General features: G+C 40.7%; 3 protein-coding genes across 4 annotated transcripts; all 3 read left to right on the top strand.

Annotated features, from left to right (window-relative positions):
• Positions 1-10,397: 10,397 nt before the first annotated feature.
• kcna3a (potassium voltage-gated channel, shaker-related subfamily, member 3a) lies at positions 10,398-15,762 on the top strand. Its single transcript, XM_085274998.1, has 2 exons — positions 10,398-13,709; positions 13,810-15,762. The coding sequence occupies exon 1, from the start codon at positions 11,043-11,045 to the stop codon at positions 12,591-12,593; it is 1,551 nt and encodes a 516-aa protein (XP_085131124.1). The 5' UTR covers positions 10,398-11,042; the 3' UTR covers positions 12,594-13,709; positions 13,810-15,762.
• An 8,757-nt stretch (positions 15,763-24,519) lies between these two features.
• LOC146574920 (potassium voltage-gated channel subfamily A member 2) lies at positions 24,520-43,166 on the top strand. 2 transcript variants are annotated; one of them, XM_085274999.1, is made up of 3 exons: positions 24,520-25,054; positions 26,018-27,618; positions 42,346-43,166. In XM_085274999.1, the coding sequence occupies exons 2-3, from the start codon at positions 26,155-26,157 to the stop codon at positions 42,412-42,414; spliced, it is 1,533 nt and encodes a 510-aa protein (XP_085131125.1). In that variant the 5' UTR covers positions 24,520-25,054; positions 26,018-26,154; the 3' UTR covers positions 42,415-43,166. The 2 variants fall into 2 exon arrangements, with proteins under 2 accessions (XP_085131125.1, XP_085131126.1); XM_085275000.1 differs by lacking the exon at positions 42,346-43,166 and having other exon boundaries at positions 26,018-32,120.
• LOC146574919 (potassium voltage-gated channel subfamily A member 10) lies at positions 32,869-55,904 on the top strand. Its single transcript, XM_085274997.1, has 2 exons — positions 32,869-36,194; positions 52,228-55,904. The coding sequence occupies exon 2, from the start codon at positions 52,392-52,394 to the stop codon at positions 54,081-54,083; it is 1,692 nt and encodes a 563-aa protein (XP_085131123.1). The 5' UTR covers positions 32,869-36,194; positions 52,228-52,391; the 3' UTR covers positions 54,084-55,904.
• The last annotated feature ends 3,269 nt before the right edge of the window (positions 55,905-59,173 follow it).

Genomic DNA, 59,173 nt, shown 5'->3' with positions numbered 1-59,173 from the left:
TCTTTCAGGGAGATGCAAGCTTGATAATGTGCAGTAATCGCACAGCCTAATATTAAGAAATTATCAAATACAAATAAAAAAGAATTACAAGTATGTCGGCATGATAGTGATGACTTGTTGATCAAATCCTGAATCGTACCTGTTGGAATTGTAGGTACAGAATTTTTGTGCTCCTGTATTGCTCCATTTAATGCAGCAATAATCAGTAATTTCATCTTCTCAAATATTAGAATTGCCTGCTTTGCATTATAGTGGATTGAATCTTTAAAGTCAGACATAATCATAGTCTTAAGCCAAACAAAGCATACATAGAAAGTAACAATAGTTATGATGATGTTTCATGTATAAAACAGCTATTAAACACAACACATGTGTATGGCAGTCAATCCGAGACCCATCACTGTTAATTCTGTTAGTCATAGCTCCACCTTAAACAACCTGTTCGCAAAATATACGACCAAACTCAGTCAACAATCAATCAAAGTGACTTTATTAGCATTCAAGCCATGCCTGTGGTCTCTTTGTTATTGAGAACTAACTTGTGTGAGGTAGGCATAAAGCAATAGGCCAGTGCTCAGGGGGGTCATTCTCTGTAGCCCTATCAATCCATTATGGTGGAGGGTGTCATAGACGGGCAGAGTTTCTCAACAGGGACCTCTAATCAAGCGGGCTGGATATTTTTCTCCAGAATGTGACTTCTTTCTTACCCAAGACGTTCACACGTCACTGCAGGGATGAAGTTTGGAATAGCAACAGAACATGGATTGTTTCACATCCATGACTACCGCTGTAATCTTTTATATTTGGATGACATTAAGTCATATCCCTGTGGACAGCATGGCTGCTGCTTGCAACTGTGCCTTGGAGCCTGATAGAAATTCATATTTGGTGCTGTCTGTGTTAAAGGTCAGATGATGCTAATCACAAGTATTTGTCATTCATCAGTTGAGTTATGGGATTTGCGTTTCTGTACAAACCTTTAATTTTATTTGGGAAAGGCTGAGTTTACTGGTCTCTGTCTGCTTTTGTTTGCATGCATGTGTGTAATCCACATCAAAGCAAAATTAAGTCCTATATATGTATGCACTGGTAATGTTTATGCGTTCAGTGTTTGTTTTCAAAGTGCAACACCATGACATTAAGGCACATGAATTAATGTGAAGCCGAGTTCACTTGTTGTCCTCCGTATGTGTCACACTTGTTTTATGCATTGCTGAAATGGTAGCTGCTCGCAATTCCTTGCCAGTGAGGCAGACTTACAGAAGCATACAGCATGTATAATGTAAAATTCTTAGCATCAAGGTTCTCAAAGTACAGTTGACATGTATTGCCACTATTGTTTCCACTATTACGACCTTATCTACTTGAAACTACAGTATGTTCAACATGGATTAGTTGCTGTGGTTAGCACTATCACATCACAGAAAGAAGGTTCTAAGTTCAAACCTACAATACAGGGAGTGCAGAATTATTAGGCAAGTTGTATTTTTGAGGAATAATCTTATTATTGAACAACAACCATGTTCTCAATGAACCCAAAAAACTCATTAATATCAAAGCTGAATGTTTTTGGAAGTAGTTTTTAGTTTGTTTTTAATTTTAGCTATTTTAGGGGGATATCTGTGTGTGCAGGTGACTATTACTGTGCATAATTATTAGGCAACTTAACAAAAAACAAATATATACCCATTTCAATTATTTATTTTTACCAGTGAAACCAATATAACATCTCCACATTCACAAATATACATTTCTGACATTCCAAAACAAAACAAAAACAAATCAGCGACCAATATAGCCACCTTTCTTTGCAAGGACACTCAAAAGCCTGCCATCCATGGATTCTGTCAGTGTTTTGATCTGTTCACCATCAACATTGCGTGCAGCAGCAACCACAGCCTCCCAGACACTGTTCAGAGAGGTGTACTGTTTTCCCTCCTTGTAAATCTCACATTTGATGATGGACCACAGGTTCTCAATGGGGTTCAGATCAGGTGAACAAGGTGGCCATGTCATTAGTTATACTTCTTTTATACCCTTTCTTTCCAGCCACGCTGTGAAGTACTTGGACGCGTGTGATGGAGCATTGTCCTGCATGGAAATCATGTTTTTCTTGAAGGATGCAGACTTCTTCCTGTACCACTGCTTGAAGAAGGTGTCTTCCAGAAACTGGCAGTAGGACTGGGAGTTGAGCTTGACTCCATCCTCAACCCGAAAAGGCCCCACAAGCTCATCTTTGATGATACCAGCCCAAACCAGTACTCCACCTCCACCTTGCTGGCGTTTGAGTCGGACTGGAGCTCTCTGCCTTTTACCAATCCAGCCACGGGCCCATCCATCTGGCCCATCTAGACTCACTCTCATTTCATCAGTCCATAAAACCTTAGAAAAACCAGTCTTGAGATATTTCTTGGCCCAGTCTTGACGTTTCAGCTTGTGTGTCTTGTTCAGTGGTGGTCGTCTTTCAGCCTTTCTTACCTTGGCCATGCCTCTGAGTATTGCACACCTTGTGCTTTTGGGCACTCCAGTGATGTTGCAGCTCTGAAATATGGCCAAACTGGTGGCAAGTGGCATCTTGGCAGCTGCACGCTTGACTTTTCTCAGTTCATGGGCAATTATTTTGCGCCTTGGTTTTTCCACACGCTTCTTGCGACCCTGTTGACTATTTTGAATGAAACGCTTGATTGTTCGATGATCACACTTCAGAAGCTTTGCAATTTTGAGACTGCTGCATCCCTCTGCAAGATATCTCACTATTTTTGACTTTTCTGAGCCTGTCAAGTCCTTCTTTTGACCCATTTTGCCAAAGGAAAGGACGTTGCCTAATAATTATGCACACCTGATATAGGGTGTTGATGTCATTAGACCACACCCCTTCTCATTACAGAGATGCACATCACCTAATATGCTTAATTGGTAGCAGGCTTTCGAGCCTATACAGCTTGGAGTAAGACAACATGCATGAAGAGGATGATGTGGACAAAATACTCATTTGCCTAATAATTCTGCACTCCCTGTATATGCTAGGTTAACTGGGGGTATTAAATAAGCTGTGGGTGGGCTGTAATAGTGTGATTATCCATCTGTCTGCCATGTCATGGACTGGCATCTTTAGACCAATTTACAAGAGTAAGACTTACTTATATGTGTTGCCATGGCAACAGAAGAAGTGTACATCAATTTTCCATATTGTTCTAAATTAATAGTATTATAAATAATAAATAAAATTGTATTCTAAAATTGATTTTGTTGTTTTTTTAAGTTGCTTAATTTCTATAGTTTTTGGTGTGATTTGTGAGATTGGTCTTTCTTTAAGTGTCTTTGTTATATTCACAATAATTAGCAAGCATTACTACAAATCATAGGACACCGAATTTTGATCAAAGCTTGGAAAAGACAAAAAATATCACAATAAATCGGTAGAGAAAGCCATAACATGTTAATGGTAATGACCACTGGGACATAAAAACATGGCTTCTCTAAAGTGACTGTGAGAATCCTGACTATGAACTCAAAGGAATTTGATGCTAAAGCGAAAGAACACATGGCGTTTCACTGAATATGCTAGATCCATATAAAGATCCACAGCCCCAAAGCCACCGCACTCGGCCATGGCTGAGACCATCCCTCAGTGTCCTCAAGTGTTTCAGCTAAGAGACCACAGACAGCTGCACAGTTACCTCCAAAGAGAGTTGAAATTGAAACGGAGGCAGCCACTGACGCACATCAGCAACTGAAAAAGCTTGAAAACCAAAGAAACCTCAAGGTCATCGAAGCAAAGTGCGGACTCTATAATATGGATGAGTTAAAAGGAAAGAGTGAGAGATGCAGTCCTGTGTACAATAAAGGATCCTAGTTCACTTTATCTATTCGAAGTTTCAGGAAGGAAAAGCATGTTTAGTATAAATATAGGAATTGATGATGGTCACTCGAATTTCAGATTCCAAAATTTTTGTATTTGCAGCTTTTTCAGTGGCACTCACAGAATTGAGATCAGCACACAACAGCCCACAATGGGTTTCTAACTTTTGACAAACAGATAAGATTGCATTTGATCGGATTTGTGATAACTTCCATGCTAGTAAAGATAAAAATGCAGTGACAAGGTGGTAAAATACAGAGAACAAAATGGAGATAAAAAGCAAAGAGTATCATTAAAAACGTTTACTGATGTGAGGTATAATCTCCAGGCTGACATGACTAATATTGCTTTAATAAAAAAAAGTTTTTTATTATCCAACTTAATTAGAGTCTAGTCTTTTTTTCTAGATGGTGGCCTTAGACCTGAAGAGACAGTACTATAAACAATATGTCAGAAGGTGTTGTTTGGGATGAACCATTGTCCATCACTCTGGACCCAGTGCAAGAGAGTTATGTGAATGACTTAGAAAACCTTATTGTGTATTCATAGGTAAGTGAGTTCACTGTGCCTGCACCAAGCTCTGTTATTGTGAGCAATAAACTAAAGAAATTATAAGCCTCGGGGCTAACAGAAAGCATTTTTGGAAAGATTCACAAATAGTACCAGACTACATCATTAACTTAGCTAAAAGGTTTCGTCTCTTTATCCCAAACTGTAGAGAATTAGAGAAACCTTTGACCCCTGAGCTTGGCACCAGATCGTGGTCAAAACTGATCAAGTCATAATTGGCCTCATGGCAGCAGAGCTGATTAACTAAAACTGGCTCAATCGACCTGAGATCCTATGCAAGAGAGAAACAGTTAAAAAGCAAAACAGCTTAACTTCCTAAGACCCGAACTCTTCCATGGTATGCATTTTAAAGTTCTCTTTGATATCTGGGCTGATTGGCACCTGATGAATGTAAAAACAAAGAATTACCAGATTTTTTTTTTTTACCTAATTTTTGTTTCTGAGAAAAATGAGATTCTCATATGAGGATATTTGTTTAAAATTTGAATAGAACAGTGGCAGTATAATGTCCTCGTAAGTGGATATCAGGCCCTTGTAGAGCAAAATGTAGTATTTTGGTCTAGACAACCCAAAATGTGATCCCCACATATGTGGACACCAGGTCCTAGGAGGTTAAGAGCGATTGGTAGGAACAGTTGTAAATATGGCAATCCAAGTACTGAGTCAAGACTCCAAAGTAAATAGTTTTTCACACCCAAGGTTTTCAGAATGGATGGTGAATGGTTCTCGATACGAACTGTGAACGTCATTGATCAGATTCAACAACTCGTAAAGTGTATTAGGATGACAGAACCTTTAAATAAGCAGGAAAAGAAGAGCACACTTATTCTCATCAAGCTTTCACAGCAAGATACCTTTAAAGAAAAGTTGCACAAACTCAGCCAGAAATCTGGTAAGCTGCCTCGTAGCCAGCAAATGTACCAGCTTGACCTAATCTTCAAAGATGATATAATGAGAGTGGGAGGACGACTGAGGAGAGCATCGCCACTTCTTAATCTGCGACACCCGACATGCTCTGTCCAAGAGATGTCATCACATACTTCATCCTTGTTTACAATCACTTTAAAACACACGGAGGCAGAGGACAAACACTGAATGACAGAGAGCCAGTGAGGGTTTTTTCCTTCAGTAGCCCAGCACATAAGGCAAAGAGTCCCCTGTAGGAGAGCTAATGGGCCACCTCAGGAACAACAGATGGTAGATATTTCTAGCAACAATGTTAACTCTTCACCAGCATTCATGTACTGTTGCATGGACTTGGTCCATTTCATACTATGCAAGGTCAAAGGAATGGTTTAGATAAAGATGTTGGTAGCTATGAAGGCAGCATAAGCAGAAACATAGACACGGTGGACACAATATTTTTGCTTATCAGTAAACAGGTTTGCCATTTTAGTATTTGATAGCTTATGATTATGACATATTAACTGCCTGAAGTTGATCAGATTGAATTTGTCGTAGTGCTTTTTTGATATGGACTGACAGGGGAACAAGCAGTTCCAGTCCGCATTTAACCCCTTGTGTGGCTGCTCAAAACTGTGGTAAGAAAAGCATTGTTGCATTATTTATGACCTCGACCTTCACTGTGACTTATGATAGCTGTGTCAATGGACAGTGTGAATGCTCGATGATTCTGTGCGGGATCGCAGCCAATGCACCACTGATCGATAGATGCTGGTCTCTCTCTCTCCCTGCCTCTATTGATCTACCAGTGTGAGCCTGTGAACCAGACTGAACAGTTAGAAAAAAGCCTCGGTCCTCATTACTCAAAGAGCAGTCCAAGCACTGTCACTTCTGATGAAAACCATCCTCCTTTTCCTCTGACACCATCGACAATGTTGAAGAATGAAAAATGCAGTTATGATCTCTGGGAAGGGATTATTATATTAAATTCTCCTTCAGACCAGACACAAAATATCATTTGTATTGTCACTTAAAATTCCAGCTTCCACCAGAGTTAATAAGTCATTTTCTAACTTCCCAGACTGATAAAAGGCTATCTTTAGCGGATTTCAGCTCCAGAGGTTTGGATACATAATAGGTCTGTTTTATTCTCAACAGGCAGCCAATAGATAGAGGGCTTGGAAAATTAAGCGAGTGACTTTGTGGAATAGAAATGCTATTAAGCGTTTATAAATGCATGTGATATTGGAAATAAGCATGTGCAGAATATATCTAAAATCTACCAAGAATTCTTGGCTTTAAGTTAAAGACGACAAACCTCCTGCAGTGTTGACAGTTTTAAAAATTGTCTGACAGCTTGGCTATTTTAGTGATGGCATCTGAAGGTGAATTTATTAATTAAAGTTTATTTTTATTAATTTTTCTTTGTCTTTCGTAAACAATGCAATCAGGAAATGACTTTTCCTGTATATAAACAACCAACTTTGCTACTCCCACCATAACGTGTTTTGTTTTTTTCTCACAGGGTCAAAAGCCAAAAGCTGGTTTAATGGGCATTTATTTTTAAGTCCAAGTGATTCTCCTGTCCTGGGTTGAAACTTTATGTCTGTGTTTTCATGTTAAACTGGTTCATTTGCATTTAATAAGTGGCCTTGCAGTTAAAAAATGCACTTGCGTTACATGCAAACAGACCGGCTCCTTTCAGTTCTGATATGTAATGTGTTCATCCCTCAGTGGGAATGTAGAAAAAAAAAACAAAAAAACTCTCGGTCCACCCGCTCCTGCACGAGTCGGACCGGAAGTTATGTAACTTCTTCAACTTAACTCCTTGTCTTTTTACAAAACACTTGATGTTTTGTTGCCATGGAGACAAAGACCCAGACAAAACTTCCCATGCGCACTGATTTGCAACCACTGGGAGACTTTTAATAGCAGCATGATATTCTTGCTGGAAAGGATAATTTTTTTAATCAAATTTATGTGCACGTTATTAACAGTAGAGTGGGAGTGAATTGGTGTAACTAGAGATTACACTAAAATTACTTAAACATGACCAGACTTCAAGAAATTCAGTTATATAAAATAAAGCCACGTGAAGTTCCGCCCCACAGCACTCCACTTTTATTCTTTTTAAATTAAATGAAGAAGCAAAACAACGTCTATTCATGACTCTATCTTTAAGCCCTAGATGAGCATTCCCACAATAATCATCCTCATCACTGTATATATATAGTAGTGGTATAGCAGGTTGTGGAAAGTCTTCTTAGTATGTTCCCTCTTATTAGCATAGTATAATTTTTGTTGTAAGTAGATGATTATAGCCACTGCTTATCAACTTACTAAACACTTTCTTGATACATTTATTAATTATTTTTCTTTCATTTTCTTTAGCCTGTCAATTTTTCCCACACTCCAAGTATGTGTTTTCAGATTTCCAACTTTCTCCAACTACCTGTCTAAAAGTCAAAGACAGTAAAATAGATATAAAAAGCTATAAATCCTCAGATTTGGGAAGCTGGAATCAGCGCTAATGTGAAATCTGGATCAGGTTAGGGGTCCTGTCATTACACTGACATCAGGTTGGACTGATATCTTCTCTGTTATGCATTGTTTTTTCACATATCAAAATGTTTCATATGCTATCAAACATTTTTTTATTTGAGGCCCTGTCAGATAATTCTTCTAGGTAATGGGAACCACAGACACGCATTGTTTTCACTATAAATTAAATCAATGGTTCATTATTGGGCTCCATGTAAAGTGGCCAAGGAAAATCAGCTAAAAGATTTATTGTTCTTTTTATTTGTTTGTTTGTTTGTTTGTTGTTATCTTTGACTGTCTAAATTCTACATCAGGACTCTGTGTTTGCTGACTTGTATTGACATTTATTAAATGTCTGCAATCAGAACTAGAGCATGAAATGGTAAAGTGAGTCACTTTATTATTTCATTTTCACAATAAATGTTAGTAACGTTAAAGCTATTTAAATGAAATAACTGTGTATAACTGTGTGTTCTACAGCAGCGGTCCCCAACCCCCGGGCCTCGGACCGGTACCGGTCCATAAGTCGTTTGGTACCGGGCCGCGAGAGTTGAGGCTCAGGTGTGAAATGTATGGTTTTCTGGGTTTTTATCGGTTTTCAGTGTTATTCTGTTATCGTTTTTATCGTTTACTCGGTTTTCCTTGGTCTTTTCACGTGTGTTATGAATAAATTTTCTTTTTTTCGGTACCGGTACTAGTTTTATTTTGTTGTATTTATCCCCGACACCTTAAAGGCCGGTCCATGAAAATATTGTCGGGCATAAACCAGTCTGTGGCGCAAAAAAGGTTGGGGACCGCTGTTCTACAGCATAATTGCTGTATTGAACTATGATTTTTAAAATGAAATGCTCTTCAGATGTTGCAGTCTGTTGCTGTAGAATATGAGAGATTAGTAAGAAGTAGGGTTTCTGTCAGTGTGGAAAGTAGTACAAAGCTGGATCAAGATATTTGATCAAGAAGGGTCAAAGGGGGGTCATTTTATTCTGACCTGCAAAGAAGAGGAGATAAGATTGATATTGGACTGAGGATGATGTAAAGTCATAAGGACAAAGGAGGGTGTCCAGAACTGAGATACTGACTTGGAGAAATGGCGGTGCTGTTTGTGACCTGCATGATCACATGGTCACAAACACACCAGCCAAGTGTCAATAAGTTAAGTAACTCTGCTTTTTTATTGATCACTTTGGGCATGACAGTGTGTGTTTTAAGAATGAACAAAATGTGTATGTGCACCATCATTAAGGCTGTTCTGTTTGCTTCCACACTTTGGGGGCAAAAATGTTATACCTTTGTGTTATTAATATTTTTGCACCTTGGTGTAATTTATTTCTTAGCTTATACATACTACCATTAATACAAACAGACAACTATCATGACTGTTGTGCCAATTGGGTTCTTAAAAAAATCTTATTAAGCCTTGATCTATGGGGTAGGTGGGTCTTTGAAAAAAACAGTTAGACACTGTTAGATCTATTACGCAGAATGGATATTTCATGGCAAGTCAAGATTTTCTTTGGAGAAAAGAAAAGGCCCTTCTTCGGGAAATGTGTTACTTCCAGGTCCTCACAAAAGAGAATTAATGGTACTGTTGTTCTTAGACATCTACTTAAAAAGATAAATAAGCTGATTTTTTTTCTAAAACTTGATAAATTCATTACTACAGAACTATACCACTTGTCTTTTTTATATTATGATGTCCCCCCACTCCCCCACCTCCCAAGCAGTGGTGGTCAGTAGGTTTTTTGGATCAGTGTCATCCGCTTTAAGAGGATTTTCTAAAGTATGTTCGTAGTAGAGTACTAGATGTTGCCGCATTTGGGGAGAAGAGAGGCTCAGCTTTTCCTTTGGTGTTCACATGTTGAAATGAAAACCTAGAATGGCAGAACAACAAAAGGGTGCATTGTGCATTAGCCTTGAATCCCATTTGACCTCATTAACCCTGCTTGTCATCCTAAACCACAGACGGTGACAGACTCCTTTGATGAAGCCTGTCAGGATGAATTAGAAACAACACTGATTTTGCATTTTCGTCATTAATCGCAGCCGTAACAAAGACTGACACTCAGACTCTTCTTTGAGGCGATTCTATCAACACATGGCACACATGGCAAGTCTCTCTCTCTCTCTCTCTCTCTCTCTGTGTGTGTGTGTGTGTGTGTGTGTGTGTGTGTGTGTGTGTGTGTGTGTGTGTGTGTGTGTGTGTGTGTGTGTGTGTGTGTGAGGGCACTCGTTTCGAGTGGAAATGAGGTGACTGATCCTGGAGCTTATGTGCTATGTTGGCAATATCCAGGAGAGCATCTATAAACGAATACACACAAATTGAGCACGTAATAAACTCAGCTCTCAGCTGAGTGCTGATAAAGAGCGCGCGCATAGATTTACCAACTGGGGCGCGCTTGTTTTCAGCACCATGGAGAGCAACACCTCCTCAACAAGAAAGAAGACACATGGCAGAAATGCAAGAATTTCATTTTCTGCGCTGCTTGAAAACGGCACGTATCTAGTTGCCCCGGTACATCCCTCTGTTTCGGTTGATTATCGAAATCCTTATGATGTCATTTCTGTTGGAAAAGTGAAGCTGTATCTAACAACACTTGTTTTGTTTTGTTTTTGTTGGAAAAGAGGACAAATAAGATTCAATTGAAGATTAGAACGAGGACTTTGCTTTCCTCTATGATTTTCTTTTTTTGCATTTGTGTTGGAGGTGAATCGCATACATTTTGGATTCGTGCCCTTTATGTTATTTTTGCTAAAAGGGAACTGGCAGGCGTGCTGATTTGCTGTCATTCCCACGTGATAAAGATAATAACGGGTTCGCACGAGCTCACAGCGTAAGAATAAAACTTGGATCTAACAGGTGTGGATCTGATTTCATCAAGTGTTTTCGGCTCGCCACACAAGGGTGGGTGCTCGACATTAAGTGTCAAGTTAATTTCCGATTGGGCGGGTGGTGGACGTATGTCAGACATATGCGCGCTGTGGGTGGGTGTCGGCGTGTTTGGAAAAAAAAGCCAGAGGGGAGTGCAGCGCTTCAGCGTGTGGATAGGCAGAGATAGGTGATGGTTGGAGGAGCTGTAACTGGCGTCGGCCTCAACTCTCCAAAGCTGTAAGCTTTGGCTGGGAGTGGCGTGGCGCACCCTGCTCCTCCAGACTGAAAACCACCTGTATGGATGACCAGACCTCCAGCGTGATCCTTCCGCACGCGTCAGCGGGACACAGGGGACGCAACGAGTCTGACAACCGGGGTTATGCCGAGGAGAAGGGCGTCATGACGGTGGAAAACATGCTGGAGGAGTCCGCCGTGCTCTCAGCGCCTCACCTGTCGGTGGACAGATATGAGCGCAGTCGCCAGGGATGCTGCGAGAGGGTGGTCATCAACATTTCTGGTTTACGTTTCGAGACGCAACTGAAAACTTTCAGCCAGTTCCCAGACACGCTATTGGGGGACCCGAGGAAAAGGATGCGCTACTTTGACCCACTGAGAAACGAGTACTTTTTCGACAGGAACAGACCAAGCTTTGATGCCATCCTCTACTACTACCAGTCAGGAGGGCGCATACGGAGACCTGTTAACGTTCCCATTGATATTTTCTCAGAGGAGATCAGGTTTTACCAACTCGGTGAGGAGGCCATGGAGAAATTCCGCGAGGATGAAGGGTTTATAAAAGAAGAGGAGCGCATCCTCCCCAAAAATGATTTCCAGAAGCAGGTTTGGCTTTTGTTTGAGTACCCTGAAAGCTCTGGGCCAGCAAGAGGGATAGCCATCGTTTCAGTGCTTGTTATTTTAATTTCAATTGTTATTTTCTGTATGGAGACTCTGCCGGAATTCCGGGATGACAGAGACCAAGCCACAGTGGCACCCGCAGTTAATGGCACTGCTCCCTTCACGTCAAGTCCATTCACAGACCCTTTCTTTGTCATCGAAACGTTGTGCATTATATGGTTTTCTTTCGAGTTGCTGGTCAGGTTTTTTGCCTGTCCCAGCAAAACTACCTTTTCCAAAAACATAATGAATATCATTGATATCGTCGCCATAATCCCCTACTTTATCACTCTGGGGACAGAGCTGGCCGAGAGGCAAACCAACGGCGGTCAGCAGGCGATGTCCCTCGCCATCCTGAGGGTGATAAGATTGGTGAGGGTCTTTCGTATTTTTAAGCTCTCCCGACACTCAAAAGGACTTCAGATTTTGGGACAGACCCTCAAGGCCAGCATGAGGGAGCTTGGCTTGCTCATATTTTTTCTTTTTATCGGAGTTATTCTCTTCTCCAGTGCAGTTTACTTTGCAGAAGCAGACGACCCCACTTCAAGTTTCTCCAGCATACCAGATGCGTTTTGGTGGGCAGTTGTCACCATGACCACAGTTGGTTATGGGGACATGCATCCGGTCACTATTGGTGGTAAAATAGTGGGCTCTCTGTGCGCAATAGCAGGCGTGCTAACCATTGCCTTACCCGTGCCAGTGATTGTGTCCAACTTCAACTACTTTTACCACAGAGAGACTGATGGAGAGGAGTACCCACAGTATCACACTACAGGTAGCTGTGAGCACCTCCCCTCAGAGGAGCTGAGGAGGTCGTGCAGCTCCTCATCTCTCAGCAAGTCAGAGTACATGGTGATAGAGGAGGGCATCAACAGTGCGTTCAAACAACCCAACTTCACCACCGAAAACAACCAGAACTGCGTGAACATCAAAAAGATCTTCACGGACGTGTAAATGAACCCCGCCATGGATCATTTATGAAGCATGATGAGACAGTACCTATAATATTTTTATATAGCCACTCGTAACGTGTCAGTCCATATCTGTGGATGAAAGCTGTAAACTTCTGTTTTAACAAGGTATTAATCTTTATTTTATTTGCACCAAAGCAAATGGAAACGATACAAAAGTACTTCAGTGAAGATTTTTCTGTTTTCAGTGTTTCTCCGTGATCAACAAGTATTAACCTGAGCAAAAAAAGGAAAAAAAAATCACGCACAGAAAAGTGTTTGCTTCAAATCAGAGGAAATAATAACAATAAAAAAAAAAGCTTGTTAAAACAGACATTTTTCAGCGTATAAAGCCACACGATGCCTACATATCTTGATGTTATAATGCGACCGTTGTTGGTGTTCATGACTGGGATAGACGTGTAGCATATAGTCTTCTACTGAATCTACCCACCAGTCCAAAAACGACGTCTTGTGCTTCGTGGAAATCAATAGACTATGGTAATTTATATAGCCCAATGCCTGTTTCGGTTATATTTAATATCATAACCTGTCCACATGTTGTTCGGATTATTATTCAGGTAATAAAAACGCAGAGTGCTGTTAATGGAAACGCTTATCATAAAATATGAGTTGAGCTTTTCGTACAGTGTATTTTAATCCAGAACTGCCTATATAGCCTATATTGAATAAAACTCAAATGAACTGACTCAGGTCCCACCTGTCACTCGTATATTCTTTAGAATAAATGTGCTGCATCTTAGCAAACTTTGTCCAAAGCGAGCAGGAGGAGCATGAAAACAAGAAAACTGTGAATAATTGTGTGATTGAGGTCATGTGCGCAGTGATGACAGAATGGATAAAGGGAGGTAGAACGCGCGGCGCATCGCCGCCTTCCGCTTGTTGAACCGCCTTGTGATGCAGTCTCCATGGCTACGGTGGTTTCCTGGGTAACCCCCTCTCATACTTCCGTGGCATTGTGTTGCATCTTCACAAACTGTTGTTTTGCTTTCTTGTCCTTGGAGGGGAAAATGGTGCATATTATTTTGGGTTGGGTTTGGCGATTCATCGCTTCCCTTAAAGATGGTTAAGGCAGAATCAACCAAGCAGCAGTATTACTGTAACTATTTAGGGAAAATGAAGCCCACAGCTTCAGATTACATGAACACAATGAAAGGCTACAGTCTCACTGTATTACTGAATGCTGCTCTCTTTTTCAGATGTAAAAGCGCCATTATGTGAGCTGGCACACCAACGGATGTCAGCTGCCTTTCATCTCCCACCTGCAGAACTGTGCACGTGAGCTTTTTGGTACAGTGTAGCTAAACAGAAAGCAAAACTCCAGTCAGTCCAACAATTCGTTACAGAGTAGCATTTTCTCTAATAATACATGAGTGTTTGCATCATAAATGAGAAGTTTACAAAAGTTCAGTTACAAAAGTTCAATTATGACTTTGCTTCTGTTAATTTTAGAGCTGAGTTGTAGTTCTTTTCATATAGATTCACTTGTTGATCATTTTCTATATTAAATGATTAATGATTTAATCTTTAGAATAGCATAACTAAAATGTGACACCTTAACATTTAAAGGCCGATTTTTTTTAGCAAAGGTATGAAAAATATATAGATTGGCTAAACAATCTTCTCATAAAAATTTAACATCTAATTATTTTTATTTGGAGGATCTGGAGCTCTCTCAGTATCATGTAATTGGCATCTTTAAGTACTGGGACATCACACTAAAAGTCACCATTTTCATCAAGTGCGTCATGTATCATTAAGTACTTCACTTGTTTTTAAGGCCTCTGAACAGTCTGTGGAGTCATGCTTGATTTCAAAATTGATGCGTGGTGTGGAACCTTGATAGACGAAATAGACCTGTAAATAGCTCAGTACTGCCCTCTAGTGGCTCAGTACAATTGTTGCTTTCAGGCAGGGCTTAAACATTGAACTTGGAAGATAGAGTCTTGAGGGGTGAATATGTGGTATATGGTGCCTTTATACACATTTAAAGATTTGTCAAATAGTCAGTGTGTTCTTTTGACCAACTTGTATGTAATATTGTCCTCTCACAGCATTTTTAACAATTTTAAAAAAATCCAAAAAACCTTTTGAACGTTTTGTATCTGTGACTGGTTTTGATTGTGGGTTTTAAGCCCCAGTACCCTTACAAAATCTTAAACGAGTCTATTTATGTTTATGTTTACTGGAGACTTATGGAAGTTTGTCATAAGAGACTTTGATCTATCAGATGAAGAACCGATCCCAAAAAAGAAGTAACTTCATTAAAGGTTTAAATTTATGGTGCCTTTTTCCTCTGTGAATGAAATAAGAAGCAGTAAAAAATCACTTTATTAGGTGGCTGACAGCACGTATCTGGAATTTAAATGCAGAGCCACTATTTTAAGAAGATTAAATGTTTTTGCTAACATTTTTAGAAACATTAATATTCAGTTATATATATTTATGACTGATTACAGGGGTGTTATTTCCATTTTTCCATACACTAGCATAACATAATAAATTTAAAGGTTTAATCATCTTTTGTATAAAGTCAACACTAAGACCTCAAGGCTATATTCACATCATCTTGTCAACAGACATTGAAAATGATAGGCCTTATAAAATTAGACTTTATGGTAAGAACAATAATTTATTGTCATTGAAGAAATTTATTGCCTTCATGTTATCTGCAAACTCTTTTTGTGGTAAAGTGAGGAAGAACCACTTATAAGTACTTTGTATGTGCATCTATGGATTATATTCAATCTGTGGAAGATAAAAATATTATTTTTCCTGAAGACAAAATTGTGAATCTAGCAATGATTATTGTTATTTTTACTATTGTTACACGTGCACCGCTGAGGAAGATACAGTGTCTTGTCCTAGAACCAGCAAATGTGACTATCTAGGATTTGTCGTGCAGGTCAGGAAACTACTTTAAAATCCAGAGGCGTCTAGTGTGACCCATAATTCTCATGTTTCCCATGAGACAAAGAGAATTACAGTTTGCAAGCTAGAGCTAGGGAAAAAAAGGAAAAAACTTTGCACAAGCACTAAAAAGGACACCAAGGTTGCAAATTGACTTTGCAGTATGCTATCCTGTTTCCGGACTGTTGCTTTTAAAGCCATATCTTGTGTTCCCAGTGCAGCATTGAAACAAATAAACAAAATGATGAAACATTAACCAAGAAAAAGCAAAGGGATGTAACAATAGCCTTGTGAAATGCCTTTCAGAAAGGTTGCTATGATTATATCATGAAATTGATATATTCCTGCTTGTAATGTTTTCTAAAGGGATCTACAAAAGTATTTCTTTGTAATGGTGTTATCACAGAATTGACTGAGACCGCCTGGGTATCATAAAATTTGATCCATGTTAACAAGTTAATTTCTCTTCAAAGCTGTTGTTAGAGATTTCACAGAAACACAAGCACAAATGTGTAACAAAGGTGAACCTAACATCTGAAAAGGTACAGAAACCTACAGATGACTTAAAGTCACCTTAAACATACTTTAAAGTAAGGTGGCTTGGTTTAACCATTAGACACTTCTTTGCTGAGTTTTCTGTTTTCTCAGTTCTGCAGACAAGACACCATGTGTCCTGCAGCTCCAGGTGCATTGCCTCAGAACTGCTGAGTGGTTTTGTACTTTCTCTTTCCCCCTTCTTTAATGTATTTTTAACCAGGAGAAAATGAAACGATGCTTGTGATTTACCCACTACCATTAATCATCTACAAAGCTCGACAGCTGTGCTTGCAAGATACATCTCCAGTACAACATATCTTCTATTAATTTTTTGGTTTTGTGAAAGGTAAGAACGACATTAGAGATTATCTTATTAGGAGATCGGTGTTGTTATGCTCTAAATTGATAAAACACTGGATTGTTCATTTCTGCATTTAGAGCTAAGAATATAGCAACATGACAACAAATACATAAAGATTAACATGTCAACCTATTTATTTACAATTCAGGACCTTTTTCAATACATGTCGTACTTTTGTACTTTTTACTTAAATGAAATGTAAATGTAAAAGAAAAAAAAAGCCAAATATGCAAACACAAAATCTTGTTCTGTATCGTTGTATCTTCTTTTTCTATTCACTGCAGACCAAGAATTAAAATCCAAATAATTACTCATCCTTAATGTACACTTATGGCTTTGATATATGTGCCAAGTTGTGTCACTTCTCCTCTGTGGATGTCCATGTGGTTGGAATGAGCATGCTGGAGTACTCCACAGCTGTAAGACAGTGAGAGCTGGTATACCTCACTGCACTCAGTAGTGGGATCTTGGTCATTAGAAAAAAAGAAAGCACTGGGGAGGGGAAGGTGCATACACTTGAGCTTACATGCATAGTACACAAACACACACAGACAGAAAATCGCAGACAGCTCCACGGCTGGTTCTCTCCGACTCTGCTGCTGCAGGCGGATTCAAAGATGTAAATCCAGGATTGTGTTCAGTTCTGGGTGGGGGGTTTGGAGGAGACCTGTTTGGAGCTTTCCCTTTTCTCTCATCTCTTTGCTGCCCTCATCATGCCAACATTCTCCACATGAGAGGAGTCATGCCTCACAGCAGCGTGCTACCTCTGATGATACCCAGCATGCCAACATGGGGAGTGTCTGCCAGGAGAGCTGCCTCATGTCATCCTTGAACTTTATAGAAGCACCCAGATGAGAAATGGCGGTGTCCGGTACAATTACTCATAGCACTGGACATTTTCCTTCCTGCGCTGATGATATGTTTTTTATAGTACGGTATTTGCCCTAAAACTGTAACTCAGTGTTGCCAAAAATAGAAACTATGAGACATATTGCCATTGTTTCTCTCGGTGCCATTCATCCATCTGCTCTTTTGAGAACACATAATGGCACTCTGGGGGCTATTCATAAAGTTCACTCTTCTGCATCAAGACTCAGTGTTCAGAGCTTTCAGTGAGACAAGGAAAAGCCCAGAAAGCATATTAGAGAAAGCATACGTATATCCATCCCCCCACAGGCCACACAGAAAGCTAGGAGTCAAAGTACTGTAGTGTAATGTAGGGTACTGCACCATATGCTGTAAAACATGCACCAGATGTGAAAGTGTGAAACAGGAAAGATGGAAAATACAGACTTCACACTTTTCCTAAACACATTTATATTTAACTAATCCACCTGACTGCAAGCGGATAAAATGTGCTTTGTCATCATGCTGTAACTTTACCTGAAATATCTTGTTGGCACCAAAAATGCTGTAGTGATGTCACAGTCCAAATCCTCCCTCTGCTGCCCCTAGAAATGGTTTCTGTAGCAACCGTAGGAGGCTGTGCAAACGATTCACCCAGCTACAGCGACAATGCTGACTTGGGACAATTTCTTCTGGTATTGATACTATTTCTAGGATTGTCCTTATCTCAACATATCTATGATGAATTAGATCAACAAAGAATAGTCACGTCTGAGTGAGGTTCGAAGTTTGAAGCACTGTGACCCTGGAAACTGTGCAGCCCTGACTCACCGCTCAGGTGTCCTGTGACTCAGAGTGGCTGCTGCATCCCTCAGCAGCATTGTCGACTGCAGACCAGACTCCTGCTTAAGGCAGGGGCACATGTTTTGGTTCACTTGCAAACAAAAACCAGGGCATTGCATCATCAGTGACATAGTAGCTGTCACTGTAAATCCCACACATCTGATAATGGTCACCTGTGCTGCACTTTTTGTCAAGCACTGGAAGTCAGACATTAATACACATGTTTTTTAAAAAGCAAATTCTTTCATGCACCGTTTCAACTTTTACAAAAAGGATGCAAAACCTCACTTTAGCAAAATATTCAAGGGTGGATAACAAAGTAATGACTTTGATTTACAGAGCCTTCCTGTGCATGTAAAAGAAAGCTTACATTTACTGACATAAAGTTTTATTTTTACCCTCTTACCCCGATACACAGAGTATCTTATTTCTTCTCTGACCTTGGTGTAATATAACCTAGTGCTCCTGCAAGCTCTTACCTTGACTTAAATTTCACTTTGTCATACAGAAGCATTGTATAATGCAACATCAGAGTATCCTGCAACAGTGACACTGACTCACTCATTTACTGACTCATAGACCTTCCTTTCAGCAGCAGGGTGGCTTACAGAACTGAATGGAGTCAAAATGTTTTGGGCAGTTTACTGCTGTCATTTCTTTTTTTTTCTTTCTTTTTTTTTTGCCTGTCCCATTTGGTTCTTTAGCCGTCAGAATTGTTGTCTGGAGACCAACAAGGATACCCAGTGGATTTACTTTGCCAAATGGATCATCACGGCCTTGCCGTATTGGTCCATTTGGTCAACCTTTGTTGTTATCATTTATTTTATTTTATTTTCAGTTGTTACAGACGGGACAGACATGACTGAGGGATGGGAAGGGGAGAAAGAAAGATGAAGGAAAAGAAAAACAGAAGGGAAGAGGGACAGTGAGAAAGGGCACTTAAAAAGAGAAAGAAGAGAAAAACACACACAGACACAATCATGCATTCCCACCCTCATGCACACATATACAAATACTCAGCACTCACCCAATGTAGGGATAGACATACATGGACACTCTACACACAATCACACTCCCCAAACAAACTCTATACCCCGGGTCCAGGTACCCTTGCCGCTGGAGGGGGAAACGGCACCTAGACCCAGGAGATGTTACCCTTTCCCCCGGGGTGGAGGCAAGCAGACCACCCCAGGCTCCGCAGCAGCAGGGAGGCCCCGAATCCCAGATCCCAATCGGATGGCCAACACCTCCTCCCAGCCCCCCCGCCCCAATGGCCAGCAGAGAACAGGGGTGTGTGAAGACCCCAACCTCCCTCCTCTCGCTCATGTGTAGTGTTGTGTCGTGTTGTTCTAAGGTGCATTTAAAACACGGGAGAGCATGGTGCTGCTGCCAGAGAGCAGAAGGTGTTAGCACGGCCCCTCCCGAGAATCCTCAATGTCTACATGGATTTAAAATTGAGAGGTGGGCACTGGTGCTAGAGGTGGGGTTAAATACACAGACCGTCCACTGGACACCGTTAACGTGCCCACCCTCAAGGCCCTATATGTATGTGTTATGAGAGTGTCAGTAATGTGTATGTCTAAGTTGTGGAATAAAATTGAGGGACAGGTGGCCAGAAGGGGCCAGAGGGGGGGGGATGCCTCCCCTGCACCCTGGTGACACACCCGCACCCCAAGGCCCTACTTGTGTGGGTGGGTGTGTTGGAGCGGGAAGAGGGAGGCAGCCGGGGATGTGGAGGAAAAGAAGGGAGGAGCAAGATGCCCCTACCTGGGGCCAACTCCCCCGCTGACCCCAGTAGGCACGCCTGTCCTTCGGCACCCACCAAGGCAAGGGAGCCCAGGCCCATACAGACCGGGGCCTACGGCATCAGGACCGTACTGCTGTCATTTCTGCAGGTGTTCTTGTGTATGCAAAATGATGCATGTACTAACTTTTGTCTTGCATGACAGAAACATAACTCATGCAGTATACATGCTTTGTTACGTTACAAACTTCTACAGGTAATCTACAAGCCTGTAAGTTTTGAGAAATTAACTTGTGTAGTGGCCGTATGTGCATATTTCTGAGATCTGGCTAAGAGTGCTGGAGCTTGGCAGTATACCGCAGTGGGCCAGTGTCCTTGTCTCTCTCCTGTTGTCTGGCTCTTTTCCAGCATCTGCCCTCTTCCTGCTGGGCCTCAATCTGACGAGCATGACTCTCTCCTTCCCTCCCTTTTTCTTCTCCTCCCTCTCTTTACAGAGTCCTCCGTCCTCCCTATCCTCCCTTTCTCCATTTCTACCTCAGATGTACTGTTAGCTCCAGGGGACACTAAGGACAAAAGGGGCTATATTGCTTTATAGCCATGTACCATAGCCACTTATTTATTGTGTCCACATTCCTGGTCCCATATTTGTATGTGTAACCTGCCTCTTTTGCAGGGCAACTCAGTTCCTGAGCAGCAATGCTGAAATGACTCATCTCCCAGAGGGCCAAATAAATTGAGTCTCACTGAAGATGCACTGGAAAAATGTCTTTAGCAGCAAAATTGTTGGACTGCTCTATAGCCCAAGGAGTGAAAAGAATCAGGAGAAAATTCACAAAATATATAGGATAAGATTTAGTGCAAGGTTCTTGTTCTAGGAGTCTTGTTGATGATTTTGCATGACAGAATTTGTTAATGAGGAATTACACAGGAGAGTGTTGCATCATCATATCTGGAAGCAGAAAATCTGTATTAATGCAGCAGAAAATCCAAACATGAATGCGATATGCAGCCTCCTGTTTTCTATCTTTTTTTTTTACGGCTTACGGCCATACCACCCTGAACACGCCCGATCTCGTCTGTTCTCCTGTTTTCTATCTTATCACATTATGTTGGTTATTATGGAGCTTGTAATAGGCAGGCCAGGGTTTTGAAGAGATCCATGGTGGACCCTATGTTTAAAACCTTGTTCCTGTGTGTGTCTGTGTGTGTGCTGGAAACCTGTGGCTGCTGCAATGCAGTATGAAGGAGTAAGGCGGCATCACAGACCTCCAGCATCAATAAAAAGACCACTGCACTCCAGGGACTGTACCGGCTAAATGGCAGTACCAATTGCTACACTGTAAGCTCACTTTTGTGTCACCTGGAAACACTAAATACAGCTAATCCTCCAGTGATTTTCCAGTATTTCTGAAGCTACCTACCTTTCTTAAAAAAACATTACAAACATTAAAAAACATTTTTTGTATACAAATGTATATATACATATTGGTCCTCTAATCCATCAGTGAGAATGACCCTTCAGTCTCTCAGTTCTCAGGTTTATTTTCTCTTCTGCATGTCAGTGAGCCAAAAAAAACATCTGATGGAGATGCTGAAATCAATACCTCTTGGTAACAAATTCATTCTTGACACCCTCGCCTGCCAACTTATACAACCAGCCAGCCATTTGAACATCCCCATATGATTAAGGCACACAGAGCATTTAGAGTGTAGACAACCTTCACTTTTTAATTTAAGAAAAACACCTAATAGTAAGAAAATGAGTTTCAAAGACAGCATTTGCAGTCTTTCTAACAGGCCCCCAGCTCATAAATAATGACCATGCTGTCATAACTAACCTGGGAAAGCCATTATGAGATACAGAGAGGTATCAGCTTGTGTGGCAGCAGGAAGGCATGCAGACAGACAGCAGGGAAGAGGTTGGGAGCCATGATGGTCTCGGGGTCTGGCAGGACAAGCCTTGGCAGAGTCAGGTCTCACACAAATCATCCTGCTGTCTGCCCCACTGCCTGTTTCTCCTGAATCACCTCCCTCCCTTGCTCATCCAAGGGAATCCCACTGACCTTTGGCTTCTGAGGAGGTCACTTCTGGCCACGGCGCTTTCATTCCCAGCTCCAGTATTGATTCCCAGCTCAGGTATCAGAATCAGAATCAGAAAGGGGTTTATTGCCAAATGTTGAGCAGGTTTACAACATTAGGAAATTGCTGCGGTGCTTCAGTGCAAACATAGTGTCATAAATAGCACTTAAATAGACATGAAAAAATAAAAGAAGGGATAAGAATTAAAAGTGCTACGTAGAAAGATATGTGCATGAGCTATACATGAGATATATACATGAGAATAAGAATTAAGAGTGCTACGTTGAAAGATATATACATGAGTGCAGGTGGTGATCAGTGCCAATCATGGAATGATGCAGTGAACACAGCGTAGGGTCATGTGTTAGTAGCGGGAACAGTCATATGGTTATTGTTCATGTGTCCAACAGCAGAGGGGAAGAAACTGTTCTTATGGCGAGAGGTTCTGGTGCGAATGGACCGGAGCCTCCTGCCTGAGGGGAGCAGGTCAAACAGACTGTGTCCAGGGTGAGAAGGGTCAGCTGAGATCCGAGCTGCACGCCGCAATGTCCTGGAGGTGTACAGGTCCTGCAAAGATGGGAGTCTGCAGCCAATCACCTTCTCAGCAGAGCGCACAACACGCTGCAGTCTCTGTTTGTCCCTGATAGTGGCTCCAGCGTACCACACGGTGATGGAGGAGGTGAGGATGGACTCGATGATTGCAGTGTAGAACTGCATCATCGTCCGTGTTGGCAGGTTGAATTTCTTCAGCTGCCTCAGGAAGTACATCCTCTGCTGGGCTTTCTTAATGACGGAGGTGATGGTGGGCTCCCACTTCAGGTCCTGGGTGATGGTGGTACCCAGGAAGCGGAATGAGTCCACAGAGGTGATGGGGGTGTCAGTCAGGATGATGGGGGGGAGTGGGGCTGTGTGCTTCCTGAAGTCCACAATAATCTCCACTGTCTTCTGGGCATTCAGCACCAGGTTGTTGTGGCTGCACCAAGACACCAGACGTTCAACCTCCCTCCTGTAGGCAGACTCATCCCCGTCCGAGATGAGTCCAATAACGGTGGTGTCATCTGCAAACTTGATTAGCTTGACAGACTGGTGGGTGGAGGTGCAGCAGTTGGTGTACAGGGAGAAGAGCAGAGGAGAAAGAACACAGCCCTGAGGGGAGCCGGTGCTGATGGTCCGGGAGTCCGAGACATTCTTTCCCAGCCTCACGTGCTGCTTCCTGTCCGTCAGGAAGTCAGTGATCCACTGGCAGATGGGATCAGGCACATTCATCTGGGAAAGCTTGTCTCGGAGATGGTCTGGAAGGATGGTGTTGAAGGCAGAGCTGAAGTCCACAAACAGGATCCTGGCGTAGGTTCCTGGGGAGTCCAGATGCTGCAGGATGAAGTGTAGGGCCATGTTGATGGCGTCGTCTACAGACCTGTTGGCTCTATATGCAAACTGCAGGGGGTCCAGGAGGGGGGCCGTGAGGGTAGTGATCATCAATAGTGATGAAAGGACAGAGTTTGTTCTTTATTCTGAATATAGCAAGGGGCAATGATGGAGGATTTGCTCTATTTTAGTCCCTCTGTTCTATCTATTATTCATGAATTGTGTTGCCAGGAAAGACTGCGAGTGTAACTGCCATGAACAGGCATTAAAAAAGAAGTAAAGCTGTTATTACTTCCACTATACTAATAACGCACAAGAGAACAAAGATTATCAAAAAAGCTCCTCCCACAAGCATTTATGTTGTTTCTGCAATAACAGTCATGCATGAACATGCTCACATATTTCCTAAAACAGTAGCCACAGGTTGATATATCAGCTTTTTATCAAATGCCTGAAAACTTCTCGAAGATAAACTAAATATGCAGAAATGAAATTTTTTTTTTTTACTCTTAATTTTGCCATTGCAATTTGAGAAGATCGCATCTTTTAACCATCAGCTGAATAGTGGTGGAGCTGCGTACCCCTTTAAATTGCCCATACTGCAGATAAGGTGAGCGCTAAGCTATAGTGCAGATGGGGAGCGCGTTTTTCCGCCCTTGCCTTTCTCCATCACCAGCCCGTCTCTTGGTATGCATAGCAATGCCTGACTGCAGGTTTGACTAAGCTTTATATACCAGTCCTGCGGCCGAAGCTGACAACAGAGATATTTTGCCCAGAAAGTTTTTTTTTCTTCATGTAAAAATCTCTCGCCTCCCACCGTGCTGACACCATGCAGGGGCCATAAAGGCCACTTTACATGTGTGTTCACGTGTGTGCGTGGGTCTCCTGCTCAGTGAAATTGCATAATCTTCTAGCCCACTACGTAGGGCGGTTCTTTCACGCATGTCGTTTCAAGTCAGTGTCTGAGGAGGCTGCTCTGCTCACCATGTAGGCTATTGGGAGATTCTCAGAACTGTCTCTGCATTAGATACTGGGATGCACTGCCTGAGCATGTCTGCATCTCAGTCTGGAATCTGGTGGAGATGCTAATTTATGCCTAAATTATAAATAAAAATGTAAATTGACTGTCTGACGCATGCATAGATTAATTCTTCTGAGCAACCAAATTATTTTCACACGCCTTCAAATTATTAAATCGTGGTAATAAGATTATATTTTTAAGCTCCCTTCCTCCCCCGCGCCTCGCCTTGTCCCCCCCTTTGCAGATGTTGCCTTTCTGAGCACCTTATGGGGACTATTTACCTTTGAGGCTGTCTGCAGCCATCAGCTCGTCACACAGTCATACATGCTTGGAGGAGAACAGTGGTGGAAGATTTTTTCTGCTGATCCCAGCACCTTTGGTTATTAAGGGAAGCACCAGCACCTCCTTGATCGGTTCCCTCCTCCTTTTTTTTCTTCCTTTCTTTTTTCTTTTTCTTTTTTTTTTGCCAATCGCCATCCCACGACAGCGTACCCGGAGGAAAGGAGTCGGGGAGGGGAAAGCGAGGACACACCCGCACATACTGTACCCGGTGTACACGGCAAGGATGCCGCAGACAACATGAGGTGAATATCATCGACTGTCCCAAATTGGAAATTCATTTTATACCTGCACTGGAATCAGATCGCCCGGTGAGCGCAGCTGGTTATTCACTTCCCTAATACCAGCGTCCAGCAGGAGCATCAAATCACATCCAGATGGGAAAAAAGATGTCTGCACGTATGTATGAAATTAAAGCAGCTTTACCTATCATTTCCATTTCCATTAAATGTGAACACGAGTCGTAGCATTTTGTAGTTGGCGGAATGATTTGCGCTGCAGCAGAAGAATGTATAGTGACCAGTAAACCTGTAGTTATGTATTTGCTGTGTGTGTCATAAGCGTTATTATTTTATTTTATAAAACTGTGCTCCTACTTTGTGAGTGGAGATGATGCAGAGGAGAGATACAGTTTTTTCTCTTGGAACCTTTTTCCTTCTATGGATAAATTATTTATAGATGTTTTTGAATATTTCAGTAACAGGCACCATTTCAAGACTAAAATGCTCCATCAAAACTAGACTGAAGTCATGTCTATGTTGCAGCTGTGTATTGCATTTGTTTGGCACAACAGTGAATCTTAAGCATGTCACATACATTGGTGTTTAGACTGCAGTGGTTTTCGATGATATTCTAGACAGGAAGCTGTCTGTATGAATTTGGTGTCTGCTGCATTGCCATATTCATGCTTGGCTTCACTAGAAAAGGTATTCCCATTCATTTCAACACATATTGTTCATTGCAGCAGATTAGTGTCCTAATTTATGAGCTCCTGTAAGTGTTATTTGCCCCTTAGCCCCTGCATTTACCTGCATTGAAGTAATTTATATGCAAGGCAGGTTGCTTATTTACATATTAATTTTCCAAAGTCAAGAGCAGGAGTGACATCCTCAAGTTTCCACTTGTTCATTTTAGCTCTGACAGTTTTCTCATGACAGTCTAACTTTACATAATTTCATATCGGATCTTATGACAGTTTTTAGAGGGTGGCTTCATTTTCTTCTATTTTGAGTTGTTTGATCTTCAGGCTTACGCAAACTCCTTACATCTCTGCACTAAACGTAAAAAGTATTGAGTGCTGAATCATGTCTCAGGTTTACCTGACCTTGCTGTCTGTCTTTGCTTTCTCTGTTCTATATGCAGTCAGATCCTAGGTGACATCCTGTGGCCGTCAGGTCTTTACAGTGTTGAGCCCCCTCCCTCTCCTGGCCTCCGCCTGCAGTTCTTCAGGCTGCAGGACCCAGACTCACTGAAAAGTGCAGGCCTCCTCCCCCCGCAGAATGACTGTTGCCACAGCCGACCCCTCTGACGAGGCGGCGGCGCACCCGGGTCACCCGCAGGACTACGACCCAGAGGCTGACCATGAGTGTTGTGAGAGGGTGGTCATCAACATCTCAGGGCTGCGCTTTGAGACACAACTTAAAACGCTCTCCCAATTTCCAGAGACTCTGCTGGGGGACCCCAAAAAAAGGATGCGGTACTTTGACCCACTAAGGAACGAATACTTTTTCGACAGAAATCGACCCAGCTTTGATGCCATATTGTATTATTACCAATCAGGAGGCCGACTAAGAAGGCCAGTCAATGTCACCGTAGATATTTTCTCAGAGGAGATTCGCTTTTATGAGCTGGGTGAGGAGGCAATTGAGATGTTCAGAGAAGACGAGGGTTTTATCAAGGAGGAGGAGCGCCCTCTTCCTGACAACGAGTTTCAGAGACAAGTATGGCTACTGTTTGAGTACCCAGAGAGCTCAGGTCCTGCAAGGATTATTGCCATAATCTCTGTCATGGTCATCCTCATATCTATAGTCAGCTTCTGCTTGGAGACACTGCCCATTTTCCGTAATGATGAAGAGGAAATGCATAAGTCTCAAGCAGAAGTCTTTTCGCCTGAGACCAACACCACAATCATCAGCTACACAGCCACTTACTTCACTGACCCCTTCTTTATCCTAGAGACTCTTTGCATTATATGGTTCTCCTTTGAGTTTCTAGTGCGCTTCTTTGCCTGCCCCAGCAAAGCAGGATTTTTTGGTAATATAATGAACATTATTGATATTGTTGCCATCATCCCTTACTTCATCACTCTTGGCACAGAGCTAGCAGACAGACCAGAGGATGGTCAAGCAGGTCAGCAAGCCATGTCTTTAGCCATTCTCAGGGTCATCCGCTTGGTGCGAGTCTTCAGAATATTTAAGCTCTCTCGTCACTCTAAGGGGCTTCAGATTTTGGGTCAGACCCTGAAAGCCAGCATGAGAGAGCTTGGCCTCCTCATTTTTTTCCTCTTCATAGGAGTCATCCTATTCTCAAGCGCTGTCTACTTTGCTGAAGCAGATGAGCCAGAGTCACAGTTTGAAAGCATCCCAGATGCGTTTTGGTGGGCTGTGGTCTCAATGACAACAGTCGGCTACGGTGATATGGTCCCAACCACGATTGGTGGCAAGATTGTGGGCTCCCTCTGTGCCATTGCAGGTGTGCTGACCATTGCCTTGCCCGTGCCTGTCATTGTGTCAAATTTTAACTACTTCTATCACCGTGAGACTGAAGGTGAAGAACAGGCGCAGTATCTGCAGGTCAACGTGACCAAAGCTGATTCAGCGGAGGAGCTGAAAAAGAGTCGGAGTGGCTCCACCATCAGTAAATCGGACTATATGGAGATCCAGGAGGCTGTGAACAACAGCAACGAGGACTTTCAGGAGGAGAACCTAAAGACAGCCAACTGCACGCTGGCCAACACAAACTATGTAAACATCACCAAAATGCTTACAGATGTGTAGTCATCTTATATTTTCCTCCCTGTCACAGTGGGAAATGTGGAGCTGAGCATCTGGGTGGGACAGGCATACATCCTCCCATCTTATGTGTGCTGAAAATATCAAGGCAATAGAATTCATGCTGTTGATGATTGACTGAAAAATATTGCAAATACCATTCACTTCTTCTACGCCCATCCTGTCTTCACTCGTCACAGCTTGTCCTTAAAACTCCTCATTAATGAGTGGAAATTGAAAATTTAGCATTTCTGCATGGAGTTGGCTTTTTTCTGTGTGACTGTTTTGAAAAGTAAATGATAAGACCTACAAATTTCCCGCTCACAGTAGTAGTGCACAAAAAGAAAGTGGAGAAAACACAGTGAGAAAAGAATCGCTTTCAAAATGAAAAAAAAAAAAAGTCACACAAGTCCCGCTTAAGTCCCCTGTCCCTTGATCCCTCATTTCCCAAGGCACACTGCTCTGCCATGCGCTTCTGAAGAGCCCTACTTGTGCGCTACATATGCTGCTTCCTGGAGCCAGTGAAACAAAACTGTCCTATGCTACACTATTTAGAGATAAAAAGGACGTGCGAGCATAAAGCAAGCCCAGTCCAGCGCTGGCACGGCCTGTGGGTGACTTGTGACGAGGTTGGTGGTTAAGTACACCACATAATTTCAAGGATGAATGACAGCCATCAGCACTAAGCTCATGGTTTGACACCTTTGTTCCCAGTAGACATCAGTATCTGATGAATGACTGAGAATGGCCTTGAATTTTCACTGCTTTGGTCTTACATGTACTGTACGTATTGCAATGCAAGCTTTCTCCCTCCATTCACCCAAACTGGTCTTACTGCAGAGCTTTGAGGACAACTTGAATGTTTCTTCTTGTTTTGTTTGTTTTCCACAGTTTCACACATAAAGTACTTATTCATATATAGATGGGTAGACTAACTGTGACTTATCTGATAGCCAGTAGGTAGGTGCTGTTATTAGTAAACGTAGTCAGTAGATAATTGCATGACATTTTTATCTGACTGAGAAATTTCCACTTGTTTCTCGACTGCCACTTGCTTCATCACACCACTGTATATTTGTTTGCACACTGCCTTCTGTACAAATCCACACTTTTAAAAGGATGCCTGCAGGTAGCTGTTACAAGAACCTAAAACTCTATGTCAGAGGATTTCTTAAGAAATAATCATAAAGCCAAATCCTACATGTAACAGGATATGGTATCCTTGTCAATATTAACATTCCACGTAGAAGTCATTACCAATTAACTTTTGCCAGGTCGCTGTAAACTGAGCTACGAGCTGTGATTTTGAGCGTTAACTCACACCCTAGTTTTGGACATTTATCGCAATTGCAGATGTGATAGACTTGCAGTGGTGTTTTTTCTCACAGGTTTGTCACATGATCACGTCCTCACGATCAAAATACTAACTTTTAAGGACTAGTGTATAGAAAAATGCTTCCCCCAAACTGCCTTGTATCTGGGTTTACGCTACTCTCCTAGTGTTGCATGACCTCAGAAACATTCCTAGCATGTGTTTAAGCTCAAAGAAGAAGCCTCTAAGACAAAAAGAGTATAATTATTACAATAGACATATTTATTTCTTATGTATAAAACAGTAAATGTATACAGACAAAACACACACATATATAATGCTCATATACTTTTATGAGAATTAAAAAAAAACCTAAAATATCAAACTTTTAAGAGAAAGCAAGAGTCTTTCCACAATGTGCAGATCATTGCCATGTTTTTTTTTTTTTAAATGATAATTATGAACACTGTTGTTCACCTGTGTCGGAGCCTGTCTGGAGTGCCAAAGACACACTTCCACTAGCCATTTTCTTTGCTGGTGAGTTCTCAGCAAACCTGATACACGTCCTGGATTTAGACACTAGACGTTTGCTTCACTTTATACAAAACTGCCTTTTGTGAAGTAGTTGTTGAAAGACGCAGTGTGGTACTGAACTGTGTCATCCCTAACCAGAATCTTTTCTCAGAAAGCCTTTATTGACATTAAATTGGCCAGAATCTAAATAGAGTCTGGCTGTCCACTGAAAACACTCTGATGCCAGAAGCACAATCTGTCTTTAAAAGTTACCATCAAATGTGAATTAGGTTCTGATTCTTGTTTTCAGGTAAGATTTTCCACTGTTTGCTCAACACTGCCAAGGTAACAGTCAAAGGCAGTAACATCAATATGGGAAGTGATAATTAGCAGTAGTGTAGCAGATACTGTCTAACCCAAGGGTCCTCGGACTTCATATCCGAGTCTCTTGCCTTTCTACATCTTTTCACGGATGTCTTCTGTAATTAGAAAGGTGATGGATTAGGAGGAGGTCTGTAGCAAGAACTGTCTTGATGAATTCTGTCATGTCAGGATGTACATCTTTATTCTAAGGCAGGGGTGCCCAATCCCAGTCCTTGAGAGCTACCGTCCTGCAGCTTTTAGATGCATCCCTACTCCAACACAGCTGAATCAAATGGTTTGATTACCTCTTCAGCATGCCATCGTGTTTGGCAAAGGCCTGATAACAAGCCATTCATTTGATTCAGTTGTGTTGGAGTAGGGATGCATCTAAAAGCTGCAGGATGGTAGCTCTCGAGGACCAGGATTGGGCAGCCCTGTTCTAAGGGTTTCATTCTGCTCACTGCAGTTTCAAACTGCAGGAGCAAAGTGATTTAACAACATCGCTGCCAATATGTGCTCGTCCAACTGCCTGACCCGAGGCTTCTGACATCCTCTCTTTGTCCAAATCTGTTTTTCTGTATCTTCAAAACATTTTTAGGGAATTTTAGTAAGTAAACTGCATGTGTTGCTTTTTTAAGAGTAGCTTGAAGGTGGACTGAGATCCTGAAAAGGTCATAACTCAAAGTAGGACCGAAAACAAAAACCAGCTGATTAGCAACATTCTCAAGATCATATGGTAGAGGTGGTGGTGTGAAAAGCATACACGCTATCTCTTAAAAAAACGCAAAGAAAGAAAGAATTAACCTCTTTGGAGCTCCACAATTTAACCAAGAGCTTATTGATCAATAGTTGAGTATTGGTTTGGGTGTTTGAGTTGTGTGCATGTGTGTGTGTGAGTGTGTCTCTGTGAGTCTGAGAGGGAGAGAGAAGGAGAACTGCTGAATGTCAGTGTATTAGCCTGGTTGTATAGCTGCATTTATGCAACAGCCATTTGCATATCTTTGTATGTGGGGAAAAGAGAAAACACTCACAGTCTGACCAAAAAATATGTCTATGCATGCCAATGCGTCAAATCCTATTGTCATTTCTTTGTTTTTACCATTTTGTTGGACAGAAATTTAACATAAATGTTACACGTTAGCATTTAACTATTTGTTTGACAGTAGGCATGCTATTGTACCTCAGCCAACTTCACTGTAGCAACTCATTTACTGGAGTTCACAATGTTGTAGTTGTATATCAGCAATTATTTCTGCTTAAAGCACAAAGACAAGTAGAATCATGCTTATCTGTAAACCTACAGATTTAATCTGCACAATGTTTGTTTGTTTTTTTTAATTTTCAGTCTAAACAAAGTCAATTATACATGAAGTTGTGTTGTTTTATGGGGAGCACCACAGCCTCTAAGAGTTTCATCTCTCACCTGCTGAGGGACCCACCAGCAAATCCACTCCATGAGAAGGGTGCCCAACAGTGAATACACTGAGAAATCTATGCAGAGATTTGTTATTAGCTGGTAGTTTGGGGGGGAAAGAAGGTTCAGTACATTTTTTCTGTTTTATCGGGCATAAATTCCATGTCGATCCCAAGAGCTGACAAAGCATTTGAAAGAAACCTCAAAGCAAAAATGAAACACTTTTGCAATATTCTGCTGCTGTATGTCAAACACTCACATGTTAGCTGAATGTGAATATGAGCTCTCTGATCTTTGGGGTTTGTTTGAACCGCGATGTCAGCTCTGTGTGACAAGGCTCATACATACAGGAAACAATACAGTCAATATGCAATCTTAATGCATGTGTGTGTTTAAGACTTTTTTTTTCTTTTGACCCCAGAGCCTGATAGTGTGGCATCCACTGAAATTTGTACAGTTGTTCACTTCACCCCCCCCCCCCCCCCCCTCTTCCCTTGTCCTCCCCATTTCATAGAGGCCTGAAAACATCCATCAATGTTGATACAGTGGATAATGGATTTTCTTTCTATGAAATGAACTATGACAGAATAATGTAAATAGTAACCAATGGATGATGGAGTAAAAACCATGTACTATATACTGTATGTGAAGTCTGAATTTAAAACATAGTATTATCTGCAATAATCTATCTATCTATAGATAATAGATAATAGATAATAATCTATCTATCTATCACTTTACAACAAAAAGGACAATCTATGGACAAGAAAAACATGCAGAATTTTAAAAAAGGCATATAATCCTTCCAAATGATCATAACCATGAAAAAGTAATATCAATAATGAAGCCAATAATAACTCATTTGAAATTGTGTTGTGTGTGTTTATTGTGTGTCATTTCTGCCCCTTTTTGGTCATAAAATCATGTGTTTTATTGACTTTGGCATGAACACAGTACAAGCAGAGGTGTTTTTTAACTGTTTATCCACCCTTTTTTTCCCCACACGTCACAATGTTAACAAGGTATTTAGTCTGAAAATGATTTGAGGTGCTAATTTTAGCTGAAGAGCATCTGTGCTGATACAAAATGCCGTAAATCGATCAAAAGCTTCTTTGTTGTTATTCTTAGGACAGCCGGCATCTTTGTAGCCACGGGCAGTGTAGAGGACATTTTCAGATGCCTCCTGGTATCTTCAGTTTCTGCCTCCCTTTAAGTGCACGGAATATGCTCCCTGCAGTTTAAAAGAGAGAGCAGGGTGTTCTATTAATAGCTTTTTGTTGGTGGAAGAGATAGGAGAAGGAGGAGAATGTGAGCAGAGACACAGAAAGGTGAAGAGAAAGAAAGAATTTTAAAGAAATCCTTCAATCATTCAGTGAACTTTCTGTGGATCTCTGGTCTTGACATCCAAATGTAAAAATCCATACTAGGAAAAAAATGTACTAATAAAAGCAGCTTGTTTTGTATGCAGTTAAATAAAGGTTTTTTTATTTATTTATTTGAGGTTTTTTTCGTTTAGATCCATAAAATGTGCCGTTGAAATTTCCTATATATCTATGAAGTACTCTTTTATTCTTGAGTTCTTATGATATCTTGTGTTATCTTCTCACCAGACACATCTACACCTGAGTGGTTTTGCAAGCTGCTGCCTTGTGCTCTTCTATCTTTAGTCCACTTGTGCTTTAACTACAGCAATGCATTGTGAACAGGAGCACTTGGGGCCTTGGTGCTGTAGCTACAGCTCTGCTTTAGTCATTAGTCTTGCTTTGATCCAGCGATGCAGTGCAGCTCTCTGCAGCCTCTTTGCTGAAACCGGGGCAAACAGTGACAGGCAGATGGGACAGAGCAGCCTGAGCAAGGACACAGGCAGCAGGAACAAAGCCCTGCTGCAGGTTGCTGCCACTGCCACAGAACTGTTGTGAGGGAGCAACGAGTGAGACTGTGTGTTGTTTGTCAGGGATGGTAGCATACCCACAGGAGCATGGATGAGTAGTCATACAGGCTTGCACTGTGCTTACCAGCTTGTAATTAGGAGACGAGTGCTGTGGGACTTGGAGCTAATCCAACAGGGCTGCCCAGCATCAGACCACACCCTGTTATTACAAGGTGTTAAGCTTTATTCTAATTAAATCCAGTCCTGGAAATAGTGTCATGAGTTTTGAAATTGTTAAATTTAGCTGTTTAGAGCAGTGTACAAGACACATGCTTATTTTATTTCATTTTATTATATTTTAGCTTTTTTTTTTTTTTTTAATGAAGGGTTTTTTGCATTCAGTTTTAGTTGTAGAACGATTTAGCGATGGAAGAAATGATTACTGCCCTCTAGGGTGGCATTGCTGAAACTACACAAAGTCTGTAATTGTAATCAATTTGTTAAAAACACCTTGTGGAAGAAGCATTGAGATTGAATTCCAAAGATTTAAAAGTTAAATATTAATTTAGCAGATGAATACCTCTGTGAGTGATGTAAAATATGATTATATCATATTAGAAAATTTCAAGCCTCTGAGAATGGCAGCTCTGTTTAATCTAATTCCTAAACAGTTAAAGCAATGTTTTTGTAAAACTCCTTGAATTAAAGCCCGAAGCCATTCTTACAAGCACATTTTTTAAATTTTTTTTTTATTTCATTTTAATATTTTATTCCTTCTTTATATAAAACTCACTGTGGTGGTGTGCAAAAATGGTGTCTTTGTTCAAAAACATATGGACCTAACTGTATACATTGTACAAAGTTAACTCCATGTATAATCTATACAAAGAAGAATTTAATGCAAGAATGCATTAAATTCTATGCTATATTTTTAAACTCAAAATGCATAAATAGCCTGACATTTATAAATGGATGATTAAGTCTTAAAAAATGTTCCAGTGAGCAGGGAGGATACTTGCTTTTAAGGAAAAACTTGTAATATCAAACAATATCACGTGTCTATCATAGATCATAGGTCTTTGGTCAAGGTGCAGATCTCGTGTCTCTGTCAAGACACCTTCTGAATCTGACTTCCTTCTGTGCCCCATATATGATCATTCCTGTACTTCACTGTTTCACTGTTCCAAAGACCAGCAAGTGCTTGTTTCTGCAGGAACCTGAGCAAATGTGGTGGAAAGACAGACAGCTCTTGTGACAATATGAAGGTCCCATATTAACTCTATCACCACTGCCCCATAGGAATACACACAGACATGCCTTTTATATTTTGACAGTTTCAGGATTTCCCTAAAACTACCATTTTCCTTCATTTGACTCACAATGGTGGGTCTAAAGTCCATCTGAATAGATATAAGGTCTATTTGATCTGTAACAGGTTCAATATGTTTTTCGTTTTGTACATTTTGGGTCACTTTAGGAAAAGTAATCAAATTTCTGACTGAAAAGTAACATTTTAGGTAATTTATACTGTTGTCAATTCTCAAAATGTGTCAAATTGGGCACAAACAGTGTGTCAGGGTTAAGGAAAGTGGACTAGTGGTTCACAGCTCCCTCTGAAGGGTCAGCCTCCCTCTGAAGGATCATGAGATGATCAAAGCCAGTAAAAAAATCAAAATTTATTGTTTTCTCACATATACCAAATATTTCAAACTTTTCAAATTTAGTTTTGCCCTTGAACAACTGAAGTAGCAGTGGGAAATGCTTTTCTGTAAATTTTAAGAGAGATAAAGGCTGGAAGGCCCTGATTAAGCTTTTATATACACTCTATATTAAAATAAAATATAAAACATTGTTTTGTTTTATGTGCAATCTTTCACGTCCCTACATCTGACATCTGGAAACTAGAGATAACAAAAAAGGTAAATAGAGAAATAAAAAGTGTAAAATCTAAGTAGCTCAAGATTAGACTTGAGCTTGCTTAAACAGCTGCTTGAAAAAAAAATACTAGGCTGTTCTCTGCATAAACACTCTTGATTGTCTAATCAGTAATTGAGTCTAATGAGATACATAATGTAGCCCTGGGAGTTTAGATGGAGTAGGACCGTCTAACCGTTCTCCTTCATAGTCAATGGAGAATCAATACATTCATACACTAGACCGCACACTCCACTTATCTGGGATAACAGATGGGCTGGGTTAAAAACATCCTACTGATGGCCAGATACTCTGAAGTCAACTGATTTAAACAAACTCAACAAACCTGTGTTCAATTAAAAAAAGAAGATTTTACATAATGAAGAACGGGGGTGTAGGTCACATAGAAACCAGTGATTAATGGCCTTGATAAATTTCAGTTTGTTGTGTATTGTGCTGGGGGCATGCACAACAACCCACAAACTTGAGATACACCAGAACAGTTAAACACGGTAGACTACTGTATGTTTAATCTTTGTACAAGTTGGTTTTGCAGTCTATCATTTGAGGCAGTGACAGCTAAAGGAAGTTGATGTTTAGGAGCTCTGAGCTGTTTATATCTTAATGTTAGATTGCAGTGTTGGGGAGTAACGGAATACATGTACCGCTGTTACGTATTTAAAATATAAAATATGAGTAACTGTATTCCGTTACAGTTACCGTTTAAAAAGGGTGGTATTTAGAATACAGTTACTTTGTTGAAATAAATGGATTACACTGCGGTACTTTCCTGTTTCATTTTGTCGTGGGTCAGGACTGTTTGGGTTTGTTTGACAGCTACGTTCTGTTGTTACGGTTGCCATGGTTACAGGGCGACGCTCTCTCTCTCTGCGACTGTGTGTTTCCTGGGTGTTGTTGTTGTTGTGCTAAGCTAACAGGCAGAATGCTACAAGCATAGCTCTAAAGAATGTAGCATCATGGGCAGTGTAGTCCATGTTGCAGGGAGAATGGACTGCCATACACGTTATCTGTCTGTGAGCGCGAGGAGGGAGAAAAAGGGGAGTGGAAAGGTACGAGTTGTCATCGAGGAAAAACGGGAGCTGGAAGCATGTAAATATAATAATAACCACTGCAGCCGAGAAGAGTGCCTGACGAGCCCAGTTGTAAGTAAGCTATTAAGACTCGACTGTACACCATGTTCGTGTTTTCCTCCGAAAACAATAAGTTCCGTTGGAGCAGTCTTTCAACGCCTCTCTCTGTCTCTCGCAAGAAAAGTTGACCCACACAACAAAGTAAAGCTATTTTTCGGCTACGAGCCTACAGGGACCCCGCCGTATTAGCCAGAGGTCCCTTTACTACAGTTCGGAGTCGCGGACCTTCAGTAATAGTAATAAATCACACAGCAATAGTACATTCACGTTGTTGTAAAAAGCATGATAATATATTAAGTAATCCAAAGTATTCAGAATACGTTACTGTCATTGAGTAACGTAACGGAATACGTTACAGAATACATTTTGGGGCATGTATTCTGTATTCTGTAATGGAATACATTTTAAAAGTAACCTTCCCAACACTGTTAGATTGTCCGAAGACGGTCTGAAGAGGCCAAAGTTATCATTGAAAGAGCAGAGGCACAATGTAAGAGACAGAGGGAGGTAAATGTGCCAGAAATATGTCACAGCTTATAAACTGTAACTAATGGCTCTTTAATGTGTGCTTTTTCACTAACTATATCTATATATTTTTCAGTTACATAATCTAAATTTAAAAAAAAAATCATTTATCAAGAGTTTGTGCAACTCTAATAATTTTTTTAAATGGAATCCATCAGTCACTTTTCAAGAGAAGATGGTTAATCGCTTTCTTCCATGTAGTTAAATTTAAAACTCCAGTTTTTCTTTTGGATATTTCTAACTTTTGGGCAGAGCTAGGAATGTTGTTACCCCCCATGAACTATACAGACAGGATGGGTGTAGCTTCAAAGTCTGAAAAGTGAAGTTTTGCTGAGTTTATTGTGTTATTTGCTAGTTTAAAGTCTATCTTAAGACATAATCGAATGATTATTCCATAATAATGTTTATTTTTCAAATAATGTTCAAATTGATAGTGAAAATAAAGAAGATTGTGTTTTAGGGTCTACTATAACTGATTACCGAATGGGGATCCTGCAGTTTCTTGGAGTTGCCCATTGCTCATCACATTGGGGTTTAATGTCAAAGGCTTTAAAACAGGAGCTCGCTGACTAATGGGTGACATCTAGTGATAGATTTGTTTCTCAAAAAATTTAATTACTTGTTTGTTTGTTTTTAAAGCTATCCATGCAATTACTTAATATTTAACAGTATAAAACAGACTGGCACAAATCCCTGTCCAATCACTTTCACCAAGTCTGAGTTTAGATTAATATTTTTTTTTATATATATATTTTCCATTTAGTTACCAAAATTATTTCTCTGTAAATGGCAAAAACAAAAAGTAATTCATGTACAAATATGTGTGATGTATCTGAACTACAGTTGCCATTGGAGTGAGCCATGATCAAGAATGGAGCACCAATAAATGCTATAAATGCACCACACAATGTGTCCATAAAACATTTATGCAGTCACTGCAATTCAGTGAATGTTAATCGAAGTTGAGAAATAAAACTCACTGAATGCAATAAGTGAACACAGTATGCTCAGCATTGCTTAATTGTGATTAAAATGGCAGATATCAATGATCTAAATTAGCAGTTTTCATTAAACTGTAGGTTCATTAAACTTGCTGTCACCCCTTGTTAATCAGTCCAGTCCACTCTGATCAATCGCTGATCTTTCTTGATTACTTAACCTAAGGGGAAAAGTCCATCCCTACTGCTGGCTGTGTACACATCTTGTGGAGGCCATTTCTAACATGTTGAGCAATGAAAGAATGTCAGAGGCTTTAAATATCCTGTGTGAGTTAATATTTTATCAACATCTCAGTCCCTAGGCCTCTTCCCCCTTTTACATCCCACATCCAACTCTGAGATTGTGCACAAAGGGTGACTGTAGCTCAGGTGGCAGAGCAGGTCAGCCACTAATCAGAAGGTCGGTAGTTCGATCCCAGGCTGCCTCCTGGCTGCATGCCAAATATCCTTGGGCAAGATACTAACCCCATGTTTGCCTACTGGTGGTGGTCAGAGGGCCCGGTGGCGCCAGTGTCCGGCAGCCTCGCCTCTGTCAGTGCGCCCCAGGGCAGCTGTGGCTACAATGTAGCTTGCCATCGCCAGTGTGTGAATGTGTGTGTGAATGGGTGAATGACTGAATGTAGTGTGAAGCGCTTTGGGGTCCTTAGGGACTAGAAAAGCGCTATACAAATGCAGGCCATTTACCATTTACAAAGCAGGAACGGTATACTTTTTGTTTTAAATGCCTAGGCCCTGTCGTCCACATATGTGGACATCACATTTTAGGTTGTCTAGACCAATATGCTAAATTTTGCTCTACAGGGCCTGATATCCACTTACGAGGACATTACACTATCAAAATCACTTCTATCAAAGTTTAAAACGAATGTCCTCATATGTGGAAAAAAAAAATCTGGTAATTCTTTGTTTTTACATTCATCAGGTCCCAATCAACCAAATAGCAAAGAGAAATAAAAAATGCATGCCATGAAAGAGTTTGGGTCTTAGGAGGTTAAACCTACCAGCTTTTTCTCACTGTCTTCCCTTCACATTCTCACAGCTTGTGCACTTTCTATTTTTCAACAAAAATGCATTTTCCTGCTATTGGGTTTGCAAATGCAAACCTTTCCCTTATAGAAAATGTTGGTTGTCTTATCTCGGCACATACGATTTCTATCACATCGAATCAAACAGAGAGGAATCATTTGAAGGAAATTAAATCTTGATGAAAAGGGGGCATTCAAATGTGCTTAATAGGCAATCTAATTTAGAGTTGCAAACAGAAAACGAGCTGAGCAGCAGAATGAAGGCAGCTCCATGTGTGGTTCAGTGTGTCCCACTGCATCCACTGAGCTTATTCATTATGTATGCAATGATCACTTGATGAAGGGGCCTGAAACAAAGCATCATCTTCATTGTACAGATGGCACTGCTGGTGCTTCTTTGCCCAGAAACACTCTGACAACACTACTTGTTTTTATGGAGTTTAATGAAATGTGAGGGGTTTCAACAGCAGTGGCAGTTAAAAATACTCATAGGTTTTCTATAAAAGATAACTCAGATTAATAACAACCTTTACTGCTTTACACTGCTTGTAAAAGATGTTAATCATCAAGTTCATTTTATCTTACAAATGAAGAAGGCAGCCTACATTTACACTTATTGTAAACAAAATGTAGGGAAAATGAAGTTTAAAGGTACAACAGTTACATAACTATCTGTGGTAAACACACAGTGTTATCTATGTATAAACCAACTTCTTCACTATCTTTCAACCCATTGTATTGTATGTTGCTATATGTGTACACTCTTCCAGTGCAATTAGGCCACAGATATAGTGCCAAATCTAATAGTGCAGATAATCTGGATAAAAAATGAATTCACCTCATTGCTGATTTCTAGGCATAATGCTTTCAGAGCACATAACCAATAGACTGTCAAATATTGCCAAGGTGTCCAGTTCGACACTTGAAAATACTCAACACAACTGGATTATCCCTTAAGCCAGTACCAGCTATTTGCCACTTGAGGCAGCAGAATAATTAGTAGTAAAAGGTAAGAGTGACTAAATATGTTAAAACCCCGAAGCAATCAGCAATCAACTGATTTGATTGCTGATTGCTGAAAAATAAGCAATTAATGCAGTGAACTATAAGGCAGAGAAGTATTTTCTATGCCTTCTGACCCTAAATGGCTTATTATCATTTGAGAAATTGGAGCTGAGTTCCAGGGTGGAGCATTCATGTCAGGTGCAAGAAGGTTGCCTTCATTCATTATTCATGTTTGATCAAAGAGAGTGATCAAGTACCACTGAGGAATGCAAAGTCATAATAGTAGGGTGAAATTGTGTTTTATGATGGATGGTACTTCAATACCATTGATACGTAGAGGTTAAACTGGGATGTTTTTCAGTCATTTATAAAGGAAAGTATAGAAGTGTAAACACAGCACTTCTCAATAAACTGCCATTAGCTAGTTTTTCATTATTAGAACCACAGTGGTGTGTGAAAACCACCGCTTTGACTTCTGCAGGCTGAAAGATTTATAGGCTAGCTTCTCTATTCTCCTGAAGCAGCAGCCCATGCAGCCACACCATGGCAACAATGGCCAACAGCTTTCCACTGGATAAGAAGATACCCAGTGTTTAGAGTTGAATACCTGTCCATCTGTCCCCACCAACATGGCCGCAAGCAGGGCTTTTCAGCACCTCTGTCACACACGCTGAGGTATCTAATTCCTACACATACGAATACACGGAGGCTGAACAAAGCAACCAGAGACCTCACGAGGATTAAAGACAAGAGTTTGGTACAGAAATATTTTATAAGCCAAACAGAAGTGGTATTCCAGGAGAGTGAATTAGAAGCAGAGGATTGCACCGTGCATATTGTGTGAGTTTTAGAGCTGTACTGTGGTGATAAGGCCTATGTTGGCTTCAGAGACAAGAACCTGCATTATGTGGAAGACAGGTGCTGAATGTTAATCACCTTTATTAGGGATAGAACAGTTTACTGCATTGCAATGTTTACACTGAAATGTGATGAAAAACAGAGCATGATCAGAGTGGATTTATTAAAAAAAAAACATTCTAGAAGAATAAATCGCTAAGCAAAAAGTCGTATGGTACAGTTTTGTCTGTATTATTAAGTTAAGCTGTTTTAAAGTGTCCAAACGCAGTATCTGAGACTAGGTGAAATTATTTTATTAAGCTTCAGTTTTGATAATATTATTAGATATTGTGTCTTATTTTTACCAGGTTAACATTAAAAAACATCCCCTTTCCAGCAAAAATGTTTTTTCTGCATTTAACTATATAAAAATAAAAAAATGAAAGAAATTCAGTCATTGGTGTCAATTATCTGAATTACTAAGCTATGACAAAATATAGTTAAATTACTAGTTCACTGCTCCCCATCACTGAACCCAAGTTATTAGAATATTGAATATGAATGCATGATATCTCAGGCCATGAAATCATTGTAACTTTGTCCCAGTGGTGTGCCAAACAGAATTTCCGTTGGATTGAGGCCTGGACTTTGACTGGGTTATTGCAACACTTTGATACTTTTCTCTTTCAGCCATTCTCTTGTTAATTTGCAGCTGTGCTTGAGATCATTGTTCAGTTGCATGACCCAGTTTTGGCTTTAGCTGTCAGACAAATTGCCTCACATTTGACTTAATACAGAGAAAGTCATGCTCTGTTCTATCATGTGGCTGCAAAATCATCACTCCTCCATCACCATGCTTGACAGATGGCAAGAGGTGTTGTACATTCCAGTCTTGCTGGCAATACGTCCAAACAACCCATACATGTTCAGTCCTTTTCTAAGTGTACTGTCATGAACTTTAGCCCTGAACATGATAATTGAGGCCTGTAAAGTCTGTGATGAAGCACTTGGGTTTTTATTGCAGTGTCTCTGAGCATTACACAGCTTGACCTTGGGGGAAATTTGCAAGGATGTCCTCTCCTGGAAACATTGTAAAGTTGTGTTAACACAGACCTGATCCAAAATGAGAAAGAGAGAGAGATGCTTTTGTAAGCACAGTAAGCAGCATTGTGTATTTGATTTGGCAGATTTTTTGCACAGGATACCCTTCCTGACGCAAATCACAAGGGCTTTTGTGTCACCATGTGGAACTGAACCAGGGTGCTCATTAGGCAAATGTGTAACCCACTACACTATGGGGTTCCTAGGCTGGGCAAATGACTAATAAAACAAAATTACTATTACTAGAGCAAAAAGGTTAGCACAGCTAAGAGTTAAAAGCAATTTTTAGTCATATAAAATCAAGATTAAATGATACGAAATGAACCTGTGTCTGTGTAGTGGCTCAACCCACACAGATAGACATGAAAATAAAACAAAAAATAAATAAATAAAATTTCAGTTTCATTTGTTTTATTTTCTTTTTCTCCCTTAAGTCTATCAACCCCAACTGACTTTCAAAAAAACCATTAAATGGACCAAAGTGAGGGCAAAAAGGTGAGCGCGCAGAGAAAAAACACTGGCATGTGACCAGTGAATCCTACGCACGGGTGTGAAATTTGATAGTGAGCCACACAAGAGCACCTGGCAGGCAGACAGACAGGTTCAGGACTTTACTAGCAATGAGAAAAACGATCCCAGTGCTGCATAAACACAGGTGTGCTTTCCTTTCAGGCTTGTTATACTGACGACGGGAGGACAGATGGACAAGACAAACGACTGAAAAGAAGAAGCTTCCACTAAGAACTCACAAAGAAGTTTTACAGTGACATCTACTGTCCCTGTGTGCAGTAATTTTGTTGCTATTGCTGATTACTACAGTGTTACATTCACTGATATCTCCCTACACACTGTGCATTTCCTGTGCAAAAAGCTTAATGAACGTTATCAACATGAGATAACGTTTACTGTGTTTATTTTTGCATGCTGCACAAGACTAAATGACTCGAATTTTGTTGTTGTTCAAAACATCTGTCTTGTATATTTAATTGTAACTGCCCTCCCTTCTGTCGAAACCTCACGCTTTGGAGAGATTTACAACTGCTCCTTAAGACTCTGCAAATGCCCGGTCAGATATTTAATCAAACTCTGTGCGTGACGGAGTGCAGACAAGCTTCTTTCACGGCTGGATGAAGAGGTAAATTAAATAGAGGCTTTACATTTCACTGAAAAAGTGCGTTACTATTACACAGTTATTAATATAAGAAGACTTTGTACTATTTTTGGAATGAAGTAGCACAAAAAACATAATTCTAAGATTATTTTGTAGCTTAGTTTCCTGGGTAACTTAGTAATTCTTGTTTTATAGCTTAGAAAAATGTATTAGGGCAACTATAGGGCAACATATTTGGACTGACACGTTTTTGCTTGTTGCCAATAGCAAATCTTTATTTTTGCGTCAAATAAAATACATTTGAAAACGTTCCTAGCAACAATATTTGCTAGCTTGCATTTTTACAGTTTAGCAGTGAAGTTTTTTATTACTTTTTTTTTTTTTTTTTTTTTTTTTTTTTTTGGCCTGTCCCGTTTGGCTCTTTTGCCATCAGAATTGTTGTCTAAAGGCAAAGAAAGATGCCCAACGGATTTACTTTACCAAACTGACCATCCCAGCCTTGCCGTAATGGTCCATTTGATTCACCTTTTATTGTTTATTTTATTTTCACTTACTGAATACGGGACAGACTTGACTGGGGGAAAGAACGGGAGAAAGAAAGAGGGAAAGAGAAACAGCTGAGAAGAGGGACGGGGGAGAAGGGCAAAAGACAAAAACCAACAGAACAGGCAGAGAAAAAAAAATGCATATATCAATCACCTGGATCACCTGCTGAGAAAGAAAAAAGAAAGCAAGCAGAAGAGAACAAGAGTAATAGAATAAACAACATCACAATGATATATGGGAATATGACAGTAAATACTAAATGTTAAACATTATTGTGCAGCACATAAGATCAACAGAACACAGTGTGCTTTGAGGTAGGAGCCAAAAAGGGTGTAGTTTGTGGGTGTGATCACCCGTGTGTACACCTGTGAGCATGGACGCGCTTGTTTTTTGTTTTTTTAAAAGGTTCCTTCATGTAATAATCTGCTAGAGGGTGTGGGGGGGCCACAGCCCCGTCCTCCAGGGCGTGAAGCAGGTGTGGAGGAGATCAAAACTCCAGACATCCAGAGGCCCCCAGAACACAAGAGACCAAGGAAGACCAACAGAGGGGCAGCTGCGCCACTGTCCCGGAAAGAGCTGAGGAGAGTCCCAGATGAGGGCTCACTCAGCAGCCGCGGAGCAGAAGCCAGGGGGAGTTGCAGTGACGCGCCCGTGAGCTCCGCCGGCAGCCAGCTGCGCCTGAGTGACCGAGCCCCAGGCCGAGAGGCCGGGGGCACCCCACCTCCGAAGTGGCCCGAGCGAGCCCCGGGCTCCAGGCCCCGATAAGCGGCCGCCAAGGAGTGAGCCGGTGTGTACCTGGACGCCCATCCCCGGACACAAAGAACCACCAACGCACCGATGTCTGAGGGGGTCCGCCACTGGCAGGGGAAGTGGTGGTAGGGGGAGATAGGCCTCCAAACCTTGGAGGGCCTGAGATGTCCCCAGAGAGGTGGCGCCTGACACCCAACCTGACATATAGACACAGACATACAGGCACACACAGATACAAACATCCATTCCCACCCTCATGCTCTCATATGCACTTACTCCACACTCAACCAACGTGGAGACAGACATAAAGAGACGTTGTACACACGATCACACTCCCCAAGCGTACTCTACAAACCGGGTCTAGGTGCCCTCGCCCCTGGAGGGGGGAACTGCACCCAGACCCAGGTGGTGTTTCCCTTTTCCCTGCGGTGGGGGGAGGCAGACCGCCCCGACTCCGCAGCAGCAGGAAGGCTCCACACTCCAGACCGCAGTCGGACGGCCAACTCCTCCTCCTAGTCCTAGCCCCCCTGCTCCAGCAGGTCGCAGAGAACGGGGGTGAGAGAAGACTCCGAACCTCCCTCCACCCGCTCATTGTAATGTTGATGCATGTGTGTTCTAAGGTGCATTTAAAACCCAGGAGGGCTTGGAGCTACCTGCCAGAGAGCAGCAGGTAAGCGCATGGTCCCTCCTGCTAGCCCTCAATGTCTACGTGTATTTAAAATTGAGAGGTGGGCAACGATGCCAGGGGTGGGGTGTACACCCTGATGGTACTTTGGACTCCGTGTATCGTGCCCACCCCCAAGATCCTATATGTATGTGTAATGAGAGTGTGAGTAATGTGAATGTCTAAGTGGTGGGATAAAATTGAGGCAGAGGCAGCCAGAAGGGGTGCCTCTGCACCCTGGTGACATACCCCTACTCCAAGGCCCTGCATGTGTGGGTGGTTGTGGTGGAGCGGGAAGAGGGAGGCAGCTGGAGATGGGGAGGGAAGGAAGGGAGGGGCAAGTGACCCCTCCCTGGGGCCAGCTCCCCCGCTGGCCCCACTATAGGGCGACATATTTGGACTGACACGTTTTTGCTTGTTGCCAATAGCAAATCTTTATTTTTGCGTCAAATAAAATACATTTGAAAACTTTCCTAGCAACAATATTTGCTAGCTTGCATTTTTACAGTTTAGCAGTGAAGTTTTTTATTACTAAGAATAATACTGAACAGTATTACAGTTACACAGATGAGAGTCTTGATTGTGAAATATTTCACTAGTGAATATAAAAATACTTGTTTTTGTATCACAAAAATATTTAAATGCTAAAAAATCTCAGCTAGGATTCTCTCTCGTGAATCTCACTCATCAATCTCATCATTCTAATGTTTTGCACACATCAACAGGCCATATGGGAACATGAGGAGGAGGCTTGGTGTAACTCAGGAGGCTTTGGATGAGCAAACAGCGCCTGCAGCTATGGAACCTCCCTGTCCAACAGTGAGCAATGCTGATATCAAAACAGTGGGTGGTGTGTGGCATTCATCATTGCTGTATGATTTCAGAACAATTCTTCCCACAGTGTGTTATGTTGCTTTGAAGGAATTTCTTGTTTGTTTTGAAATGATAGTATGCATTAGTTATACAAAAAATTAAAAAAGATGGTTTTTGTACTTGAAAACAACAACAAAAAAAGGAATAGAGGAAAGATGCGTTGGTAAAGGAAAATTATATTTTAACCAGTGAGTTTAAGCCACCACAGAGGATTGTGGTGTTAATAGTCGTGGCTGCACCATGACTGGTTTGTTGTCAGTGTTAACCTCCTCCTGCTATGATGGGTCCAAAGAGTCAGTTAAGATTAGCACTTGTCGTTTGATTAGTGAGGCTGGCTGGAAACAATCCAGACATTTCAATTAAGTCTGTAGTATTTAGTCATCACAGTTTATCTGTGAGGGTGATTCTCCAGGCTGATCTTCTATATTACATAATCTCCTTAGTGGAGTCCTCAGTCCACAGAATGAACACTGGAGTCTCTCTATCATCCAATCCAGACCACATCCTTAGTCTACTGAAGGGAAGTGTGTACAGTGGAATAAAGACTTAATTACTAGCATGTTCGTCACCTAAAACCTCAGTTCAAGACCTGTATGTACAGTTATGTGAAAAAATAGGTTAAACAGTCATCTGACAACCAATTACTAAAGTGCATACAGACAAGGGAATATGTAGTAGATGACATCACAAAGAAAGCATCACAAAGAAAGTGGGTTATTTAATCATTTCATTCAATAAAAAACAACAGAGATTTATCATTCTTCTACTGGAAAAACTGAGGACCTTTGGCCTATTATAACCCCAGCATGAATCTGTTCTTGTTTTATTTACAAGATCTTCTTTATCAGTCTTTTACTGACTTGGTGCCCCATACTGCAAGGTACATTGCTTCATCTGCAACACTTTGAAAACTTGAAGCTACCTGATTCTTGAGGCTGTGAAGAAACCCCAAATGACAATATTTCCAGTTTAAGGCTTTACAGCTGGTATCCTTGGTCTGGTATCTAATTTTATTGTGGCCAGAAATTCTTGTCTTCATTCATCTTTCTAGAGTAGCTATGTTAGAATTTGCGAATGTGTTTGTTGGCAAAAAGGCCTTGTGTTGAGGGATTTTGCTGACTGCCAAGCTTTCTTGTTGCTGGTGTGCCTCCCATGCAGGTCGAATTTGTGCAGGCTCTCTGATTGCAGTTTGACAGCAACAGTTTCAATCTTACCTACAGAGCCTGTGATTAATTAAATTTTGATCTTTTTGGAGTCTTTGCATCAAATGGCCCTCTGTTGATCTGAATGTGTGTGGGCGGCCAGTACTTCACAAATTGTCAGTGTTTTGAAATCTATGCTATTTGTAGATGATTAATAATCCTTTCCTATATTCACAAGAAAATGAATCTTGGAAAATTAGATTTTTAATCTTTTTTTCCATGGTTAAACAAAGATACAACATAGGGGGATACAGCAGTCATTTGATCTGCATCTTAAATCCTCCTGGATGAGCATGTCACTTTAGCTTCCCTAACATTATACTTTGACTTGTGTAAGGGTTTTATATATAGTACTCTGCAATGAAGACACCTCTACTGCAATATATAGGATTACTAGACCAGATGTCGTTACCTCACTATAAGATTACGAGGCTGGAATGTCTAATCCGTGCTACCTGACATGCACATTGAAATCCTGTCACCCTTAATGGGCAAGCCAATGCATTCTGAGCATATGGGCTTCTGAGATAGTATTACCTAGATCATGTGCACAAGATGAGTAGTTCCCAGCTTATGTTCATTGTCATTTCAAACGGTGTATTTAGTCTCTCAGCAGTGAGTAAATAGTGTAGCTGTTGAATGCAACTGAGAACATTCACTAGAAAACAGTAGTTAAATAAGCTAAAATCAATAATTTTTTTATTTACAGTGTTTCAAATTACAGTGAAAAGCACATTTCGTTCACCATAGAACAGCAGATTGTCAACTGAATCTGTGGTCCTGCTCAGCATTAATTAATTTTCAGCTCGTTGTTTAGCTTCTGCCCCCACAACTTTACTTTGTTTGTTACTCCCCTTGTGGTGTTGTTTTAAGGCTGCTGCAGGCAAGGAGAAACATTTCCAAACAGCAAGCAGTTGAGGAGTAGTCGTTGAAGATAGTGGAGCAACTGCCAAAAGAGAAAGACTGAGAGATTCTTCTGGTGGCAGGTTATGGGTGTTAGAGCAATTAATGTTATCAGCAAATGCTATAAAGTTTTGCTAGCAAGCTGTCATAAGTAGGGGAATTTGCTGTAGAGATGAAAACTATTTTATGTATAACGCTGTAAAGATGTTTGCTGTTGAGCATTTGGGGGGGGGGAAGTCAGTGGTTTCAAGTTAAAGCAAGTATACATTTCAAAAACATTGAACCTGCCAGAACATAATGTTTATTTGACAGCTTTATAAGTTCATGCATTATTATTTTAAACCCTTGGGGCATCCTGGTGGATGGAGGATTTAAGACACTGACCATGCAGTCTGTCAGTGTTCAGCTATACTTCCTTTCTGGCATTTTGCCTTTTAAATATCTGCTGTCCCTGTTGAACAAAAGAGTTGAGAAATTACACTTATAATATATTTAAACTACCCAATAAATTATAATATAGTTTGGACACAAAATTCTATTAGTCAGAAGGTAAATTTACCTGTGAGATTTCACAAATAGTCATGTGGGGAAAAAATGTGTTTTCCCAGGATTCTTTGCGGTCTGTTAGAAACAAAACAGCCCATGATTCAACAGCAGCTTCTATATAATATTAATTTAATTCAGTAATGTTTATGGGCATTTGTTTATTCACAGCTTTCTTAAGGTCCCATCACAACATTTCCATCAGGTTGAGATCTGGACTTTACCTGGACAACTACAATACCTTGACTCTCCTTATTCAGGCATTCTGTTGTAGACTTGGGATCATTGTCATGTTGCATGACCCAGATTGGGCCAAACTTTAGCTGTCGGACAGATGGTCTCACATCGACTCTAGAATACTTTGGCATACGGAGGAGTTGCCCAGCTGATGCTGATAGATACCAAATCACACTTAACAAACATTTAACTGAGGCCAATAAAGTATGAGATGAAGCACTAGGGTTTTGTGCAGCTTCTTTCAGCATTCCACAGTCTGACCAAATTTCCGAGGAAGATTTTGGAAAGTGTCTTGAATATTTTACGCACGTGAATAAACTTTCTCACTGTAAAATAATGGACTGCAAATGCTTGAAAATGGCCTTAAACTGCTTCACAAACTGATGTGCAGCAACAGTTGCTAAGATCACTGTTAATGTCTTTTCTTCTTTGCAATGTGTTAACACACAGCTGAATGCTCTAGACAGCAAACTGCCAAATTGTCTGCTTTTATAGAGGGGCTCACATTTGCTGATAATCAGTTAATCAACTATATTAATCAACTACACGGCCTCTTAATCTCTATGGAAGTATAACTATCTTTTTGGCATGTAGTCACTGTAGTCACATACATATTTGCTCTGCAAAAGTATACTTTTTGCAGAGCAAAAGAGAGATGAATCAAGCATTCTAATAATGTATTTCCTAGTGCTAGTTAAAGTAAATACTACTCTTCATTAGATCAAAAAGTAAATGCTGGATTTTTACCTATGTCAGTGTTTTCGGGGTGTGACATTGCTACGGTTACTAAAGAAACTTGATACTTCTTTCAAATATTGCAAATTTTAAGCTTTCATAAGCTGTTGTTACTATTTCTAGCAGGTGTCCATGGCTCAAAGTCAGGCTCCATAAAGGTGTGCAGGAGGTGATTTGTACCCATGCAGCGTCAGTATGGTTCACACAAGCCTTCACGTTGGAGAAAATGCTTTGTCAACACACTGTGTTTATCAGTAAGGTGACAGTGTCATCGGGGAGAGGGCTGAATATTGGGAGGGAGGAGCTATGGATGATGGATTGAGGGCTGCATGAAAGGGCAGAGGGAGGGACGTTATCCCTCTGGTACCTTGTCGGTACTCGTGAGACAAGTAACACTGCAGCAGCTGCAGTCCACGTCATCCTGGAGCTCATATCTCAGGCATTTACCGCCCCTTTCCTCATTTCAGTGACAAATCGTTTTGCAGAGGAATACATCGATTATTTACCCTCTCAGCCTGACTCATGTAGTATATGAACACCCCTCGCTGTCCATCTTCCTGTCCTTCTTTGCCTGTCACAAATTCTATTATGAAGTGTTTAAGTGACAGGTCATGCTTCGACTGACTGCACTCTCAATAACATGTCCAGGATATAACAGGATCACACAAGAAAAAGATCCCTACATATTGAGAATGTTGACCTAGCTGGGTGATGTTTGCACATGCAAGTCTCTGTGTGGCCATGCTCTATGTGCATGAATTTCCCCTAAGTTAATATTTATGAATGTACATGAGCATGATGTTCATGTGAGAACACATAATGACATGTCAAGAGGTGAGTGTTGATGATCAATGGGAAAGCACAGACTGTAAAGTCTTAATAGTTTTCTGTGACCTTGAAGCCATGTGAAGTAGTCCTGCTCAGTATTACAGGGGCTCAGGAGACAGCCGATTCCTGGCTGCAGCAGAGCAAAAGTGAGATGAAGGAAGGATTTCTGGTTTCCATCAACTGGTTTTATATCCAGTAACATATTAATCAAACTGTGCTGCCAAATAGGATGACATTCTGAGAAAGTGCAAGGTTATGTTCAATTAAACTATACTAACTAGTATAGCATCTCTGTAATTAAAGTATTTCAATTTGAATTGGACTTTAGCTGCTTTATTAATCTGACAAAATCTCAGTTGCAGAAGGTGCAGAGGTATTTAAGTCTTCACACCTCAAGGGGAGAGCACAATCAGAATATACTAAACCCCTGTGAAAAGTTCAACCATTTATCAATAGAATTCACTAAAATATGTGTTGTAATTCATATTTTTCACACACTCGAATTAGCACGTTATAGATTTGCATCACATGTTTGCAGAGCCATTGTAAAAAGCAGATTTCTGTTAAGATTTAGAAAACAGTTGTGACAGTTTTGTCAATGGCAGGTGAAGTAACAGTTCACATCTGTGTACATGTGTAAATAAAAGGGAGGTGAAGCCCCTAGGATGATGTGTTCTTCTGCTTAGGGTAATGAGGGTAATGGCAAGTATTGTAACAGGGAAAAAATATGGTTAAATCCCAAGGTGAGGGTGGGTTGGATGATCCTGTATGTGGGTGCTTACTCTGCAGGAAAGGCGGAAAAGAGGGGGTCCCACACTCCCTTTGCCTCATCAAACAGCGATTGGCTCCTGCGGAGTAAATCTCCTATCACAGAGCTTACCTATCTCCAGTGGTGGAGGAGGGAGGAGGGAGAACAAAGCCAGGTGACCCCCACATTTAAAGTACAGTGAGTTCGCTTTACGTGTGTTTTAGTTTGTCTGTGTTTGCGTGTGTGCGACTGTGTACGTTTGTGAGTATGTGTGGGTACCTCTGGCATCTCTGGTTTCGTATTCGGTGTTAAATTACCCAGTGGGAGCTTTAATAGAGCTTGAGACACTCTTGATTGTGAGTCTGGATAAGGGAGAGTGAAGGGAGTGAAGGGGAGCAGAGCGGAGCTGCCAGGCAGGATTAGAGAGGACACAATAACTTCTGCAGAGCGGGGACATGGGTGAGTGGTACAGGCATCTGCACACAGCTGGATTTAAACTTTTAACTTTTTAATTGAAAATTTGGACGTGATTTGGGAGCGCTTTGATGTTCAGACCTTGTTAAGGTAATATCATTTGTTGTGTCTTTCAGTATCATCTTGGTGTGAGATAATGCTGAGTTAACTCAATTTTAAGGTTTCTGCAGCAAAAAAAATCATTATAATAATTGATTCAAATGTCTGAGATCCAAGAACTCTGTCCAAAATGCACTTTTTTGTCCATTTTTTTTATTGGGCTCAGTAACTCCTTTCCAAACATATATCAATATACCATTTCAGTTGTTTGCATAACCTCTATATAATATTCTTACATAAGAACAGACTGTTACATTATCTGCTACATTGCAAGTGGAAACTGAGTCCCAAGTCTGTCAGGGCCCTTGGTGTCTAGTGGACACAGAGGTTGCAGCCTTCGCGCGTGTGTCAGGATTTGGTTACCTGTCCGAACCAGACAAACGGAATGATAAACAGCCTCTTAGAGATAAGGTAAATGTGATGCTGATAGACTATCCTGAGGCTGAACAGCGTCTGGATGGATTAAACAAGTCACTAGTTAGGTACTTACAGACAAACATTTAGATACTGAGACAAAATAAATGTGCTTTGGTTTTGATGAATCTCTGTTTTCAGTCATAAATGAAAGTTCAGATGTTTTTCTATAATGAAACAGCTTTGCCATACATATCAGCAATAATACCATCCATACTCCATGTAAGCATTTTTAGGGCCGAATTTGCCGAGTTTGTGTTTTCATTCAGGCTATTGGAGAGAATTTTTTGGGGGGGGGGGGGGGATAACTGCACAAGCAAAGTATCAGATGGCTGGCACTCTGCTTATCTAAACAGGAGCTGACAGAGGTGTATTGCAGCATTTGTCCAATTTCACAACATTCCTTTTTCCCACCCCTATTTCACAGATTACACAGAGGTCTGAACCCAAAAAGTAGTGTACAGCTGCCTGAATGATAACCAGGAGGAGGGAGCCCCTGCCAGGATCTTCCGTGTGGCACTGGCTGTGGTGTCTCCTCTGTCTACAAAAAAACGTTGATAGACAGAGCTGTGGCTAGTGACAAGACAGGCAATGGAGGTGCCACTAGTTAATTTTGAGAACATGGATGATGTTGGCATCAACCTGGGAGACCCAAGTGATTCTGGGTACCCAACCTCACCTACATCAGAGGCCGCTGATCAGAACCTTTTAACCCAGCGTTTGACTTCTCCTCAACAGTCACCACACAGAAGACGACGCAGCCATCAGTCTGGTGCAGAGGGGCTCTCACCTTCCACTCCTCTTACACTGACCACCAAAGCCAACTCCAGCAGTGGCAGTTTGATCTCTAATCTAAAGCTCCTGATCAACAGTGAGTCTCCCACCAACAGTGTCTTCAGTAAGATGCCGAGGGATTATTACGAGAGTGAAGATTTGTTTGAAAAGCACTACATGGAAGAAAAAGATGAGAAAGTTGTCATCAATATTTCAGGACTGATGTTTGAGACCCAGCTCAGCACCCTGAATAAGTTTCCAGAGACACTGCTTGGAGACCCTATGAAGAGGATAAGCTATTTTGACCCAATGAGAAACGAGTACTTTTTTGACAGAAACCGTCCATCTTTTGATGGGATTCTCTACTACTATCAGTCAGGAGGGAGAATCCGCAGACCAGCCAATGTACCTTTAGATGTATTTGCAAATGAAATTGTTTTCTATGAATTGGGTCATGAAGCAATGGAGCAGTTCCGTGAAGATGAAGGGTTTATCAAAGAGCCAGAAGTTCTTTTGCCCACCAATGAACTCCAGCGACAGTTTTGGCTACTGTTTGAATACCCAGAGAGCTCCAGTGCGGCCAAATCTGTTGCTCTGGTTTCTGTCCTTGTTATTGTCATCTCTATCTTCATATTCTGCCTAGAGACTCTGCCAGAGTTCAGGGAGGACAATGACTTTATTCCGGGTGTAACCCAATTTATCAATGGCACCCGAGAAGATGCTAACCTTCATCAGACCACTAAAAACCTGCTAGCATATTTCACTGATCCCTTTTTCATAGTGGAGACTATTTGCATAATTTGGTTTTGCTTTGAACTCGGTGTCCGCTTCGTAGTGTGCCCAAGCAAAAGTGATTTCTTCAATAACATCATGAATATCATCGACATCGTCTCTATTATTCCTTACTTTGTAACCCTGGGAACAGAGCTGGCTACAACACCTGATGACGATATGAACTCTAGTCAGAACATGTCTTTAGCAATCTTAAGAATCATCCGACTAGTGAGAGTCTTCAGAATTTTTAAGCTCTCCCGACACTCAAAGGGACTTCAGATTTTGGGGCAGACCCTGAAAGCCAGCATGAGGGAACTGGGCCTGCTAATCTTCTTCCTATTTATAGGAGTCATCCTATTCTCAAGTGCCATCTACTTTGCAGAAGTGGATGAGCCCCAGACACAATTTGTTAGCATCCCTGATGGCTTCTGGTGGGCTGTGGTGACGATGACCACTGTGGGTTACGGCGACATGTGCCCCATCACCATGGGAGGCAAAATGGTCGGCACTCTCTGTGCCATTGCTGGTGTCCTGACCATTGCCCTACCCGTCCCTGTCATCGTGTCCAACTTCAACTATTTTTACCACCGTGAGACTGAGCAGGAGGAGAAACAGGTGATGGATGCAGCAGCAGAGGCTGCCCAGAAAATGTCAGCTGCAAATAAGTGTGGAAGCACACTTTCACTAAACAAAAGTAACAGCACCTGGCAGAATGAAAAGAATGGCATGCACTGATAAAGAAACTCAAGTATTTATTTATATAAAGGGCATGAAAAACAAATGGACAAAACAAACATATCCATTAATAAGATACACTGGCTAATCAGTTTATCTTTCTCTCTATTTTATACAACAAACATGGCAGCATTTGTGCAGATAAATTACAGTATTAATAAGAACCGTGTGGTCCTGTGGCAACCAGGATAGGCTCCAGCCACCCTGCAACTCTGACTTAGATAAAGGGTTATGGATAAATCTATGGATGTATGTTTGGCGATACAGTTTTCACAGAAGTTGTCTGCCTGCATGTGAATGTGTCAAAGTGCAATTACTACAACTACTGTCAGTTACCTTTATGAGAATGACTGAAAGGTATAACATATTATCTTTCATTCAGTGCACTTTGAAGAAAAATGTCATAGCAATTATGTACTTGAGGCAAATACTTAATCTTGGAAAATGTTATTGTTAGAGTAAATACTGTAACGACGGGACAGGCAGTTGTATAATGTCCCTCTGGGCTGTATTAGCAGACTAAGTGACGGAAGAAAACAAATCAAAAATTATTTTGAGCAGCAGTAGAACTGGAAGTATATTCAGTACTCATATTACATCACAGTCCCATGTCAGTCTATACTTCATCATAATCAGCAGAATCTTGAGAGGACTTGGCATGATTTTCAAGGGCAGATGAATGTATCCAGGCAAAAGGACATCAGCACACGCAGTGACTTATCAGCAAATCTATTCTTGTGGAGAAGCAGCGCTTCTCCATATGACACAGCATAACAATATCTGTGTGACAAACAGTTGGCACATTAGCATGTCCGCCATAAATCTTTTAGATGGCTGAAGAATATAAATCTAATATAATAGAGTATAATGTTGTACATGCAGTAGTTGCATGAAAAAGTTTCAGCTTTTAAAATCAACTTTTCTTTTATTATTTGGGATTTTGCTCCAAATTATGCACATTAGATATATGGATCACCTTCTAAAGTGTAATGTGAATTTACCCTTTAAAAAACACATCAATCCAATGCACTTAATGCTTTTTTCCACATATCTCTTAAGCACTTTTGGAATTTTGCACCATCCACTGTTGGCAGGGGAAAAAAATGTGTAAAAAAAAATGTGAAAGAACATGTGTCTTCAGTTTGTATCTGAGAGAGCTGGAGAAAGGACAAAGGCAAAAAAAAATTGACTTTGCACTCTTATTTGAACATATCTCCATTTGCCTTCTTTCTCTCATTTTTAACTGCATGGCATAGTGTGCTGGAATGAGGTTTACTTCTTGTTATCAGCAAATGAACCTTTGAATATTTACTGTGGCTGAATGCATTGTAGTATTTTAACCATTATAGTAATGAGCATTGTATTCCATGTGATGGGAAAAGCCAATACCTTAAGTGGATTTGAGAAAAGAAGAGAACAAATGATAAATGTGCACAGTTTATTTGAATTGGTACTATATATGCATGCCACATTTTGACCTTGAAAATGTACTGTATGTAAGTTTATGAAACATATAAATACAGCTTGTACTAAAGTGTAAATGGATATAGTTGAAAAACAGTTGGTACCTTTCTAATAACCTCACAATATGCAATAATGACGTGACGTGCGGATGAAAAAAAAATGTATTTTTCACCCATGGAAAGAGCAATACCTGTAATTAAAATGCAATAAGGTGACATCAACGTCACCTGGGTACTCAGCACTTTACAATGTCATGAAGCACTTAATATCTAAGGACTCTTACTGTGTGTGTCAACATTGTACAGTTCAAGTCATAATTTGCTGTTTTATTTATTCAGCAAAGAGTGCCTTTCATTAAACGTGTATTCTAAAAGTGTGAAGTTTCCTTAGATAATTTCTTTTCTGGGATGAAATGCACCTGTGTTTTAATTTAAATGTTTAAAACATCTTTTTCTCCCCTGTGTTTAATAATAATGGTGATGAATGGAGGTGTAAGTCTCAGTGTATAGCTTTAGGCATGAATACTCATTAACGCCTCATGTTAGCTGTTATTAACGCCTACTCGCTGTTGGTTCTCTGCTGATATCATGATGGCATCCCTCTCTGTATCTTCAGGTTTCTATAAAAACTCATGCCTAACACTGTGTCACATCACGAGACAGAAAAAGTCAGGCTGTTTTAAATATTGATGTATATCAAGACTGGAGGAGCAGATGTTTGTCATTGTGTGTTCTCTAAAAAAAAGCCTATAAAGAATAGAATTTCTGTCAGAAATAGGTGTGAAGATCAAAAAGGGATTATCAAATTATAGAGCAATCTAAAAATGGGGGGATTTTGAGTCAAAAATGTGAAATAGAAACGTGATTAGCTTTTCCTTTCTATTGGCAAAGCTCGTCACTGGATGGAGAAATTCTAATACTGTGTGCCTAACAATGCCTTTGACTGGGATCGTTTCTGAAGCAAAAGCACCAAATTAAATATGCAGACCTTATGAATCATTTATAAGACTATCTATCTTGGCTTCTAAGGCTAGGCACTGACTATTTAACTTGTCTTACTGTCCCATACAGTCACAGGAAGGAAACATTTTCAGTTGGTATGTGTAAACGATATCAAGGTATTATGAGTGTAGACTTTATATATCTAATGCATTTTTTGTGCTAAGTCTTTCCTCCATCAAAAACGTAGTTGCAGTGTTTTCATGCTGAAACATACTGACTGTTTTATTACCATCTGTTTGGAGCCCTGTCCGTGTCTCTAGTTAACACTCAGGTCAGCGGGCCACCATTCTGCCCCACTGATCACTGATTGTACAGTGATAGCCCAAAGACAAGGTCTGGTAGCATTTTAGCATTTAACAGACAGGTGGCTCTGGCAAGGTCAAAGCTAATGTGAGGCTATCATTTATAATTCATTGGGTGTTTAATGAAGAGATCACATCTATCCTGCCTTACAAAAAGATTCACCCCAAGAAATCCATTCAAAGCAGATGGTCCAGTCACTGTGACACAGCACACTGTACTGCACCCCTTAATGGATCTAAAAATATCACTGTTGCATGACTCTGTTTATCCTTTTACTCTCCAAGTTAGTGACAAGCTCTGTCTCGTTGCTTTAAAAGAAAACAATGGACTGGTCTCACATGAAAGCTCAGACAATGAGTCTCATATCAGTAGATTGGGTTACTGTTTTGTCAGCAGACACGTTAAGCCAATTTCAAAGCTGCACAGACAGCAGCCTGTGTACTGTAGTTCACACCCTCCTGAGGGCAAAGTCACTTGGACCTCTGCAGCTTGTGTTTGTAATAAAACTCTAAAAAGTCTCCAGTTTCTTCCAGTGACTTGGATGCTGGAACAAGCCCAGTAAAAACAATGCTTGATGACCTTGTTGTTATAGAGTTTTGATCAAAGTGTGAAGGCAGCGCTGCAATGAGTGGCAATGCAATCCTCACAGCTTTAATATTGATTAATACCTACGGTATTACTTGAATCATTGATTCTGTGCCATGAGTTTACTGACTGAGGACTTTTAGACACGGCTTCTGCATTACTCTTATAGCCTTTTTATTAACTAAAGAACTAATATGATGACCTTAGAAAAACAAAACCAAAGAAGAGCCGCTTTATAACAAATGAGCAGTAGATGTTTGGCACAGGACAAACCAATCTTGCAAGGTACTCCATCTGCTCTCTCAGCACTCGAGGATGAAGAACAGAAAGGTCGACGTACACCTCTTTACAGTGGAGAGGGGATCAGGCATCCTGGCACTATGTGATAACACGATGCTCCACAGATGGGGTTTTGTTGGGAAGTCCTTTCAACCGTTGTTTTGTTTGTTCACCTATGCCGGAGATCATTTATGTTACATCTAAAATGTAATCATCACGCATGAATCAACTTCTAGGTAATAATTAAAGAACCTCATATCTCAGTCCTCCTTATTTGGATAAGGCTGATGATATTTTATGTTTCTGATTGTCAATAAATGTCATTAAAAAATTAAAACAATGAAAGGATCATAGTAAATGTTACTTAATATCATAAGGTAAAGATCAGATATCATTTAACATAACCCAAACAATTCCTTCTTAGCAAGACTTAGCAACCCTCTCTTATATAAAAGTGACGTTATTTCTGGTACTTTCTGAATCCTCAAAGTTTGGCATTTGGCGAAAACCATCTGGGTTTTATGACACCATGTTATGAAGCGACCATATTTAGGTGAGTTGGAGCTAACTAATTTTTTACGTTAACATTAGCAAGTTTAATGTTGACGTTAAAAAATAGCAATTAGGAACACCGCAACCAAGTAGTCATCCCTACAATACTTCTTTGAAGTCCACCAGCTGGGGCGTTGTAATGTGACTAATGTAAGTCTAAAGTCTGTGACACAAGACAATATCAGAGACAGACATGTTTGCAAATGAGAATTTTAAGACACCCAGAAACAAAACATACCCCAACGGACTTTAAGCCTGGATTATAGTTAGTGGCGGACACAGTCACGGATAGCTCAGTGCATGCGTAGTTGGTGCATTGTAAGGTAAATTATCCACGGACCCTTCCATTCACCGTCCGTTGAAGAAATTTACGTCACTGGAACCCAAGTGGACCCCCTTGGACTCTGGGACACGGAAAGTATAAAACTAGCTTTAGACTGTATAGATTTAACATGTAGACACAGATCTCTGCTGATTATTCATTTTTATTAATTGACTAGTCCATTTCAAAAATATAAATATAACTACATTATATAACTACAATAAATTATAAACAAAAACCAAGGCAAAACACAACGAGGTGTTGTGGATATCTCTATATACCAAGGATTTTTTCACATTCTCCAAAAGGAATAGAGTGAAGTTTACACATACATGCGGTTTACACTTTTTAAAATAAAATAATCCTAGACTTAAGCCCAACCACCTGGTGTTTAAACTGTCAGTCTGTAAGGGTTAGCCAATCAAAAGAAAGCTGATTTCAAGGAAAAATGTCCTAAAGGCAAAGGAGCTTAAACAGCTGTTTCAAGCATCTTACAGTATAAAAAGCAGATTACTAAGAATTAGCTTGACCTCTAAGTTATGCAAAAACTACTTTAGTGGAGTCCAAGAATTAAAAAAATATTG

This window comes from Mchenga conophoros, linkage group LG5 (assembly GCF_057382185.1).
Source record: "Mchenga conophoros isolate Kocher_MC1m ecotype Shallow Benthic linkage group LG5, M_conophoros_male_GT1.1, whole genome shotgun sequence".
Classification (NCBI taxonomy): domain Eukaryota; kingdom Metazoa; phylum Chordata; class Actinopteri; order Cichliformes; family Cichlidae; genus Mchenga; species Mchenga conophoros.
This window is presented reverse-complemented; position numbering and strand designations above follow the sequence as displayed.

Bases quoted from the DNA above. Each gene is read 5' to 3' on its own strand.
- kcna3a (XM_085274998.1), top strand. From the start codon at position 11,043: ATGGATGACCAGACCTCCAGCGTGATCCTTCCGCACGCGTCAGCGGGA.
- LOC146574920 (XM_085274999.1), top strand. From the start codon at position 26,155: ATGACTGTTGCCACAGCCGACCCCTCTGACGAGGCGGCGGCGCACCCG. The intron at 27,619-42,345 runs GTAAACATCACC...CTTTCCTTTCAG, and splicing joins CGCTGGCCAACACAAACTAT to GCTTGTTATACTGACGACGG.
- LOC146574919 (XM_085274997.1), top strand. From the start codon at position 52,392: ATGGAGGTGCCACTAGTTAATTTTGAGAACATGGATGATGTTGGCATC.